General features: G+C 44.2%; 4 protein-coding genes across 7 annotated transcripts; 1 reads left to right on the top strand and 3 right to left on the bottom strand.

Annotated features, from left to right (window-relative positions):
- Positions 1–9,363: 9,363 nt before the first annotated feature.
- Positions 9,364–13,202, bottom strand: PTPMT1 (protein tyrosine phosphatase mitochondrial 1). The gene is made up of 4 exons (XM_072114385.1): positions 12,973–13,202; positions 10,528–10,608; positions 10,238–10,429; positions 9,364–9,685 (listed from the first exon to the last, which is right to left on the bottom strand). Exons 1-4 carry the CDS (start codon positions 13,123–13,125, stop codon positions 9,542–9,544), a joined length of 570 nt encoding a protein of 189 aa, XP_071970486.1. The 5' UTR covers positions 13,126–13,202; the 3' UTR covers positions 9,364–9,541.
- Positions 13,203–21,658: 8,456 nt separating this feature from the next.
- On the bottom strand, positions 21,659–33,324 carry KBTBD4 (kelch repeat and BTB domain containing 4). Of its 4 annotated transcripts, XM_072118675.1 has the most exons (7): positions 33,099–33,205; positions 31,043–31,675; positions 29,998–30,104; positions 27,476–27,628; positions 27,303–27,389; positions 26,835–27,202; positions 24,331–24,749 (listed from the first exon to the last, which is right to left on the bottom strand). In XM_072118675.1, exons 2-7 carry the CDS (start codon positions 31,644–31,646, stop codon positions 24,551–24,553), a joined length of 1,518 nt encoding a protein of 505 aa, XP_071974776.1. In that variant the 5' UTR covers positions 31,647–31,675; positions 33,099–33,205; the 3' UTR covers positions 24,331–24,550. The 4 variants fall into 4 exon arrangements, with proteins under 4 accessions (XP_071974774.1, XP_071974773.1, XP_071974776.1 ...); XM_072118676.1 differs by lacking the exon at positions 27,476–27,628 and having other exon boundaries at positions 24,332–24,749; XM_072118673.1 differs by lacking the exons at positions 24,331–24,749; positions 26,835–27,202; positions 27,303–27,389; positions 27,476–27,628 and adding an exon at positions 21,659–22,855 and having other exon boundaries at positions 33,185–33,324.
- Positions 33,170–43,896, top strand: NDUFS3 (NADH:ubiquinone oxidoreductase core subunit S3). The gene is made up of 7 exons (XM_072118677.1): positions 33,170–33,326; positions 36,153–36,212; positions 37,950–38,047; positions 39,921–40,070; positions 40,622–40,747; positions 42,358–42,477; positions 43,662–43,896. The coding sequence occupies exons 1-7, from the start codon at positions 33,281–33,283 to the stop codon at positions 43,824–43,826; spliced, it is 765 nt and encodes a 254-aa protein (XP_071974778.1). The 5' UTR covers positions 33,170–33,280; the 3' UTR covers positions 43,827–43,896.
- A 1,644-nt stretch (positions 43,897–45,540) lies between these two features.
- On the bottom strand, positions 45,541–62,362 carry C1QTNF4 (C1q and TNF related 4). Its single transcript, XM_072118671.1, has 2 exons — positions 62,215–62,362; positions 45,541–47,522 (listed from the first exon to the last, which is right to left on the bottom strand). The coding sequence occupies exon 2, from the start codon at positions 47,515–47,517 to the stop codon at positions 46,420–46,422; it is 1,098 nt and encodes a 365-aa protein (XP_071974772.1). The 5' UTR covers positions 47,518–47,522; positions 62,215–62,362; the 3' UTR covers positions 45,541–46,419.
- Positions 62,363–71,653: the final 9,291 nt, after the last annotated feature.

Below are 71,653 nucleotides of genomic sequence, written 5' to 3'. Positions count from 1 at the left end.
TTTACCATATAAAGAAAAATATCTTGCCATATTCACATATTGACTATATTCTGACTCCTGGAGTGGTGTACAATCTATATAAAAACAGAGAAGCAATGCCTTTTATGACCAAATCATCAGAAGAAGAAACAAGAAGGCAGTACTATCTGTGCTTCCATGGCTTACCATATAAAGACAGGAAGACAGTACTTTCTATGAAGAGATCATCAAGAAGAAACAAGGAGACAGTTCTATCTGTGCCTCCATGGTTTACAATATAAAGACAGGAAGACAGTACTTTAAATGAAGAGATCATCAAGAAGAAACAATGAGGTAGTACTATCTGTGTTTCAATGGTTTACCATATAAAGATAGGAAGGCAGTAAACTATATGAAGAGATCATCAAGAAGAAGCAAAGAGGCAGTAGTATCTGTGCCTCAAAGCTTTACCATATAAGGACATATATATTGCCATATTCACACTGCACCATTTTTAGAAGGTACAAACAAATCTATTACATCTGGATATAAGATAATTTTTGCAAGACTGCAGGACTGGTGAAAAATCTATATAAATACAGGAAAGCAATGCTTTCTAAGAAGAGATCATCAAACAGAAGAAGGAAGGGGGCAGAACTGTCTACATCTCCAAGGTTTACCATATAAAGACAGGAAGACAGTACTTTCTATGAAGATATCATCAGGAAGAAACAAGGAGGCAGTACTATCTGTGCTTCTATGGTTTACCATATAAAGACAGGTAGACAGTACTTTCTACAAAGAGATCATCAAGAAGAAACATAGAGACAGTACTATCTGTGCTTCCATGGTTTACCATATAAAGATAGTAGGGCAGTACTTTCAATGAAGAGATCATCAAGAAAAAACAAGGAGGCAGTACTATCTGTGCCTAAACGTTTTACCATATATGGACAGGTAGGCAGTACTTTCAAATTGCCCCATTTTATGAGCAGGTACAAACTGATGTTAATATAAGATCTGTGGCTCCAGTGTCTATCCTATAAATACAGGAATGCAGTACTTTTTATGGAGAGAAAATCAAATAGAAGATGCAAGGAAGCAGTAGAATCTGTGCGTCCAAGGTTTACCATATAAAGACAGCAAGGCAGTACTTTCTATGAAGAGATAGGCAGTACTATCTGTGCCTGTAAAGTTTCCCATTTGAAGACAGAAAGGCAGAGCTTTTGATTAAGAATTAGCAAGTAGAGAAAGCATGGAGGCAGTACAATATGTGCTTACATTATTTACAGGGAAGCAGCACTATCTGTGTTTCCTTCATCTGCTTTAAAGAGAAACAGATGAGCAGTAGTTTCATTTACATGCAGAGACGAGGTGAATGTACTATCTGTGCCCACATTATTATCCACGTATCAACACTTTAGGATTATAGGTTGGGCTTGATGGGCCTACATCCACATTCAACATAATTTACTATCATATTAAGAGTTACACAAGATAAAAACAGGGAGGCAGTACTATCTGTGACCTTATTATTTGTATTGTGAAATGGACAGGTTGTATATTTTGTGTCTATCACATCGTAGACAGGAAGGTAGACCATGAATATATGCAAGGAGTCAAATGGTCAACGCAATCTGTACCTCTGTCTTTTACATATACTGACAGGTGGGTGGTGCTGTCTAAACATCTTATTCAGAGTTCAGTTCCTGTCAGTATAATACCTTTCCCATTGGCTGCTGCATCTCCTCTTCCTTACCAGGGCTCTACTGCTCACAACCACCCACATTCCTTACCATTCTTTTACCATTATGCTAATTCATTTCAGGGGCTACTGGGGGCGTGGCGTAGCCTCTGTGAGCTGCAAAGGCAAGGGCTACTTCACGCCCTCTAAAGCCTCTGGAGATCCAGCTACCCGGTCATCAGTTTGACTTCATGTGTGTCTTTATGTGCGCCGGAGAAGCGCATGAAATTAAAATGCCAAGCAGTTTGGCGGATCTCCAGGGGCTTTAGGGGGCGTGAAGTAGTCTTCGTCTTCATAGTAGCTCACAGAGGCTACTTCACGCCTCCATTAGCCCCTGAAATGAATTTGCATAATGGTTAAATAAATATTTACTTCGTGAAGGCAATATAAAAGATTTATATAAAAAACGGTTTGGGGATAGTGCGGGGAGGGGAAAATCTACCTCAGGAATTACTTCAGAAAGTAGATTTAAAGGGTTTGTCCAGGAAGTCACATTGATGGCCTATCTGCAGGAAGTGAATGGGAAGCATCGCTGCAGTTACTGTTTTTATCCACTACGCAGAGTACTGGGCCTTGTGTTTGTGTCAGGCCGAACAGTTTATTGATGGGGGTATTGTGTATAGGCCTCTACCCAGTCAGATATTGATGGCCTATCTACAGGAAGTGAATGGGAAGCATCGCTGCAGTTACCGTTTTTATCCACTACACAGAGTCCTGGGCCTTGTGTTTGTGTCAGGCCGAACAGTTTATTGATGTGGGTATTGTGTATAGGCCTCTACCCAGTCAGATATTAATGGCCTATCTACAGGAAGTGAATGGGAAGCATCGCTGCAGTTACCGTTTCTATCCACTACGCAGAGTCCTAGGCCTCGTGTTTTTGTCAGGCCTTGGGTATTGTGTATAGGCCTCTACCCAGTCAGATATTAATGGCCTATCTACAGGAAACGAATGGGAAGCATCGCTGCAGTTACCGTTTCTATCCACTACACAGAGTCATGGGCCTTGTGTTTGTGTCAGGCCGTGGGTATTGTGAATAGGCCTCTCCCCAGACAGATATTGAGGGCCCATTTTGTACTGTGTCCCTACCACAACTGTCACCAGAGACCATCAGGTTTTGCCCGCTATGAGCTAGAGAGAGACCACCATTCAAGGACCGCCACCATTTTGTCACTGTGGGCCTCACCTTCGTCAGGCAGGTTGCGGCCTGTTTTACCTCAAGTGTACTACAATATAATATATAAACTCAAAACTCGCTTCAGCATTGGTGTTTGTATTAAAGTAGACACGTCAGGAGAGGCGACAAGTCCTCCTCGTCTGAGCGACAGGAATTCAGACTATGGCAGACGCTGGCATTTGCAGCGATGGCGCAGCGAATGCTAAGAGGACTATCGATCGACGTTCCCTGCTGTTTGATTGGGCTTTTTATTTCTGAACGCTGCAATTTATCAGAAGAGCGAGGGTAACGATTATCGGGGGGAGCGGCCCTCATACATGATCACAGGCACGTCTCTGTACTGCAGGCGTGCAGACTCATCACTACATGCTACATCGTAAAGTACAGATAAGGGCATATAGATAAGTAAAATGTACAGCAGATAAGGTATCATTATTAGATGGTCACCTAGCAAAACACTTGGCTAATCAGTAGGGGTGCTGGGTGTCACATGTCAACTATTAATGACTTATGCTATAGGCAATTAATAGTATAGGATCAGAAAAAAACCTTAAAGGGAGTCTACCATAAACATGTTGTAGAGCAGTGATTTTCAACCTTTTTTGAGCCGCGGCACACTTTTTATACTTAGAAAACAGTCATAAAAGGCCTCCCTTTACTAATAAAAAACCCCTAGCGGCCTCCCTTTACTAATAAAAACCTCTAGCGGCCTCCCTTTACTAATAAAAACCTCTAGCGGCCTCCCTTTACTAATTAAAAGACCCGAGCGGCCTCCCTTTACTAATTAAAAGACCCTAGCGGCCTCCCTTTACTAATTAAGAGCCCCTAGCGGCCTCCCTTTACTAATTAAGAGCCCCTAGCAGCCTCCCTTTACTAATTAAGAGCCCCTAGCGGCCTCCCTTTACTAATTAAGAGCCCCTAGCGACCTCCCTTTACTAATAAAAAGTCCCTAGCTGCCTCACTTTACTAATAAAATGCCCCTAGCGGCCTCCCTTTACTAATAAAAAGTCCCTAGCGACCTCCCTTTACTAATAAAAAGTCCCTAGCTGCCTTACTTTACTAATAAAAAGGCCCTAGCTGCCTCCCTTTACTAATAAAAAGGCCCTAGCTGCCTCCCTTTACTAGTAAAATGCCCCTAGCGGCCTCCCTTTACTAATAAAATGCCCCTAGCGGCCTCCCTTTACTAATAAAAAGGCCCTAGCGGCCTCTACTAGTAAAATGCCCCTAGCGGCCTCCCTTTACTAATAAAAAGCCCCTAGCGGCCTCCCTTTACTAATAAAAAGGCCCTAGCGGCCTCCCTTTACTAATAAAAAGGCCCTAGCGGCCTCCCTTTACTAGTAAAATGCCCCTAGCGGCCTCCCTTTACTAATAAAAAGCCCCTAGCAGCCTCCCTTTACTAATAAAAAGGCCCTAGCGGCCTCCCTTTACTAATAAAAAGGCCCTAGCGGCCTCCCTTTACTAATAAAAAGGCCCTAGCGGCCTCCCTTTACTAATAAAAAGGCCCTAGCTGCCTCCCTTTACTAATAAAAACCTCTAGCGACCTCCCTTTACTAATTAAAAGACCCTAGCGGCCTCCCTTTACTAATTAAGAGCCCCTAGAGATCTCCGTTTACAAATTAAGAGCCCGTAGCGGCCTCTCTTTACTAGTTAAAAGGCCCTAGAGCCCCCCCTTTACTAATTAAAAGGCCCTAGAGCCCCCCTTTACTAATTAAAAGGCCCTAGAGGCCCCCCCTTACTAATTAAAAGGCCCCAGAGGCCTCCCTTTTCTAATTAAAAGGCCCTAAAGGCCTCCCTTAACAAATAAAAAGCCCCAGCCTCCCTTTACTAATAAAAAGCCCCAGCCTACCTTTACTAATAAAAAAAAAAAGACCCTAGCTGCCTTCCCTATACAAATAATAACCCTATATACTTACCCTTGATGTCTTCTTCCGCGTACCTTCACTCCTAATGGCGATCCGCCCACCTTCTGTAGCTCCTGCACCGCGCGCCTCTGGTCACGTGACTTACGCGACCTGACGTCAGGTCGCGTCAGTCACGTGACATGGGCCGCGCGGTGCAGGAGCTACAGAAGGTGGGCGGATCGCCGACGCGGGGCTTGGAGGTAAGTATGGGCACAGAAATACGGGGCAGCTCTACACAGGGGCAGCTCTACACAGGGGCAGCGTAGTTCGGGGAACTTTCCCCGCGGCACACTCAACCTTGTGTCGCGGCACACAGGTTGAAAATCACTGTTGTAGAGGAATGAACTATGATTTTAATATCCCTGTCTATATGCTGTTTCTGAGAAATTCCCATATTAATACGTATGCTAATGAGGCAGTTGGCGCACCACAGCGAGTCCTCAGCACCCAAAGCACTGCTATTCCTACCTCAACCCCTTCTTTCTCTGCCAGATAGGTAGATTTGTCTTGTGAGAAGCATGGGGCGACACAGGGAGAAGAGGGAAGTGATTTAGGTGGGAATAGCAGTGCTCTGAGTGACAAGGACACGTTTGAGTGCACCGACTGCCTCATTAGTATACAGATTAAAATGGGAATATCTTGGAAATGCTATAATTGACAGATATAATAAAGGTATGCTTGTTAATCACAGTGCATAATTCTCTATAACATGCTGCCAGCGGATTACAATCCCTTTAACCCCTCGCCACCTTTTTTCCATTTTAGTATTTTGCTCCCATTCTTTAAAAATCCATAATTTTTTAATTTTTCTGTGTACAGAGCTTCATCAAGGCTTGTTTTCTACGTACCAAATTCTACTTCCTATCGTCAGTATTTAATATCCCTTGCAATACACTGGGAATCTTGAAAAAAAATTCCAAGTGCGATTGACTTGAATACACATTTGCGCCATATTCTTGTAGGCTTTTACTGTGCGCTCCAAATGAAGAATCATCTTTATTATTACCATTTTGGAACTGTATGACCTTTTGATCAAACTTTATTACATTTTTCTGTGTTGGGAAATTGCGAAACAGTGGCGACTCTAAGATGCTATTTTCCATTACAGGATTCCCGGCCTTAATTATTTTGATAGATTGTGACCTGGGACACAGCGATACCTGACATATTTATGTAAAATTTATTGTTTAATTTTTATTTCAGTTCTAGTGAAAGGGGAGTGATTTTTGTACGCCCCCTAGGGAACCTAAACCCTAGGGGGTCTGATTGATCATACAATATACTGCAATACAACTACCTTTGGGGTTAAAGTAGCAATTCCCTCATATATCGATGTCTACTGGTTTTTATTACTAGACAAAAACAAGTTAGAGGACTGAGATTTCCAGTAGATTTGTTGTTGTCTTTGTGCTAGACACAGATTGCTAAATTACAGTATGCATGCTATTAACGGGCATCTTCCAGAAATCAGAATCAGCCTAACAGTGTATTATGAGGACATGCTTGACGCACTGTTTAGTTGTGAATATAAAATGATGCAACTCCACTGAAATGTAATAAAAGCAATGGCACTGGTCCGATCACCGCCAGAAGGCATAAAGTAGATGTTACTCTATGGTGGAGAAATAGTCTTAATCTGACATCTGGTGGTCATGACTGGTACTGCATTGCTTTCAGCATAAGTAGGACTTGCATCAGCAAGGATTTTTAGATGTATTTTTAGATTTTTATATGGGTTTTGTTTGTTAAAAATATTTTGCTGTGACCTTCTGTAAGGCACCATTCTGTTTTCCATCAATAAAATAAAATAAAATAAAATTTTGTTGAAACTAAAAAAAAATATTTTAAACAAAAAAATATTTTTTTTCAAAAGCAAAATTTAATTGTAGGCAGATTTGATGTCCAAACCAGGAGTGGAGAGAAAAAAGAGGAGGAAGAGAATCTCCCAAATTATATGTTCTCACCCACCATTATGATCCAAACCTGCTTTTGACCTCAAAAACTAAAAAAACTGAACATGTGAACATGATAGTAAACACATCATCACAGTAATATACATTATACCTTAAGTACAGCAGCTTCTCTGTGCCTTGTTACTGCTAATTCTCCTGTAGTGAGCAGTGAAACGATGACATCGCCATCCACCTCAGGCAGATAAGGATAGTCCCAGGCTGCAATGATTAACTGTAAGGTGTCTGCAATGAAGCTTTATTATTAATTCTTGTTCCCTTAGCAACCCAACATTTTTAGCATATTTTAGTCACACATCTCAAAAAAAATTAATTTGTTTAAATATACCTAATCCCACTTTGTTAGAAATATTCTCACAGAGACACAATTCTTAATTATATTGAGGATAGCAAAATAGCATGTTCACTAATTCACTGTTATAACCAAAATACAGCATTTCACAGATATACAGGCAGTCCCCGGGTTACGTACAAGATAGGGTCCGGAGGTTTGTACTTAAGTTGAATTTGTATGTAAGTCGAAACTGTATATTTTATAATTGTAGATTCAGACAAAAAAAAAATTTGCCCCAGTGACAATTGGAGTTTAAACATTTTTTGCTGTAATGGGACCAAGGATTATCAATAAAGCTTCATTACAGACACCTTACAGCTGATTATTGCAGTCTGGGACAATAGTAAAGCATTCAGAAAGCTTCACCAGAGGTCAGAGGGGTCTGTCTGTAACTATGGGTTGTCTGTAAGTCGGGTGTCCTTAAGTAGGGGACCGCCTGTAATTTCATCAGTCCTGGTGTTTACATTTTGGTTGTCCCTGGATACGACCATAAACTCCTGACTATGGTCGGGCAGATGCCTCCCATGAATAGCTTCTCTTCTGTACTGCAGGGTGAGGGTCAAGAAGGAGAGAGCACTACAGACACAGGCTCTTCCTGTCCAGCAGCAGCTCTACAGACAAGATAAGCTCTGGATCCAAGAGGAAGGGGGGGGGCACATTACTGCTGACTGTGTGCTTTATTGATTAGGTGAGGTAGCAGAGCTAATGTGTCATTTTGTTTTATATCCATCTCGTGGATCTCATCATCTCTGATCTGCCTCATTTCTCTCTATGTGTTAGATACCAGTACAATCTTCAGAAGCCAAATAAAAGTGTAGATAAACCTGTACCCTGATAATTAAGCACATTGTCAGCACATAGCATCTCATAGCAGAGGGATCCTGAAGTGTCTGCTCAGCTAGTGCCCCCCACACTTCTGAATCTTACACTGATCATCACTGGGTGGTAGAAGCTAAAACAGCAATAAAACTAAAATTGTAAAGTAAAGGGTTAAAAATGATCTTTATTGTATAAACATCACTAGGGGATTAAAATTTGAGAACTTTCTTTCACAGGCATTTAACCCCTTAACGGCCTGGCCCTTTTTTGTTTTTGCATTTTCACTTTTCACTCCCCACCATCAAAAATCCATAACTTTTTTACATTTCCATGTACAGAGCTCAGTGGGGCTTGTTTTCTGCGTAACAAATTGCACTTCATAGTGATGGTATTGAATATTCCATGCCGTGTACTGGGAAGCGGGAAAAACAATCCAAATGCAGCGAAATTGGTAAAAAAAATGCATTTGCGCCGTTTTCTTGTGGGCTTGGATTTTATGGCTTTCACTGTGCGCCCCAAATGACACGTCTACTTTATTCTCTGGGTCGGTGCAATCGCAGGGATAACAAATGTATATAGGTTTTATAATGTTTTTTTTTTTTTAGAATGTCATCTTCTGGCACTAATAACTTTTTCCTACTTCTGTGTACGGAACTGTGGATGGTGTCATTTTTTGCTATTTTTGATTATGTTTTCAGTGCTTCTACTTTTAGGACCGTTCGACCTTTTGATCACTTTTTATTGAATTTTTTTATATTTTTCAAAATGACAAAAAAAATGCCATTTTCAAATTCGGGAGCTATTTTCCGTTACGGAGTTAAATGCAGTGAAAAAAAAGTTATTATATTTTAATAGATTGGGTATTTTTAGAGGCGCGATACCTAATGTGTATTTTTAATATAATTTTTTTTAAACTTTGTATAATTTTTACTATTTTTCAGACCCCCTTAGGGTACTTTAACCCTAGGTTGTCTGATTGATCTTCCATTTTCCTCCACATTCATTACAATGTGCGATTTGCACATTGTAATGAATAGGTTAAATCCTTCTTTGGAAGACCTGAGGCTATCATGGCAACCATTCGTCGCCCCCAATTACATCATGGGGGGTGACAATCTTCACCAAAATGGTGGCGCTCACGTGCCGCCATCTTTTTGAAGCCACCGGCAGCGATGGACGTGTTAACACCCGCGATCGGTACTAACAGCGATCGCGGGTGTTACTCGTAAGTGTTTGCTGCAATATGCAGCAAAGACTTACCGGCTATGGAGAGGGCTCAGCCCGTGAGCCCTCTCCAAGCACCCGCAGCCGACGCGTGCCGTACTATTACGGTGCATGTCGGAAGGAGGTGCAGAACAAATCTTAAAATACGATTTTGTACATAACCCGGGGACTGTCTGTATAGATATCAGTAATTATATATAATAAACACAACAAAAAAGTAATGGCCAAAGACACATAAATGCAAAACCCAGAATCAGTTTTATTCTCTAATCAGGAGAGAACTGAACACCCGGATGTAGACACGGCGCCATTTATCCAGCAGGTGGAGATGGAGCCGCAGCTCAACACCTGGAGGTCTGTAGGGGTCATCCTCCTAGATGTGAGGGGAACAGATGTGGGATCATAGGCAACTTTATTTCACCCTCCATTCCCGGGAGATTCTGAATGAGTCAATGAGAGGTAGAACTTCTCCAGCATTTGCCGCTGTCTGCTGTGGATCAGGATGTGTGGACGGATATCTGCTATGAAATTAGTGGCGGCTTCAGGTTTCCACTTGTGTCTCTAAAAAACAGGGTAACAAAATGTGTTAGTATGTTACCATTTTTTCTAGAATGCGTTGGAAATAGCATAATCCTTGTATTCGGAGAATATGAATAAGGGCGGCACGGTGGCTGAGTGGGTAGCACTTCTGCCTTGCAGCACTGGGGTCCTGGGTTCGAATCCCATCCAGGTCAACATCTGCAAAGAGTTTGTATGTTCTCTCCGTGTTTGCGTGGGTTTCCTCTGGGTCCTCCGGTTTCCTCCCACACTCCAAAACATACTGTTAGGTTGTTTAGATTGTGAGCCCCATGGGGACAGGGACCAATTTGTCATGCATTGTGCATCGCTGCGTAATCTGTGTGCGCTATATAAATAAAGAATTATTATTATTTATTATTATTAATATGGTGAGGCCGTTGCTAAGATTTAGGTGTAATTATTGATATGTGACTTGATTACAGCACTCAATGTCAGGCTGCTGCAGGTAAAGCGAATGAGATTTATCTTTATCTTTTACAAGGAAGGGTCTTGTATATTCTGGGTTTCTATGATGTGACAATAAGGATATCTTACCTCTATTAAATAGGCGGCCACCATGGTAGCGCTACGGGATCGTCCGGCCTTACAGTGGATGTACACGCTGTGGCCCATTTCTCTATGCTTGTGAACGAAGGCTACACCCTCCTGTAAGTGCTCAAGGGTCGGGACCCCGGTGAAGTCAACGGTGCTGAGTCTCAGCTGCTCCACACCCAAAGACTTCCACTCCTAGAGGGAGAATAGAAGGGATATCATATAAATACCAAGGGTCTAGCAGGGTTGTCCTACTCCCTACTCCATCCGGTCATTATAGACTGTGGTCCTACCTGAGAGGAGTGGCAGAGGAGTCTGGTCTCATATTCTTCATTCATAGTGATGACTCCATGGACGTTCTCTTCTTTAATCAACTACAAGAGACATCGTCATTAGCGCGGCTACACATCATCATTTCAATACATAAAGGAACAAGCCAGGAACTGGAACGTGACAAGTGAAAACCAGTCTCATTGATATGTTTGAGTCTTGCAGAGAATTGTTTACCACCAAAATATCATCATATGGATGAATGGAACTGATTTTGACTAGGTGGGGGACACCAGTAACCTAGTATAATGGCACAGCTGTGATGGGTGAGGCACTCATGGGAGAGGGACACACCAGTGGATAAGAAATGTGTATATGGGGGGTAGATAGGACATTAGGGCAGGAAACCTGTGACTGAGGCACCTATGGGCAATGCTTGTGATTAAAGGACGGATACAATAGTGAATGTGGTGCCTATAGGGGTAAGAATCTTGCACTGAGGGACCTATAAGAGAAAGACACTTGCAACTGAGACAATTTTAGATATAAGACGCGTCACTGTGACACTTATGGGGTTGGGACACCTGTGGCTCAGGCACCTATGGGGGTAGGTCACATGTAGCTCAGGCAGCTATAGAGGTAAGATACCTGTGACACATGCCCTTTTAGGGGTAAGATACCTGTGACTCAGGCACTTATAGGGGTAAGATACCTGTGACTCAGGCACTAATAGGGGTAAGACACCTGTTAATAATAAGGCATTTATGGGGACAGAACTCCTGTGGCTCAGGCACTTATAGAGGTAGGACACCTGGGGTACAGGCATTTATGGGGCTGGGAAATCTGGTACAAAAGTCCTTATGACGCACTTATAGGGGGAAGACTGAGGCACTTATGGAGGCAGAGCATCTGTGGCTCAGGCACTTGTAGCTTTATGAAACCTGTGGCTCAGGCACTTATGGGGGCAGGACAGCTGTAACTCAGGCACTTTTGGGGGTAGTATGCCTGGGGCTCAGGCACATATGGGGCCAAGACACCTGGTACTGAGGCCCTTTTGACAGAGAACACATATAGGTTTAGGACACCTGTGGCTCAGGCACATATAGCCCAAGCACATATAGATGTAGGGCACCTGTAGTTTAGGCACTTATAGGGGCAGGACACCTCTGACTGAAGCACTTATAGGGGAAGGGCATCTGTGGCTCAGGCACTTATAGGGGCAGGACACCTGTGACTTAGGCACTTATAGGGGCAGGACACCTGTGACTTAGGCACTTATAGGGGCAGGACACCTATGGCTCAGGCACTTATAGGGGCAGGACACCTGTGGCTCAGGCACTTATAGGGGCAGGGCACCTGTGGCTCAGGCACTTATAGGGGCAGGGCACCTGTGGCTCAGGCACTTATAGGGGCAGGACACCTGTAGCTCAGGCACTTATATGGGCAGGACACCTGTGATTCAGGCACACATAGGGGCAGGACACCTGTGGCTCAGGCACTTATAGGGGCAGGACACCTGTAGCTCAGGCACTTATATGGGCAGGACACCTGTGATTCAGGCACACATAGGGGCAGGACACCTGTGGCTCAGGCACTTATAGGGGCAGGACACCTGTGGCTCAGGCACTTATAGGGGCAGGGCACCTCTGGCTCAGGCACTTATATGGGCAGGACACCTGTGGCTCAGACACTTATAGGGGCAGGACACCTATGGCTCAGGCACTTATAGGGGCAGGACACCTATGGCTCAGGCACTTATAGGGGCAGGACACCTGTGATTCAGGCACATATAGGGGCAGGACACCTGTGGCTCAGGCACTTATAGGGGCAGGACACCTGTGGCTCAGGCACTTATATGGGCAGGACACCTGTAACTCAGGCACATATAGGGGCAGGACACCTGTGGCTCAGACACTTATAGGGGCAGGACACCTGTGGCTCAGACACTTATAGGGGCAGGACACCTGTGGCTCAGACACTCATAGGGGCAGGACACCTGTAGCTCAGGCACTTCTAGGGGCAGGACACCTGTAGCTCAGGCACATATAGGGGCAGGACACCTGTGGCTCAGGCACTTCTAGGGGCAGGACACCTGTAGCTCAGGCACTTCTAGGGGCAGGACACCTGTAGCTCAGGCACTTCTAGGGGCAGGACACCTGTAGCTCAGGCACTTCTAGGGGCAGGACACCTGTAGCTCAGGCACTTCTAGGGGCAGGACACCTGTAGCTCAGGCACTTATAGGTGCAGGACACCTGTGGTTCAGGGTTTTATGGCGGCAGGACACCTGTAGCTCTGGCACTTATAGAGGAAATACTAAGGCTTGGGTTGTCATATACTTCACTGTATACATGGCCCCTGTAGTGTGCTGCCAGCCTCAGCCCCTGCAGTAGAATATCAGATACTGTATATAACACGAGTACATGTACTGCTACTTTGATGCATGCAATTCAATGCGCATGCGCATTTACCCGGTCACTCATTCCTCGGAAGGGCAAGGCGCCAAGGATGACCGTCTCATCAATCCTGTCATACCACTTCCGGCTGGATATTTTCTCCATGATAACATTATATAGTAAGGTCGGATAAAATAAAACGCGGGTCGCGGCCGACTGTAAGGACATGATTCTGGCAAAGCGCGTTATCCGCTACCAGCGAGAACTGCAGCCGCCATGTTTGTCCCTGGCACTTCCGCCTCAATGCGGAACTTACGCGAGGGAATAAGAGGAAGTGATGTCCCGCCATGTTGTGTGAGGGCAGAGTGTAAAGTCGGCCATGTTTGATTGGGGAATCTTCTGCTCTACAGTAATAGTGTACACAAAATGTCTGATCTGGAGGTCTGAATTATTATTATTTTCTGGTCTGGAGATCTGTATGACTTATGTCTGGTCTGGGGCCTGTGTTACTATCCACTACTGATGGAAGTATCAGTACCAATCACAACTACTAGTGCTCCATTTGGAGGAGTCAATGTAGTAGAAGAGTAAGTCAAAGTCATATACATTGATAACAATGTAAGCATTACCAATAACATTTAGCTCCTCCCATTATCGGGTGTGGTGACCCTAGTGTCGCCGACATTACCTTTATTAAAGGTCTTGTCCTATCTTATGTATTTAATACATATCCACCTGATAGGTGCATATCTGACCCCTGTAACCCACTGCTACCAATACAGTTACAGTGGTCCTAACAGTACCCAGTATAGTAACAGAACATCCACAGTAACCAATATAGTCACAGTGCCCCCACAGTAGCCAATATAGACATACAGACGGTCCCCTACTTAAGAACACCCGACTTACAGACAACCCATAGTTACAGACAGACCCCTGTGACCTCTGGTGAAGCTTTCTGAATGCTTTACTATAGTCCCAGATTGCAATAATCAGCTGTAAAGTGTCTATTATGAAGCTTTATTGAAAATCCTTGGTCCCATTACAGCAAAAAATGTTTGAAGTCCAATTGTCACTGGGGCCAAAAATTTTTTGGTCTGGATCTACAATTATAAAATATACCGTTTCGACTTACATACAAATTCAACTTAAGAACAAACTTCCGGACCCCATCTTGTACGTAACCCGGGGACTGCCTGTAGTTTCCTTAACAGTAGCAAATATAGTCAAAGTGCCCCCACAGTAGCCAGTAAAGTAACAGTACATCCACAGTAGCCAATATAGTCATAGAGCCCTCACAGTAGCCAATATAGTAAGAGTACATCCACAGTACCCAATATAGTAAGAGAACATCCACAGTAACCAATATAGTTACACTGCCCCCACAGTAGCCAACATAGTAATAGTATATCCACAGTAGCAAATATAGTCATAGTGCCCTTAACAGTAGCAAATATAGTCAAAGTGCCCCCACAGTAGCCAGTAAAGTAAGAGTACATCCACAGTAACCAATATAGTTACACTGCCCCCACAGTAGCCAACATAGTAATAGTATATCCACAGTAGCAAATATAGTCATAGTGCCCTTAACAGTAGCAAATATAGTCAAAGTGCCCCCACAGTAACCAATATAGTCATAGTGCCCTTAACAGTAGCAAATATAGTCAAAGTGCCCCCACAGTAGCCAGTAAAGTAAGAGTACATCCACAGTAGCCAATAGTCATAGTGCCCTCACAGTAGCCAATATAGTAAGAGTACATCCACAGTACCCAATATAGTAAGAGAACATCCACAGTAACCAATATAGTTACAGTGCCCCCACAGTAGCCAATATAGTAAGAGTATATCCACAGTAGCAAATATAGTCATAGTGCCCTTAACAGTAGCAAATATAGTAACCAATATAGTTACAGTGCCCCCACAGTAGCCAATATAGTAAGAGTACATCCACAGTAGCCAATAGTCATAGTGCCCTCACAGTAGCCAATATAGTAAGAGTACATCCACAGTACCCAATATAGTAAGAGAACATCCACAGTAACCAATATAGTTACAGTGCACCCACAGTAGCCAATATAGTAAGAGTATATCCACAGTAGCAAATATAGTCATAGTGCCCTTAACAGTAGCAAATATAGTAACCAATATAGTTACAGTGCCCCCACAGTAGCCAATATAGTAAGAGTATATCCACAGTAGCAAATATAGTCATAGTGCCCTTAACAGTAGCAAATATAGTTTCAGTTCCCTCACAGTAGCCAATATAGTAAGAGTACATCCACAGTAGCCAATAAAGTCATAGTGCCCTTAACAGTAGCAAATATAGTCGCAGTGCACCCAGTGTTATCTCCTTCATCCTATATGTCCTCTGTATAATCTCCTCCTTTGTGTCATTTCTCTTCTCCATTCTGTTCTGTCTAATATATTTTCTTATTTTGTCATAGTTTCCAGTTAATGGCAAGTATTGACAAGACGTTTCATTGATGTTAGTAACAACGACAGGACACAAGTGCTGGGGGTGCATGTCGTAGCAGCTGAATGTCCTGCAGCAGATGGTGACATATTTTATCATCACTATTCCCTCCTGCTTCAGCAGGGGGCATGGATATAGGGGGCACAGGAGTCACATGGGTACCGAAGGGGGGGTCACATAATAAAATCCTTGTATTGTACCTAGCACATAGTGAATAGGGGTCCTAGAGCCTAAAGCAGTTCATTTATAAGACCCCAGTATTATAAACAGCATATTATAGGTGGGGCCCCTGTTTATATTAACCTCAATAGTAAGGCTACATTCACACGAACGTATGGGGGACGTATATACGGCCGATATACGTCCCCCATACACTTCTATGGGCGCACGGCACCCTACGGGAGCGGTACGGTGCCGCACACGTGCGGCACCGTACCGTTCCGTACCCGGGAAAAAGATAGGACCTGTCCTATCTTTTCCCGTAATACGGCGCCATAGGTTGCTATGGAGAGGGGCGGGGGTGAGCTGCGCTCACCTCCTCCTCCTCTCCCCGTACACTGCCGTTGCCCGCTACGGTACAGTACGGGCGGGCAACGGCAGTGTGAATATAGCCTAAGTCTGTATGCAGTGAGCGCCCCTTGGGGCAACAAAACAGTGTTGTTTTATGACAAATTGTCTAAAACAAAAGGTGTTTCTATTAGACAGAATTCCCCCAATTTTTCCACATCTGTGTGAGATGGCCCAACCCACCCACTCAACCCTGGTCTTGTTGTGTAAACTTATCAGGTTTATCCTCGTTGTTCAAAACTCTCATTTAACCCCTTAAAGGGGTTGTCCACTTTTAGCAAATAATTGATATTGTTTGTTTAAGAAAAAAGTTATACATCTTGCCATCATACTTTCAATTCCTCACGGTTTTCTAGATCTCTGCTTGCTGTCCAGCTAAAGGAAAGCTTATAGTTTACTCCAGTGGATAAAAAGTGTAAGCAGCGTTACACTGTTAGCATTATAGGAAACCTCTGATAATGCTAACACTGCTGCGCTGTACAGTACAAACGCCGGACCGCTTGTATTCATGAGGGGGCGGTCCGAGGCGCTGCCTCTTCCCCGGACCGCCCCGCTCACTCTATAGGGCAGCGGTGACTGCCGCACGTCATGCGACAGTCACTGCCCCTAAACACACCCCCTCATTAATACGCTGGACCGCTCTCAAAGCGGTCCAGCGTTTGTACTGTACAGTGCAGCAGTGTTAGTTAGCATTATAGGAAACCTCCGATAGCGTTAACAGTGTAACACTGCGGCGTTTGTTTAAGCACTAGGAGCTGCTTAATTTAGTAAGAAGCTGCTAGTGCAATTTTTCAGGGTGACAGGTCCTCTTTAAGGATGGATAAAAAGGACTCATGGGGGCAGATTTATCAAGCAGTCTGAAAGTCAGAATATTTCTAGTTGCCCATGGCAACCAATCACAGCTCCCCTTTAAAATATTCATGAGCACTGGTGAAATGAAAGCTGAGCTGTGATTGGTTGCCATGGGCAACTGGAAATATTCTGACTTTCAGACTGCTTGATAAATCTGCCCCATGGGCTGAGCTTTCTTCATACGTGGTGTGAGGAACACAAGCGTTAACATTTGCGTTTTGTAAACGCAAGTGTTAACAGCTGTTGAATTGGGCAAATCTCTCTTCAGCTGTGTTAAACGCAACGTGTGACCGCACCCTCAAAGCTTACTCCAGTGGAGAGAAATCTGTCCATGGTCATGTGGTGAATGAGGGTGATGGCACACGTGGCGTTTTTGGTCCATTTGTTAAGCAATCCGTCAAAAAAAGCATGCATTTTTTGAAAACGCATTCCGTTTTGGACAGGTTTGACCAATTATCTTACTTGAAACTGGTGAAAAACACATGCGGTTTTTGACGGACTGCTTAAAAACCCGGCCAAAAACGCATCCAAAACACCACTTGTGCCATCACCCTAAGCAGATGCCCAAGCCGTTAGTATCACACAACTCCTATTACTCTCTGTGATAATAACATAACACATTCTGGAAACGTAAAGGAAAGCCCCTGGTTTAGAAATGCTGTCCATAAAATGGCCGAAGATGAAGGGTCATGTGATCTCTATCTTTCCATGAACAATCACCCTGCATGTGTGTGTGTGTATTAGGTAATTTACCAATATACATCTAGTAATAGTTCTGCCCCTCTTTATTGATATGTAAAGTGAAGCCTCCTGTCATTTACCTCATCAGCCAGAGATTCCTGTTCACAAAATGTCCGCCGATGAAAGGTAATGTGATCTCTAACTGGCGATTGCTCATGGACACATCTGTGGCCATTTTCTGGACAGGAATGTCTGGCTGATGAGGTAAAAGACAGGAGGCTTCACTTTCCATATCAAGAAAGCGGATCAGAACTTTTACTAGATGTATATTGGTAAATTACCAATATCCTGCCCCCTCTCCCCACTTAAACACACATTACAAAACACATGAGGTAAGGTGACCAACCCCTTTAAGTTTGTATTCATGAATACTATCATAATGTCCTGGAAGGTTACACACATTACAAAAAACATGAGGTAAAATCATCTGAAAATAGTGTCTTAATCACTAACAAACCCCCCAAAAATGAATGAAAACCTATTTAGGGAATAATTTTTAGCCCATACTAGATGCAATACAATGATGTTGTACTGAAGGTGTCTTTGGCCTTTCAATGGAGCAATCCCTGTGATAGCATCATCCAAAGCAGAAGAATAACAGACACAAAACCACTTTAACACCTTTTTAGTCAAAATTCTTCCCGTGAGGTTTTATTTGTCAGATCTGAACGATAAATCAACTACACAGAGACTGTAATCTGCTCCGACATGAAGCCTTTATAATCCTTTTATTAGAAAATTGAATGCATAGTTGTGATTCTGTCATGACCATTTATTTCGGTGCTCTGTATCCGGTGGCTTTAAGGGGGCAAATGCCTTTAAAGGGGTTCTCCCACAACTAAAGTTAGACCATATCCACGGTATAGGGCCTAACTTGCTGATCAGTGGGGGTCTCAGTGCTGAGACCGTCACAGATCGCGAAAACGAGGGGTCTGATGGGGTCCCACGTACCTACGTCAGACCCCTTGGAGCTGACGGAATTTGCCGAGCTCCGCGCTCACAGATCTCCGGCGGCTCCATAGGCCGGCGGCACACGTGGCGTTTTGAACCCGTTTTTGGGCCGTTTTTAAGCAGCCCATTAAAAAACGCATGCAGTTTTTGAAAACGCATCCGTTTTTGACAGTTTTTTCCAATTATCTTAATGAAGATAATTGGAAAACGGTCAAAAAAATGGACGGGTGGTCAAAAAAAGCATGCATTTTTTAACAGACTGCTTAAAAACGTACCAAAAATGGGTTCAAAACGCCACATGTGCCACCATTCTTAGAGAGTAATGGAGCAGAGCGGTCAATCACAGCCGTCTGCTCCATTAGGCTGACGGAGCAACAAGGGGTCCGACAGGCCCCTCGTTCTCGTGATCTGTGAGGGTCTCAGCACTGTCTCCCGTGCATAGGGCCTAACTTTAGTTTGTGGGAAAACACCTTTAGGGAGGACCTTCACCAAACCTTTGCTGTCTTTTAATAGATGTTACTCTCTGCTGGTTCAGGCATAATTGGAATTTTCTTCTTACTCCCCACCATTCTTTAGAAATTCATGTAAATAGTTTTTCCGTTTTCCTGTCAAATGGGTCGATCCGGGCCGCATAACCCATCCATCTCATTAGCGTAGTTTCAGTGCCAAATATGCTAATGTATCTCTCTACTGCAAGATGGGTGAATCTAGGGTGGTGTCCACTACCTGGCCCCGCCCATTTGACAGTAGCTATCTGAAGACGACAAAATGGTTTACTCTGGAACACTGCGGGCTAAACAGAAAATTCCAACAACTGCGGAATCAGTGGAGCGGCACTTAATAATAGGAGATGGGGAAAGGTCTACTTTAACAAAAAAAAATAAAAAATTATAATATATGCACAAAATAATCTAACAATACTCATCACATAGAGTAGATACATATCAGTAAGCAAAAAAAAAGAATTGATGGATTTCATTAATTAATTAAAAAAACTAAAATTCCCCATCAGATGTTGGCAGTGGTAAACACCAAATTTGTCATAAGTTACCGGTATCTATACAGAAAACTTCCTGTGGGGTTCTGCACATAAAACCAGCCCTAAAATACACATAGAACTAGTAACAAAATCCTCACAGACTGACATGACCACAATCTGCCCCCACCTACCCCAAGCCTGAATTTGCAGTATCATATGTCCCAAATTTGAGGGGTCAGAATAGTTTCAATTCATTGGCCATGCATGATAGCTGGCAGCACATTGTGACTGATAACAAAAAACATTACTTACCTGTTAGCTCCACCACTGTTCCAGCACCACAGCTCTGGTTCCCCCCTTTGTTTACTTATCAATGACGCAGGGGTGAGCCTACACTATCTGCTGAGGCAAACTAAACCCTAATCCCAATCCAATACTAATATAACAAGTTATTTTTGTTAGTATATGACTTCTTCATGTAGTGTCTCATGCCCATGCTGACATCAGGTGCAAAGAGAGACTATTTTTAATTGTTGGACCCCTGATGCTGCCCCTATCCTTCCTTCAGTTGGTGCGGCCTGAGGCAAAAGGCTCAACTCGCCTCATAGTTGGTGCAACGATCACTATTTATCCATGTAACCATTCTGTGGGCTTGAGTCAAAAGACAAACTGCAGAAGCCATCGACTTAGATCAATACAGCTAAGTACCATGGGGGACCCAGAGCAGAGGTGCTGGAACATAGGATTTTACGGGTAATTAATGGCTCTTTTGTTATAATCTATCATTCTCTATTGGACCAATTTTGTTTTTCATAACTATTTTTGCACATAATGGTCATAGCTCATCTCATATAGAAGGTCAAGCTCGGACCTCAACTACAAGTGCATCTTCATACTAACCATGAAATATCTACCTGAGTGTACTTATCTTTACATCACTAAAAGCAATGAGCTTGTTGACTTTTGCCTTCCTAGAAGCAAGAAATGGGATGGGGCAAGAACCTTCTGTGCAGATGGAAATGCCTACACTAACCAGTACTAGAAAGGGGGCGCTGTTTTGGTTTCATTACTATGTTTACCCTACCTAAAGGTCAAAAGACTCATGACAAGATGATAGGAGTTGTCATAGTGCCATTCCCATGCAATGGACCCAAGCACGCGAGGACCACTAATATATATAGGTGGCACACCCACAATACACCCCACCACTAGCAAATATAAGACATGTCCAAACCAAATCCCTTTAAGAAGAGGTTATCTCACCAGAAACACTGATGAGGTATCATTGGTGAGGAGGTCTAACCTCTATGAATGGCCACCAATTTCTAGAAAGGAGTTGCTGCTCCCCGATAGGACAGATCAGTCAGTGTCTGAGTATGCAGCCCAAACCTAAAAATATGACAAGTGTCCAAGCTGAGGGGACCATTTTAAAGGAAATCTACCATCAAAATACACCATTATGTACTAGGGACACTTGCTCATAGATCCAGGCACCATGACTGTGGTACAACTTACATAATTATGTTAATGAGTCAGAAAGGCTCTGGTGGGGGTTACCAGAGCCCCTCTGTGTTGTAGATTAAAAAAAGCTGTTACACTATGCAGACACACTCCCCCTCCCACTACGTGAGATTACATCAGGCAGAGGGAGGGGGAAAGTGCTGCAGGAGCAGGGGGAAAGGGAGACAGGGCAAGCCTGCGATTATCGTTAGCATAATTTTAAAAGTTGATTTTGGAAGGCAGGAGGCCATGGATAACAAAATATAAGAAGATTACCACAGTCACGGTGCCTGGATTTATGAGTAATGTCCCTGGTTTATCATGATGGATTTTGATGGTAAATTACTTCTAAGGTGACTTATGGTATACGAAAAGGGTGCAAGTCAGTTCATCTGTTTCGGTAAAATGGCTGCTGCTTAAGTAAGGAATAGTTGGGTTTTTTTTCGTGAGCTGAAATGGGAAGATGAGGAACTTCTGTTTTAGGAATATATTTTGGGTTATGATTAATGGGGTTTGGGTGTCAAGTGCCTCTTCATCCACGGTTGGCCTTGGTTAGTAATCCTCGTGGACTCGTGTAGACCTATGGAGACAGTCCATACACAACTAACCACTGCCAATCCGAGAAGAACCAAGCAGAACGGTCCCGACTAGTGCTACTGCCCCTTCGTATAAGATATTGGTGAGGGCCAACAAACCACCACTGACCAAAACTTTATTTCTATCTTCATCAATGTTTTATGGGTGTCGTAGTCACCACAATCCAAGGTCTACTAAGCCATGGAGATTCTGTAGGACAGATACACAATCTAGATAGGACTTGTCCATCCCGCGTTCCTGGTCTTCCATCTCAAAACAAAACCAACTAAGCGTAGATGTAGCACGACAACGTGATAGAGGACACTTGGCTGGTTCAATGTTCTTCGCCACATCAAGTTGGTGGTGGTCCATGAGCTTATCTTCCTGTACTTGCAGCTTCAGAGCCCAAGGTTTAAAAGGATTGCCGAAGCCAAAGAAAGTACAAGTCTACCTTCCCATTATGCCAATAAAAACTGCAGATTGGTAAGCAAAAACCGAATCCCGCTGGTCACCGTCACCACGGAGGTGGCTGGATTTAACTTGAAGGTATTGGCGTCCCCCTTCTTGTAATGGTCCCGGAACACGTAGATGCAGCCATTGCAACTGGCGATTTTCCACAGAGACGGTCGTGAGCTCCAAACTTCGGGAAGGCAAAGGCGGGTGAAGCTGTCCAGGAGCGGGTTATAACAAACCAGCGAGTCCCCCTCGGCTACGATGAAGACCAGGTCCTTGTGGACGGCCGCGTGCATTCGCCCGGCAAACGGCAGCAGGTAGGGCTTGACGTGGCACTTCTCAGTGTTGGTGTCGAAACATTGTATAAGTCGAGAGGGTTTGGTGAAGAAATCCAGGTCGTTCTCCTCCCCTCCCATCAGGTAGATCAGTCCATTGAGGTTAACCCCCGCCGCCCCGGAGATAGAGACCTCCAGTTGACTGGTTTCTGTCCAGACATTGTCCTGTACTCGATAGTAGATGACCACGTTTGAGAGAGAGTCTTGTAAAGTCTTACCACCCAGGGAATAGATGGCATCCTTGCCGGGCACGGACACTAGAGTATGCTGCAGGCGGTCTCGAGGGAGCGGCGCACATCGCTCCCAGTCCATGGTCTCCATGTTACATTTCCACATCCGACGGGGTATGGACCCTCCCACCACGTAGAGGTCGGCACCGTGCTTGCACGCGGCAGTGATCTGGTGGCACAAGCTGTTCTGCCCGCTTACGCTAATAGAGTCATCTTGTGCACAGTGTAGAGAGACAGCGATGGAGTGTGTGCGCGATTCCTCCTTCCCGATCAGATAAATGTGAACGTTCTCCCCGATTTCCTAAAAAATAATATAAAAGGCTTAAAATAAGACGAATGATAATTAAAATGCTAATCACAATATAACGGTGGAGGATTTCTTAAAGGACATCTACCACCAGGATGAAAGACTGTATGCAAATGAGCCTGAGGGGCTCCAGGCTCCATTAACACCTATTGAGCGTAGAGCCCCTCATTTACATACAGAACTTCATTTTGGTGATAGACGCCCTTAAAGGATTAACTTACTGTAAACAAGTGTTGAAAAAAAGCTTTACTACCCCAAGTGTTTGAGTTTTCTATTCAAGTCGGCTCTGGTACATCACTCACCCCTCCCTCAGGGATGAGAAAGACATTGGCTGTATGGGACTACCTGAAGAGAATTTATTAAGGAAGGGGTGAAAGAGGGTGTTGAGAGAAACGTTGCCTGTATGTGACTGGCTGAAGAGAAATCCGTTCCCTCATTCCCTTTTCCTCAGGAATTCCCTTCATTGAGTCACACACAGCCAAGATCCGTCTCTAAACCCCCTCATTCACCTCTTCCTCAGAAATTCTCTTCAGCGAGTCACACAGCCAGCTAATTCCTGAGGGGGGGGGGGGTTTGAGCTGGAGGCGCAGCTGAGCGGGAAGGACATGAATATGCCGGACTCTGCTTAAAAGGAAAGACTATGATCGGACTCACATGGGAACACTTGCATTGATGACGAGTCAAATTTATAAAACGACTGTTGAACTTTTCAGGCATGGTAAGGAACAATATAGGGATAGTTGTACTGCTGTATAATATTGTTTAATGTTTAGTTTGTGCAGGTTAGTTTAACTGACAAGTTCCCTTTAAGCAGTGAATGGAAGGAACAATATATGAATAGTTGTACTGCTGTATAATATTATTTCATATTTTGTTAGTGCGGGTTAGTTTAAGTAACAGGTTCCTTTTAAGTTGTGAATTGCTCGCCTGTAGAGAAGTAGAGATCAATAGTTCAGTGCTAAAATCACATACAGTGATGCAGTCCTCAAATACCAACCTCAGAGAATCAGTGACCTCAAAAGGGGGTACTCCCAGCTCATGATTGCTTCACGTGAAGGGTCTGCCTCTAGACAGCCCATTCTCTCAGTACTGCATTGTCCTTCGAGGCCATCATAAAGCAGGCAAATTAATATTTAGAACTTTTCGCCACGGTTTTATTAGTAGGTGGAGTTTTCTAGAGGCTCAAAAGTTTGGGTGGTCAAAGTCAACATCATAATAATCCATGGATGACATCCTGAAGACGCAATGGGCTGTGGACCAAGTCCAACGCCGACTTCCTGGGTTAGGCAAACTCCTAACTCCGACCCCCTTACCAGTAAGATGGTGACATCAAGCCGCGCTTTTCAGTGGACGCAAACCTCGTAGATACGAAAATCTATAGTAACATGTTATTAATGAGCACAAATAGGCGATTTTTAAAAAATATTTTTTCTTTATTGCAAAAACATGAACTCATCTGTCACCAGGGACAGTGGATACGCAGTTTTTAGACATGAAATGTACTTTGGTCCCGTCGGTGTCATATACTGCAAAAAGTTTTGAACATTTTTTATAAAAAAAAATAAAACATATTTACTTATTTAACAAAAGTAACTTTATAAAAACTTTTTTTTTTCTAAATATAAAAACTATACAACAGTCGTACTATAACTAAACCCGACATCAGCCTAGGTTAACCCTTCATATAACTTAGAAGTTTCGATGTATGGGTAGTTCCCCGGATGCGTAATCGCGGTAATACTTGAACCCAGTATACTGTCCGCTGGGGTCTGGGTAGGTCTGCCTTATTTTACGGACTACACATGCCGGTACCGATATTCCACGTCCCTTTCCAAGAAATCCGTGAATGATGTTGGTAAATTTGCGGTATCCTGCCACTCGCAGATACCTGATGGATAAAGAGAAATTTATTCTGTGTTTTTGTTTCAATAGGAGGAAGAGCTTAAAGGTTTTTTCTTACAAAGCAAGGTTGGATACGGCCTAACTTACTGATCGGTGGTGGTCTCAGTGATGGGACTCCCACAGATCACTAGAACGGGAGTCTGATGTAGGCCCATTGCACCACCAGGGTGGCTGGAGTAGTTGGTCGCTCATGGCCAGGCTACACCATTCATCTCTATGGAATTAATGGAGATTGCTGGGTACGGCGCTCGGGAATCCCCATACAGATGAACATGGCAGCCCGGCCATGTGCGACCAGCTGCTTCGGCCACCCTGGTGGTTCGATGGGGGTACATCAGACTCCCGTTTTAGTGATCTGTGAGGGTGCCATCGCTGAGACCACCACCGATCAGCAAGTTACACACCATCCTTTGCATAGAGCCTAACCTGCTTTGTGGAACAACCACTTTAACCTCCAAAATGCAAATGTGCGCTGGAAACGGCAACAAAATCTCGACATTCTGCAGATAGGACACATCTCATACATTATGATACTACTGTATTACACCATGGAAGATCTGCACATTCGGCCCATCAAGCTGATGCCTTTTTTTCATTTTTTGCAATTCCATTTTTTTTCTTCCCCTTTTAAAAAAAACTTTTATTTTTCCATGTGCAGAACTTTAGGAGGGCTTGTTTTCTATTTTACAAATTGTACTTCCTAGCGAAGGTATTTCATTTTTCCATCGCGTGTACTGGGAAGCGGGAAATCTTCCAAAAAATTCCAAAAGCAGTGAAGTTGACGCTTTTGCCCATTTTTGTGGGATCCGTTTTTTATGGCTTTTACTGTGCGCTCCAAATGGCACCTTCCCTTTATTCTTTGGGTCGCTGCAATTACTGGGTTACAAATTTATATACGTTTTTTTTTTTTTTTTTTTAAATTACAAAAAAGTGGGAGTTTCCAACAATTGGGCGCTATTTTCCATTACAGGGCTCACTACTGGGAATAACCCTTCATATATTATATATTATATACGTAGAGGACTTTTGGGACGTGGCAATACCCAACATGTTTAGGATTTCTGTTGTTTATTTTTATATCAATTATAGTGAAATAGTTTTACTATTTTTTAGATCCTCTAGGGTACTTTAACCCTTGGGGGTCTGATCAATCATACCATATATTGCCATAATGCACTATATGGTGGTATACAGCTTTTTTTTGCACAAAGAAGACAATGGAGGGAGTCTCACACAGACTCATGGCGACAAATCAATTCTCCCTGAGGACAGCATGGGGAGCAACAATCCCAGCCAAGATGGCAGCACCCATGCGCCGCTAGCTGTTAGATACAGCTGGCAGCAGGTAAAGGGCTAACACCGCCAGGACTGATCACGGGTGTTAATGCTGCAATAGGCAGCAAACACCCAGTCTGTATTTAATACCAGCCCCAATTTAATACTATGGTAGCATTGGAAATTGCCAAGCAGTGCACTCAGGTATCACCGACACTCACATTGTTTGGCAAAATCTGATGCTCCCACGCTAGTCAATGGAGCAGCAGTAAGAAGGCTGGACCTCATTTTCTTTCAATCATTTTTATGATTGGTGGAGGTCAATTCTCAGCCACAGATCAGACAGCCACAAAGCAATCAAACTTGGTATAACCCCTTTGAGTATGCAAGGTGATATTTAAAAAGTTTATCCATCAATGTCAGATTGGTGGTGATCACACTTAAGGCCAACGAACAGCTTAGTAAATGGACTTAAGCCTTAAGCTGTTGTACATGTGCTTCTGCACAGTGTAACGGCCAGTAAAGCTACAGCAAGGAGGAGCTCTGGTAACGCCCGCCCAGAGCCCTTTGGACTCATTAGCATAATTTTAAAATTCAATTTTAGAAGGAAGGAGGCAATGGATGACCAATTAAAGAAGATTAACACAGTCACTGTGCCTGGATCTGTGAGTAAGTGTCCCTGGTTTTGCATGGTGGATTTTGTTGGTAGATTTCCTTTAAGGATTATAGTTGTGCAGCACTTTCTTTCCATTTTTTGCAATAAGGAAAGACAAGTAAACGAAACAATACTACTTACCTATGCTGACTGCGCTCAAATTCCCTTGAGGACAGAGCAGTTGCAAACTGGAGCAGCTGTATGAGAAACTCTCTCGACAAGACAAGTCTCGAGAAGTCCTCGTGTTGGGTCACACACGGACCGTTCTCCATGACTCTCCGTATTGCTGGGATTTCTTGGCAGCAGATACTTTCCTCTACGCTGGACATTATGGTGCAGCATCCACATCGGCACCAGTTTGTGCTCTGCAGCCGTCCTTCAGGATCCGGCGTTGGTCGTGGCCGTTCCTCGTTTGGTCCCCATTGGGGGTCATTTTGGAAGCAAAACTGACCGGCAGGGTATTCAGCTTCTGCTTTTTCCTGGAGTCTCCGTAGAAGATCTTGAAATTCCTGACAAAGAAATACATTAAGAAAATTTAAATTTAATTAATTTCTTTTAATAAGAGCAGTATAAGTTTTTTTTTTTTAAAGAAAAAAAGTGTCCGCTCACCGGGTCATTACGGTCTCGCTCATCCCTAGCAGCTGCAGCCGCATCGGCCGCTGCAGCCGTCTCTTCATCTTCCTCGGAAGTTTCTTCCTTTTATACGAGAGAAAAAAAGTGTTGTTTGGAAGAAGGAAAAAAAAAACAAAAAAAAAACCCCACAAACAACACAAAAAAACTACTTCAGGACTTTCTCTGTAATCAGAGTCAAAATCCTCATATTCTACTTCATATTCCTCATATTCGATTTCACACTCATCATCATCATCTTCTTCTTCCTCCTCCTCCTCCTCCACGTTATCACTTTCTTTTTTCTCTTCCACTTCTTCAATAGACTAGTGAAACAAAAAAATATATATAAAAAAAGTTTCCTAGTCAAAAAAAGTCAGAAACCCCCGTCGTTGAGATAAAAACAAAAACATACCACTGCGGTGGACGGTGACTCTGTATGAATGTTAGACGAAGAAAGAGACGTACCGAGAGGAACAGTAACAGGATATAGAAGAATTTTTTAAACTTTGTAGGTAAATTTTTAATAAAAAGTCCATATTCGAAAATGTTTTAAGACTAAAATGAGTCACGGACTGAAAAAGATCTCCGAAGGAGTCGTGTAGTATCGAGTGGCAGATTCTGGAAGTCCTGCAAGTTGGTGAAGTGTCATAGATGGAGCCACCTCTACCCCAGGTAAGCGACTTGCACACATCCGGCCATCAATGTGAATGATACATCAAACCTCATCTTCGTTTTTTCGACACTCTATGGTCCAGTTCTGATGCTCCTGTGCTACGTGTAGGCGCCGTCCATGGTGGACAGGAGTCAGATTGGGCGCTCTTCTACTAGCCAGTCCATTGTCCACTACCCTTGAAGCCATCTGTGTCCATCATAACCTCCAGTACCACATTCCGTGGAATCAGACCAGAACGGTTCACGTCCATCGAGGAGTCTTGGGTGCCCACGATGAGATTAGGGATTCACATCTTCTTCCTTAGACTTCTTTTTGGATTGGGAACAACAAACAATCTGATCTGCGAGGGTTGGAGCATTGGGACCACTAGGAGTGTGTGTCCTGCTGCTCCATTCAATACCATGGGGAGCGAAGAAATTGCAGAGCACAGCGCCCCCATGAACAAGAGTCCTGGAGGTACCCTGGGCCGTGGATTCAGAGTACTGGAGTCAGCGACCATTATACAAACGATATTGTCAGACTGCTCAGCAGCCATAACAGTAACCAGTTCCCTAGGTGCACAACAACCACAATACAGCAATAAATACCACCCCAGAAATGATAAATCCCACAGTACAGCAATAATTAACACTCCAGAAACCAAATTTTGCATTCAGAGCAAAAAAACAGCATAAAACAACTAATAATAAAGCCCGGCCCAGAGCAGACAAATAAATCCTCTTCTTCCCTGGCTCTTCTCCTCCCTGCTCTACACTGCAGCTTCTTCTCTCCTCCAGGTGCTGCTCTGCATCCCGCGCTGGTTGTATCTACCGGCATCAGGACCCAGAGTACAGCTGTGTCAGGAGACCCAGGAGCAGGTCAGTCCTGAGGCCGCTCTGCTCTGGGTACTGATGCTGTAGCATTCATCCAACATCAGAGGTCAGGGAACAGAGTAGAGGACCCGGGAGCAGTGAGGATTTCTCAGCCGCACTCACCGCTACCCGGCCTCCAGCACCAACGATCTACTATCAATTATGGAAGTGCTCATTGGGCTGTGACTGCCAGAAGGGTGCGGCCGCAACGAAAGTCTTGACACTTCGCATGTGGCCCCTCATTGTGGGTTGTGCACCCGTCTTCTAGGCTTTTGAGCTAAAAGTGGCTGCACTTTATGTACATGCTCAGTAGTGAAGCTCCGCTGCTACAAATGAGAGGAATAAAACACTGGAATGAAGTGCCCGCGATGATCTCAGCATTGCTACAGGGACCAGGAAAACAGGGTCGGTGACCATTTTAGCGGAGTTGGAAGTTTGGCTTACCGACACCACAGCCCTGGAGGGATCCGAGCGCTGTGCTGGCCATTTTTCAATGCTCCCACAGTATTGAATGGAGCGAAGAGGCATACTTGACCTACTGATCCACCAGTCAGCGAGATTGGGACCCTTGTTTTCATGATTAGTGGGGTCAGCAGCAGTCGATTCTTCACCAATCAGAATGTTGTAGCAAGAATTATTGTTATCCCCTATTTACCACAACCCCTGTAATGACCCACCCTCAGGGATGATGAGCTTGGAGGGCTCGGACCCCTCACCAGCTTATTTTTGCAGAGGGCACAGATAAAGCCGTGTACACTGTGAGGTTCCCAGCCTGCAGTACTACATCTAAGCCTCCACATACAGGCAGTCCCCGGGTTACATACAAGATAGGTTCAACTTGTTCTTAAGTTGAATTTGTATGTTAGTCGAAACTATTTTATAATTGTAGATCCAGACAAAAATTTTTTTGCCCCAGTGACAATTGGAGTTTTTTTTTACGCAGCGATGGAAAAATAAACTTTCATTCTTTTGGTTTTATTGTAGAGTTTTAGTGAATCCTCTTACATCCCATTCAAATCCCAACAAATCACATTATGCTCCCAATCATCAGCACTAGGCAAAGAGACAGACAGCCTCCTACCAGGCGTCTTCAGATTTTCCAAAATCTCCTCCGCCGAACAGGAGGCAATGACACACGGCTGCCAACCTTCCTGTCGGAAATACCCACCTTCAGGCTAGACAGCAGCATCTCCGAAAACCCCTCCCGCTCCTCCTTGTTGAAATGGATCCATTTCTTAATAGCGACTGTTGGATTCTGTGAGCAGGGAACGCCATCTGGCAGGAAGAACAACAACGTTAGCACGAAACGCTAGAAAAGATGTGATCACTTCTCAGAAGTAGGAGTCGACTATGTACAAGCAGCAACTAGCATATGGCCACCATAGAAGTGCATTGCACACGGGTACATTAAAGGAAATCTACCACTAGGATGAAGGATTGTAAAACCAGGACACTGACCTACTGGTGTGTCCCCCTCTGTCAGGATCCGCTCTTCTTTTAGCTTCTTCTGCCCTTGTTTGTACAGAAAAAGGCTTTAAAAGTTATGCAAATAAGCCTGAGGGGCTACAGGCTCCATAGCTGTTAATTAAACCCAGAGCCCCGTAGGCTAATTTGCATAATTTTTAAAGCTTTTAAAGGAGGGGGCACACACCAGTATGTAAGCGTGCTTGGTTTACAATCCTTCATAATGGTGGTAGATGTCCATTAAGGTGACAGACATGCTCTATAGTTTTCCATCCGAACAGCGCGGCTTTATAGGTCTCTTTGAAGAGAGGAAGGTCAAGGAGAAGAAAATATTCTCCTGTTATATATTTTGAGGTTAAAAGGGAAGCATCACTTCATACACCACTATCTTCAGTTGTTTAGTACACAGCAACATGCTGCGGGTGGTAGATCAAAGATAAGAATCTCATTTTTGGTTTATGTTTCTGTGATCTACAGATCCGAACTTACCCCAATATACTGATACAATGATGGAACAGCAGTGCACAGGCCTGACCTGCCCCTCCATTCATATGAAGCACACAGGACCCCTTTTCTCATGATCACCATACAAATACAATAACCAAAATACCCTCTTTATTTATTTGTGTCCATGTAATGATTCAAAACTGTAACCCCTACTATGCCACAGGCTGTCTGGGCACCTTGGGAGTAGTATTTCTGCAATACCTAAAAAGAGTCAGAGATCCAGGACACTTCTTCTAACTCACCTGCTATGATATCTGTCAGAAGCCGAAGTGGGAGGTTCATGAACTCCTCTGTGTCACACAGCTGTGACAGGTGAGTTTTGGCGCAGTGTTTCGCCGCAGTATAAAGGGAGTTGTCACTGTGCTGGTCCGCCAACCACATAATCTGCAGACAGTTCTTCACCTGCACTGTTCTCACCAGGAAGCGGGAGCACTCTTCAAACAAAGCGATCAGCTGGTACATGTCCGCCACCTCGTAGGTCTCCTGTAGCTCCTCCAGTCGCAGCTTCACTGTGCCATGATAGATGTAGTCCACCAGTAACTGGAAGACGTTGGCGCTGACATCCTGCAGCTGGATTACCCGGTTATGACTCTCCTTTAGATTTGAGGCAAACATGGAACGAAAGAAGCAACTCTGGGCAGAGAGGACCAGTCGGTGTAACTGGAACTCCTTACCCTCCACCTGGATGGTGACGTCGGCAAACAGCTGCTCCTCCATGCACAGCTTCATGATGCTCTGAGCCACGCGGCTGCTGTGTGAGCGGTCAGTGAAGGTGTACGTCACAAAGTAGTTCTCCTCCGTGGTGCTGGCCAGGTTCTGAGATGCAGACTCTTCCTTAGGGTCCATGGTGTATGATGTGCCTGAGATTCACGTGTCTAGAGGATAAAGTACAAATCACGGGTAAAAAGGACTTGGAATCCTGAAAATTGTTTAAAGGAAATCTACCATTTTAAATTGGTCATTCTGACCTAAACATACTGTTACACAGCGCTAGGTAAGCCGATGCTGGAGGTGGTCGTGATATGGCATGGAAATCCGCAGTTTCTATCAAAAATCGATTTATCATTAGGCATATGACCCCATTTGGTGCTCCTGGGCCCCTGACGCAGGGCACTTGGCGCTCGGGCACATTCATATCAATGCATGCGCCTTGCATGCTTAAATCTCCTTGCTCCCGAGATCTGGGAGCTCTCGGGAGCATTGGCACATGCGCACTGTATCTTCATTATGTGTGGCCATGCGAAATGGAGATACAGTGCACATGTGCCAGTGCTTCCGAGAGCTCGGTGACGTCACCAGCTCTCGGGATCGAGCAAGGGAGGGTAGGGGGGTGAAGTTTTAAGCACGCAAGGCGCGTGCATTGTTATGATCGGGACCAAGCACCCTGCGTCAAAAGCCCAGGAGGGCCGAATGGGGTCATAAATCAATTTTTGATCATAACTGCGGATTTCCTTGCCATATCACGACCACCTCCAGCATCGGCTTACCTAGCGCTGTGTAACTGTTTAGGTCAGAATTACCAATTTAAAAATGGTAGATTTCCTTTAACCGCTCAACAGTTCACTGGCCTCAGAGGTTATGTGTAACGTGAAAGGTATGTGAGGCCAGAGAGGGGCTTGACAAATACTTAAAGGAGGGGGTTATCAAGTTTAATATCTGATAAGTTGACAACCAAGACCCCCCCCAACATTTAGCATAACGGGGAACCATAACTAGCACTGTGTCAGTGGGACTTCCAGGTTTTGAAAGTCTCAAAGGGGTCAAGAGCCCAGAACACAGCTCCAACTTATATGGGACTTCCAAATTGTCCACTGACAAGGACTGGGTCGGGTAATCACCCGGTTTACGTTTCGTGAAGGGTTTCGGCTGTGAGATCCCTAGTGATTATACATTTATCTCCTTTCCTTTGGATCCAGAGTTTTCAGTAGTTTTTCCTTGTACAAACACCATTTTTTAGTGAGTAACAGCATAAAATCTGAATCTTGTTCCATGTAAATCCCTTCTCCTCCATGACACATGTGCCCTGGGCTACTGGCAGTGCAACATTTAAGAAGCCATTAGGCCACTACTATGGTACATTCAGTGTCGGTGAGTGAGGTCATTTGCAGCCTGATGACGTCATATGTCGTATAATGCCACCACAGGTTACAGGGTATGACGTCAGCACCCAGCTTGGGGTGTGATGCCCAGGATTACAGTTAGTGGTGACCTCCCTCACAGCCTGGCACTATATAGGAAGAGTGTATGGGGCTCATAGTAAGGGATTGCATGGACCCCTCCCCAGCAGCCATCATTTACCGACTCCGTTGCGGTCCGCTCCTCCTCTTGCCCTCTCTTCCCGGAACTTTCTTTTTAATCCGGAACTATGTGCCGCAGTCACTTACCGGAAGTTATCCGGAGCGTTTTAGCGGCCGGACCTGTCAGCTTTTAGCGACTTCCGCCCTGTCCCGCTTGCCCTTGTCTGTCCGTTCGGGGGAATAATGTTGGCCGGAGTGCGGGCAGCGCAGAGGGGGCTACTCCGGGGAGGTGAGGGGAGACACGGTTATATCGTATGATAGAGTATAGGCCATAGGTGGTACTACAAGGTCCAGCAGAATAGTGAGTGCAGCTCTGGAGTATAATACAGGATGTAACTCAGGATCAGTACAGGATAAGTAATGTCATGTATGTACACAGTGACTGCACCAGCAGCAGAATAGTGAGTGCAGCTCTGGAGTATAATACAGGATGTAACTCAGGATCAGTACAGGATAAGTAATGTCATGTATGTACACAGTGACTGCACCAGCAGCAGAATAGTGAGTGCAGCTCTGGAGTATAATACAGGATGTAACTCAGGATCAGTACAGGATAAGTAATGTCATGTATGTACACAGTGACTGCACCAGCAGCAGAATAGTGAGTGCAGCTCTGGGGTATAATACAGGATGTAACTCAGGATCAGTACAGGATAAGTAATGTCATGTATGTACACAGTGACCACACCAGCAGCAGAATAGTGAGTGCAGCTCTGGGGTATAATACAGGATGTAACTCATGATCAGTACAGGATAAGTAATGTCATGTATGTACACAGTGACTGCACCAGCAGCAGAATAGTGAGTGCAGCTCTGGGGTATAATACAGGATGTAACTCAGGATCAGTACAGGATAAGTAATGTCATGTATGTACACAGTGACTGCACTAGCAGCAGAATAGTGAGGGCAGCTTTGGGTATAATACAGGATGTAACTCAGGATCAGTACAGGATAAGTAATGTCATGTATGTACACAGTGACTGCACCAGCAGCAGAATAGTGAGTGCAGCTCTGGGGTATAATACAGGATGTAACTCAGGATCAGTACAGGATAAGTAATGTCATGTATGTACACAGTGACTGCACCAGCAGCAGAATAGTGAGTGCAGCTCTGGAGTATAATACAGGATGTAACTCAGGATCAGTACAGGATAAGTAATGTCATGTATGTACACAGTGACTGCACCAGCAGCAGATAGTGAGTGCAGCTCTGGAGTATAATACGGGATGTAACTCCGGCTCAGTACAGGATAAGTAATGTCATGTATGTACACAGTGACTGCACTGGCAGCAGAATAGTGAGTGCAGCTCTGGAATATAATACAGGGTGTAACTCAGGATCAGTACAGGATAAGTAATGTCATGTATGTACACAGTGACTGCACCAGCAGCAGAATAGTGAGTGCAGCTCTGGAGTATAATACGGGATGTAACTCAGGATCAGTACAGGATAAGTAATGTCATGTATGTACACAGTGACTGCACCAGCAGCAGAATAGTGAGTGCAGCTTTGGGTATAATACAGGATGTAACTCAGGATCAGTACAGGATAAGTAATGTCATGTATGTACACAGTGATTGCACCAGCAGCAGAATAGTGAGTGCAGTTCTGGAGTATAATACGGGATGTAACTCAGGATCAGTACAGGATAAGTAATGTCATGTATGTACACAGTGACTGCACCAGCAGCAGAATAGTGAGTGCAGCTCTGGAGTATAATACTGGATGTAACTCAGGATCAGTACAGGATAAGTAATGTCATGTATGTACACAGTGACTGCACCAGCAGCAGAATAGTGAGTGCAGCTTTGGGTATAATACAGGATGTAACTCAGGATCAGTACAGGATAAGTAATGTCATGTATGTACACAGTGACTGCACTAGCAGCAGAATAGTGAGTGCAGTTCTGGTGTATAATACAGGATGTAACTCAGGATCAGTACAGGATAAGTAATGTCATGTATGTACACAGTGACTGCACCAGCAGCAGAATAGTGAGTACAGCTCTGGGGTATAATACAGGATGTAACTCAGGATCAGTACAGGATAAGTAATGCCATGTATGTACACAGTGACTGCACCAGCAGCAGAATAGTGAGTGCAGCTCTGGAGTATAATACAGGATGTAACTCAGGATCAGTACAGGATAAGTAATGTCATGTATGTACACAGTGACTGCACCAGCAGCAGAATAGTGAGTGCAGCTCTGGAGTATAATACGGGATGTAACTCAGGATCAGTACAGGATAAGTAATGTCATGTATGTACACAGTGACTGCACCAGCAGCAGAATAGTGAGTGCAGCTTTGGGTATAATACAGGATGTAACTCAGGATCAGTACAGGATAAGTAATGTCATGTATGTACACAGTGATTGCACCAGCAGCAGAATAGTGAGTGCAGTTCTGGAGTATAATACGGGATGTAACTCAGGATCAGTACAGGATAAGTAATGTCATGTATGTACACAGTGACTGCACCAGCAGCAGAATAGTGAGTGCAGCTCTGGAGTATAATACTGGATGTAACTCAGGATCAGTACAGGATAAGTAATGTCATGTATGTACACAGTGACTGCACCAGCAGCAGAATAGTGAGTGCAGCTTTGGGTATAATACAGGATGTAACTCAGGATCAGTACAGGATAAGTAATGTCATGTATGTACACAGTGACTGCACCAGCAGCAGAATAGTGAGTACAGCTCTGGGGTATAATACAGGATGTAACTCAGGATCAGTACAGGATAAGTAATGTCATGTATGTACACAGTGACTGAACCAGCTGCAGAATAGTGAGTGCAGCTCTGGAGTATAATACAGGATGTAACAGTGGGGGTGGCAGATGAGGCATGGATATGATATTCAGGATAAGTAATCAATAGTTTAGTTTTGGGAAACCCATAAAAGTACAGTAAGTGTTTTCGTTGGTTGGGAGTCCACTTTGGCTCTGCAGCTGTTACACTGTTGATACGGGTTTCACTTGTGTTGAATATAGGACTAGTATCCTGTGAAGCTCTTCTATATTTTGACTTCTTCTCTCTTTGTCTTGTAGTCTCCTCTCTCCGTTTGCTGCCACAAGTGAGATGTGAGGGCTCCACCGCAGAGACGAGGCGTAAGTTGGTTTTTCTAATCAATCTGTTGAGCAACTGGTAAAAATTCAATTTGTTGCACTTTGAAAGGTATTTTTGCAAACCTAAAAAAGACCAAACTCTGCATAAATGAATAAAACACAAGTGTCTGCAAGAAAGTTACATCAGAGGAAAGTTTTTCCTTCTTCACTTACTTGGCTCCTCTCATCCTCGTTCCCTTCCTGATAAAATTAGTTTTATAACCATATTTCTTTCAAATTCCGATCTTACTCTCTGACCTGTCGGATCACATACAAGTCTATGGAGAGGGGGGGGGGGATGGGTCACAGCAGCTGGGTTTACTCTAGTTGTTCTAGAGCTGGAGGGCAACCACACACAGTCTGCAGAGAGGAAGATGGAGACTATGAGCCATGAAATGGTCAGAAATAGTGATACTCTTCATGTAGCACTTCTGCATTGCAGCGCTGGGGTCCTGGGTTCAAGTCACACCCAGGGTCAACATCTGCAAAGAGTTTGTATGGTCTCTCCATGTTTGTGTGGGCTTCCTCCGGGTCCTCCGGTTTTCCCCCACACTCCAAAACATACTGGTAGGTTGATTAGATTGTGAACCCCATTGGGGACAGGGACTGATTTGGCAAACTCTGTGCAGCGCTGCGTAATCTGTGTGCGCTATATAAATAATTATTATTATGTACACACACTAGGCTGCGGATATATGGAATGTTTGTTGGAAGGATGGATTTACTTTAATTAATTCAATGAACATTCACCTTCAAATATGGTGCCACCTGTGGACTAGGTTTACAGCTACTAATGGGGGAAGGAGACAGACTAGGAACAAATTTGGATATAAATCTACAGCTATCGTAAGAAGGGAAATGCTTAGGGACCATATTGGAAGCCTGCAATACAGAAAGAGGTTTATTAGGGACCTTTCGGAGATCTAATGCAACAGCTGTTAGTGGGTTAAAAAGGCCAACTAGCGACCTTACCGGGATCTACAGCTGCTAACGAGGTAAAGAGTCCAACTAGGGACCTCACTGGGACCTAAATCTACAGCTTCCAGTGGGGGAAGGAGGCTGACTAAGGACCTTCATGGGATCTAAATCTACAGCTTCCAGTGGAGGAAGGAGGCTGACTAAGGACCTTCATGGGATCTAAATCTACAGCTTCCAGTGGAGGAAGGAGGCTGACTAGGGATCTTAATGAAATCTACATCTGCCAGTGGGCTAAGGAGCCTGATTAGGGACCTTACTGAGATCTACAGCTGCCAGTGGGCTAAGGACCTTACTGAGATCTGACTAGGAACCTTATTGGAATCTAAGTCTATGGCTACAAGCAGGGTAAGGAGGCTGACTAGGGACCTTACTGGGATCTACAGCTGCAAGTGGTGTAAGGAGGTTGACAAGGGACATTGCTAGGATCTGAAATCTACAGCTGCCAGCAGGATAAAGCGGCTGACTAGAAATCTTTCTGCCATCTAAATCAGTAAGCTCTTATAGGTCACTAGCAATGTATAGGGTCTATATAGCCATGTCTCTGGTTTCTGCAGGGTTTCCCTTATATCCATCCTACTAATAGGTGACACTATAGGCCAACCCTTACTGTACAGACCATTGGTGTGCAAAGTATAGTCAAAATTCTTCAGGATGTCTGTCTAGTCTCAGCAGGAGCCCTTTCCCATTGCAGTAGCCCAATATAATGTGTGTCCCTGGTCTCCTTATATTTAACTTGCTTTCCCTTTCTATTTTGCGTTGCAGCGACGGTGCGTCCTGTGGATACGGTTGTGAATAATCAGCTGAGTGCATTCGGCGAGTATGTGGCGGAAATCCTTCCCAAGTATGTGCAGCAGGTTCAGGTGAGTCATGTCACACCTTACAGGAATATTCACAGATTCGGCAGATATCAGACATCACGGACAACCCCTCCTGAAGCGCTGATATATATTCCTGGCATCAGAAATCCAGAAATGGTTTTCTCGTGTCCAATGACCTTTTACAGCAAGGCAGAGGGATGAGCCTTTAAGACTGGGCATCGCTCATCCAGAGCAGCTCTTCTCTCTGGCTCATAGAGAGGAGTCCTGATCCAGGGCAGAGGTACATGAGACAATCCCTTCAAGGGATATTCACAGTGGGTGGGTCTGCTGCAGGATTTGTGACACAGATGAACAGAATGGAAAATAAAAATTTTGAGTATTTGAATTTGAGTTATCGGAAGGGGATCCTACTCTCAACCTGCTGCACAAGGGCAGTGAACTCACTAGAAAAGGAACAGGTTAGCCATAATTTGGTACCGAGACTCGCATAATTCTAATTATCTCTGATGCTAAGAATCATCCACCCCCATGGGACTGATTTATATTATAGCATGGTATTCCTATGGGGAGACTGGGACTCGAGGCAGCATAGACTACAGGTCCCAGAGCAGAGGATCCCAGAGGATGTATGGTCTGTATTTCAAGGACTGTATACGTCTATCTAAATGTAGCATAATAATAATTCCTTTATTTATATAGCGCACACAGATTATGCAGCGCTGCACAGAGCTTTGGCAAATGGGACTCACAAACTAATAAGCCTACCAGTATGTTTTGGAGTGTGGGAGGACCCGGAGGAAAGCGACGCAAACACAGAGAGAACATACAAACTCTTTGCAGATGTTGACTCTGGGACTTGAACCTAGGTCCCCAGCGCTGCAAGGCTGTAATGCTAACCACTGAGCTGCTGTGCATATGCCTATGTGAAAGGAGTTGTACCATCCCTTCTCCAGAATGCTGGGGGTTCTGTATTTGTGATGTCCCAGAAGTTTTAAAGTTGGTACAACCCCTATAATGAGAATCTTCTGCATGCGCCTGCCTCTTTCCACCACTAGAGGGCCTCACATCACTGCCTCCACGGAGCAGGGATCTCCTAATATTCTTATTTTAGTACTTGGGATTCCCTAATTGGCCCACCGCATTAGCCTTGTATTGAAGCAACTAAGTATGTGGGAGTCAAGATTCTGGCTCCACAACTTCCCTAATTTAAATTCAACCTTGACCAAAGTAGTCACTGACTCCACAGTGCTGTATTTCTGGTCACTACTTCCGAGTGCCTTATTCCTCTCATCTGTAGCCACTGGGACAGAATCTTTACTTCCCACGCTTGAGTCTCACACCACTTGAGAAAGGAGTCTTTGCTACTCCAAAACGCGTTGTGATCCGAGATAATCAATAAATGTTTTCCTTAAAATGATGTATTGTTTCTGAACCTGTGTGTGCGCCGCAACAGACAATTCCTGATCTACATATGTAGCAGAGGGGCTTCAGTATTGAGCAAGTACAAGTGCAGCTACATTCTTCTCAAATAAGCCTAGATTAGGGGTAACCAACCCCTTGCGACAGGCCACATGCTGCACGGTTGTATGCGTCGGACACAGGGGCCACAGGAGTGGTAAGTACTTGTCAGCTGTACTATACTGCTCCCAAATCTTCTCCTGCTCCTGGCACAGATGCTAAACTGTGAAAGAGGATCCCTAGTGACCTGATCAGTGGTTGTCCCAGGATAAAGACCCTCACTAATCATCATGTTTAAAAGAGCTAACATTTTATCTTGGACAAACCATTTGGCTTATCACATTCTACTAATCTGCTATTGGTTAGACTTGAGATCGCACCATGATCACTTTTTTTTTATGTGAATTTTGTTTGAATTGTTTCATACCAATAAATAAAGTATTGACTCTTTTCTTAGGTCACTTGCTATGGAGAATTGGAGATCATGATCCATCCTGATGGAGTCATCCCAGTCCTGACCTTTCTCCGAGATCACACGAACGCTCAGTTTAAATCGCTGGCTGACCTGACCGCCGTGGACATCCCTACAAGGCAGAACCGCTTTGAGGTAATCTTAGAGACTTCAAGGGGTTGTCCACTTTCAGCAAATAATTATGGTTTGTGTAAGGATAAGTTATACAATTTTCCATTATACTTTCTGTATCAATTTCTCATGGTTTTCAAGATCTCTGCTTGCTGTCCTGCTATAGAAAGCTTACTTTGTTTACTTCCAGTGGACAGAAATCTGACCATGGTCACACAGGTGCACGGCTCGTTAGTATCAAAGAGAGTAATCAGAGCTGTGTGATATAACGAGCCGTGCACCTGTGTGACCATGGAAGTAAACCTAGAAGCTTGCTACAGAATGACAGCAACCGGAGATCTTGAAAACAGTGAGAAATTGATACAGAAAGTATATTGGAAAATTGTATAACTAATTATTTGCTGAAAGTGGAGAAGAAACCCTTTAAGTCAATGGAGAAGGACAATTGTGAGCTATACCAGTGATAGATGATGCTATCTACAAGTGTCCTGGTGTCCATGTGATTTCTAGGACTCTACATACATCAGCTCAGTATTTTAGTATTCGGTTTCCTCATCTTCTGTTCTCTCTTCTAGATTGTCTACAATTTGCTGTCCTTGCAATATAACACCCGAATCCGTGTGAAGACCTACGCTGATGAACTCACTCCTATAGAATCCATTGTCTCTGTCCATAAAGGCGCAAATTGGTACGAGAGAGAGGTGAGTCTTGTGTATCGGAAATCCAAACAATCGTCTAACAAAATCGTCCTTCATCTGTCTTCTGTGTATGAGCTCCCGTAGATCCTTGGCAGCAACCCCACCACCCTATTATGTTTGAATCCTCCCTGTTTGTTATAGGGGATGGGACCCCCACCGATCATGAGAACAAGGGTCTCATTCTCACTGCTGAACTCGCTGCTTTTATACCTCCTGCACTCCCTTTGTATTAAATGGAGCTGGAGGACGCATGCACCACCTGTAGCTGTACACCTTTCCCCCGATACTGTGATTGATGGCGGTCCCAGTAGTCAGATTTTTCCCCATCTAATTGTTATCCCCTACGTCCTGTGGATGGGGAATAACAATAAAACTTGGCTTCTTTATTCCGATTTACAAGTCAAACATCCACAAGAAATACAAAAGATCAAAGCGTATGGACGGCTCACTTTAGTCATGATCCTCTGGACTCGTGATTCCATGGATCCTGACTAAGACGCGGCCGTTGATACGCGTTGATCTTTTGTATTCCTTGCTTGACTTGTAAATCGGAATAAAGAAACCCATATTAAGGAATCTTTGGAAGTCTCTCTCGAATGCTGAGTACTTCCCATGTTTCCTGTTTTATGTCGGATTTCAACTCGGGCCCCATTAAGGACACTGGATACCAAGACGAGGTCTGTGGGTGAGCTGGCTAATCGCCGTTAAGTGTGTTTTGTTCCTGGAATGAACAATAAAACTTGGTACAACCCCTTTCGAGTAGATGTGACTCGGAAAGGCCTACGTGCCTACCCTGGTGATCTGTTCCTGCACCACAGCCCCTTAGTCTGGAACACGGACATCGTGTACAGCCAGATGGAGAACAGAAGGGGTGAGCACTCCTCACCCCTCCCCTGTTCAGTGGGAGCTCTGCAGATGGGCCATACATACGGCAAAAAATAGCGCACACTCTATCTTATTTCCGGTGACAAACGTGTTTGTGCTCGCCGTACCGTACCGCGCACAATACACTTCTATGTCCGCCTTATACTTGGTGCCGTTCATACGCCTAGTATACACCCGCCACATACGGTTGTGTGAAAGGGGCCTCTTGCTTCCGCTCCTGGCTTGGACGTACTACCCACTATATGTTGTTGTTCGTGCACATGTGACCACAGTGATAGTCACAAGCAGAGGGAATCGGAGCTGTGCCATGGGAACACAGCGCCAAGTATAGAGAAGTATGACTCTACTTTTATGTTACACCTCCCCTCACCACTAGCAAGTTTTTCTATTTGCCCAGGAAACCCCTTTAAGAAATCTACCCCTTTGCTTTCCCCCTGATATGAAAAAGGTCTATACGTGGTGTAATGCCCATCCAATTGAACCCGCATTGATCCAGGTAACGGGGAGGCCTGGTGCTTGGTGATAGGTCTTTGCATTCCTATCTAATGTGGGGAGAAGACTCCCTTCAAGTATTTTTGGTTCCATCTAATAATCTGCTAATCTTTTACATTGCAGACCCCAGGGGGTCTTGTTGAAAAGAAATCCAAGCTAAAACCAGCTATAATAACCAGATGACTCGGCAAAATTCTATTGTTTTATAATTCTAATTCCTCTGTGTCGCTTTTTAGGTTTGGGACATGTACGGCGTCTTTTTTGCCAATCATCCCGATCTGAGAAGAATCCTTACAGATTACGGTTTTGAGGGGCACCCATTCCGTAAGGACTTCCCTCTGTCTGGATACGTGGAGGTAAGTCACATGACCTGGGAGATACTTATACTGGGGATACATTATGCCTTTATTTATCAAGTTCCATATATACAATTATAAGTATCTAAAGATACATTTGTGTTTTTTTGTCCCCCACAAGGGGGCACTGTTGTTGTGTTTTTGATAGTTCATGTTGTCTTATTCCTTTAATTGTCATATAGGAGGGTGGTAATTCAGCAGCGACATTCCCGTGGTCAAAATGAACAGGCTACGTTTGTGCTGTTGAAATAATTGATTCTTTATAGCAATGTAACCTAGGTTTAAAAAGGCTGTCTGGAAGTTGGAAAACATGGCTGCTTTCTTTCAAAGACAGTGCCCCTCCTGGCCACAGGTAGTGCCTGGTATTGCAGTCATCTCTATACAGCTGATCTGCAATACCGGCACCAACCATGCTAAAGTGTGGCGCTGTTTGAAGAAAGCAGTCATGTTTTCAGCATTAATGGAAGACTCCAGGCAAAGCTGATACTATGGGGGTCATTTACTAAGGGCCAGAATCGCGGTTTTCCGTTGCGTTGCCCGAATATTTCCGATTTGCGCCGATTTTCCCTGAATTGCCCCGGGATTTTGATGCACACGATCGGATTGTGGCACATCGGCGCCGGCAAATCGGGGGGCGTGGCCGTAAGAAAACACGACAGCGTCGGAAGAACCACCGTATTTAAAAAAAAAAGGGTCGCTTGACATGCACTTACCTGCACCCAGCGTAGGACGGTGAACTTCTGTGAACTCCAACGGAATTCAGCGCAGCAGCGACACCTAGTGGACATCGGGCGCACTACCATAGTGAATCGCCGGAAGACCCGAATCCTGGACGGAGAACCCCGCCGCTGGATCGCGACTGGACCGGGTAAGTAAATCTGTCCCAATGAATTATATCTTGTGCAGGGTCTGAGGAGCAGAACTCTAGGTTTTAGCAAGGTTCTAGGAATACAGTGACAATGAGTCCTGCTCCTCACTTCCGGCCTGCACCATGTATTATTCAATGCACCACATCAGTCCATAGTTTTCGTCTAATGTTGCAGAAGGCTCCATTGAAGTGAGTAGGGTCTGCTGTAATACCTCTCTTGACCTGTGTGCAGATGTGGCGCTGTTTTTGGAAGAAAGCAGTCATAATGTGTAATTCGAAAACAACCCGTTAAAGTCGTATATTGTGTCTTGCGCAGGTCCGTTATGATGATGAGGTGAAACGCGTGGTGGCAGAGCCGGTGCAGTTGTCCCAGGAGTTCCGTAAATTTGACCTGAGCAGCCCATGGGAGGCCTTCCCCGCTCACCGGGAGGCGCCAGAGAGCCCAAAGCTGGAGGCAGGAGAGACAAAGGAAACTAAATAAAAGCTGCACTTACCTGTGGATCCTATAACATCTATTTATGTACATAGAATAAACCTCTGACGTCTGAGAATGTGACTATTGGTGGTAATATGTGGCTTGTCAGATGATGTGGTCAGTATTAAAGCTGTAATATCCGTAGTGATCTATGGGGCTGCGAGTTGAAGTCAGGACGAGATTTGCATCTCAATTGGGTTACAGGCTGTAAGTACCGCATTTCACTGACAATAAGCCTCAGTCACAAAGGGCTATAGCATCTGAACTGTGGCACTTATAAACACAGTTCTGGTGTTATTTTAAAGACTAGACTTCCCTTCAAAGGAAATCTACCATCAAAATCCATCATGATGATCAGACCCAGACACCGTGACTGTGGTAATCTTCTTATCCATGTTCTATTTTCCTCTAAAATCGACGTTTAACATTATTCAATGAATCTGGAGGGCTCCTGGGGGTGTTATCAGAGCCCTTCAGTGTAACAGCCTGTGAATTTGAAGTACTGTCTCTCTTCTGCTCCCCTAGCAATTCCCCCACCCTCTGCCCAGTGTAATCTCACTGCAGCAGAGGAAGTTTCGGCACACAGTGGAAGGGTGGTGGGTGGAGTGCTCCTACACAGTGTAACAGCGTGTGAATCTGCAGCAGGAAGGGGCCCTGGTAACGCCCCCAGATCCCTTTTAGCTCATTGGCATAATTTTAAAAGTTGATTTTTGAATAACTGAGGCCATGGATAACAAAGGTAATGAAAATGTAAGAAAAATGTAAGTCACGGTGCTGGATTTAGGAGTTGATGGTTGATTTCTGTTAATATAACGCAAGGAATAAGTGTGCCACAAAACCGGAGATATGCACTGTTAAAATTACAGACAGGAAAGCAATTTTCATATATTGCTCCCACTCCTGACTAACTTTTACTGTAGACATCTGGGAACTCAATAAATGCACCTCTTTAAGATTACACCAGAACTGTGAAGTCTGTCCGCTGAAGGCATTGAGGGAAGAGGGAGCTGACGGATGCAATGTGCTGCATTTGCATCTGTCAGCTCCCTCTTCCATGCAGCGTCCTCCTCCCCAGTGCCTTCAGCCGACAGGCTTCACAGTTCTGGTGTAATCTTAAAGAGGTGAATTTCCATTCTCCAAGTTCCCAGATGTCTACTGTAAAAGTTAGCTAAGAGGGGCTCATGTAAGGAAATATATGATGCAGCCAGGTCCCGCTCCTCCCTGTACTTGCACCCGTAATAAAGATACCGATTGCACAGCAATGGTGAGTGCCGCTCATCCTTTCTTCTTTGAACAATTCAGGGTTTGGATAGTTATTTTCCAGAAGATGATGATAAATTTGAAATAATGTTGCTGCAATGCTGCACATAACCTATGGATGAGGGTGGCGCTGTTTCTGAAGCAGCTGTGCTCTACTTACCTCGCGCCTTTCCGTTACGCATTGAGGAGAATAGAAGAGACGACTAAATCTGGGTCATTAGTTTCTCCCAGCAAACCCTCCGTTATCCCGGCACCTGCACAACATGTGTGAATTGGTGTCAGTGACTCAGGATCTGCCACACTATCTGCTGGCTGAGGATTAGATACAAGCGCTCATTAGTGGGTTTAATTAGCTGCCGGCTTCAGTAGCGATTCCTCCCGGAGGACGCATCTCCGTCACGTCAGCGCGGTTTTGCATAAACATACATCGCTAATGACATATTAGATCCGCAAACACACGGGAAATAGAAAAATGAGTTTATTCCCCATTACATAACATGGACAGGGGTTCTGCCCCCTACAGGGTATCTTACACCCGCCGTGTGTTAGGAGGACCCTTATAGTACAAGACGAGGATGGATGTCGGGGAGGGTCACCACTCCACTCATGCAGTACACGGGTGTAGCACATGCTCACAGGACAAGTGCAAGGACCATCTCATGGAGATATCGACTAACGTCTAACCACAGGACACATTTATGAGATGTTTTAGGGGCAACTGCACTTAAAGGGGGCTTCCAGTAACGTCAAGTTATCTACAGGACAGTTAATGGAATATCCCATTCATTGTTACATAGGGTGAATCAATAGAAGGGGGTGTCCCCACTGCTACCTATGGCCTGACCATGAGTTAGGTCATTAGTAGGTTATCGGTGGACCTTCACTATGGTCAGAACCGAACGGAACTACGGTTCTTCTGGTTCTGAAGAACCGTAGTTCCGTTTGTATTGTATCAGTTTTATGGAAGATGGACAGTCGATATATACTACAGGTGAGCTGTAGGACACAGGTCTTCGATATCTAATTGGTTGGGGTAGAACTGGATTGGAGCAAAAAGCAGCTAAGGGTCTGCCTGGTTGTATTGTAAACCCAAGTGAGGGATCTATTGCAGGTGATTCTCTAGGTAACATATTTTGTGCTTTAGTAGGTGCTACCTTTGACACAATGACCAATGCTACAAACACAAATATGAGTGTAATGTGAGTGACGATAACATGAGGATGTGCTTTTAGTCTCTGTGACACCCTGTGTGCCTAGACAACCTCTTTACCACCCATTCCATTCAACTTTGTATACTTCTTATAGTCTGGCGCAGTTACCGTACCCATTACGGTACCCTTCAAAAATTAGTCAGGATTTCTGGTTTGGGGTTTGTTGCTATGTGATCCTTGGAAGGTATCTCGGGATAGACCAGGAACCCAGTGAAAGTAATGTATTTGCCATGATTACTATAGGCCCCGTAACCTTCATGTCCATGACTATAGAGCCAAACTGTTTCTCCAGGTCGTAGTGACAGCATCAAACTTTGGCTCTGCATTTCCCGTTTTTTGGAGTGACTGTCATCATAAATCATTGCTTGGACTTCGTCCTGGTTCTTCATCAACTTGACGGACATGGTTTTATAAGGCATTTTCCCTATGGTAAAAGAGAAATAATAGGCCCCGGCCACACGGCAGTGAAATTCTCCAGATGACAAATTGAAGTCTTTGCCAATGTTGACAAACTCAGTATCAAAAGTGATTGCTTGGTGTTGGATCTTCTTGTCTTCCGACCCAACAAGACTCTCAGTTCGGGCAACTGAGAAAGCCGACCTGGGGTCTTTGTTGATTGGTTGGCTGTCACTGGATGTATACTTTATGTAGACTTCATTCTGGTCTGAGGAACCTTCTGTAATGGAGTTTGGGGAGTTTTGTAGTTTTTCAGAATCACTTCCACTCTGGAAATAGTAGGATGTATCGGGATAGATCAAATAACCATTAAAAGTTGTGTAAGGTCCTACATTGCTATACAGAGCATATTTGGGGTCCCCATGAAGCCGAAGCCAAACTGTATCTCCATATTCAAGCTGTAACATCGCGCTCTGACTGGCGACTTTTCTCTCCTTGTGGTGGTGCTCATCGTAGACGATGACCTGAACCTCGTTCTTGTTCTTCATCAACATGACTGAAAGGTTCTTCTTAGGGAACTTCCCAACGGTGAAGGAAAAGTAATAAGCTCCAGGAATACGACATCTGAAAATACCTCCTTTAGGATCAAAATCCCCTCCGATATTTACATAGACTTTGTCAAAAGTGATGACCATTTCCGACCCCCCTTCCATACTGGTCGTACGAGCCACGGAAAAGGCAGAGCGATGATCTGTACCGAGAGCCATCGGAGAAGAGAGAAGGAGATGAGACAATATTCCAAGAAGGGCGGGGATGTTTGAAGGAAACATGGTGGCTGAAGGGAAACAAAAGATAGTAAATTATTTTACAAGACCAAGAAGGGTGAAGAAATTCCATCTCATTGTATAAGACATCAATTTGAGACAATTTTATAGATATAGGGGCACATTTACTTACCCGTCCCGTTGCGTCCACTGATCCGGAATGTCCGACGAGGATTCGGAGTTGCCACCATTCACTAAGATCGTGCGGCCAATTTCCTGCATGTGTCGCTTTCCCCGCTCAGGTCCGCCTTCTTCCCGGTGCATGTGATTGCTGATCTTGCGACACAATTTAGAAAGTTAAATTCCGCAGTTTGTCCAAATCAGTCGGGTTGTCCGACGGCCACGCCCCCCGATTTGTGTTGCATAAAAGCTGGCGCCGATGCGCCAAAATCCGATCGCGTGCGCCAAAAATCCGGGGCAATTCAGGGCAAATCGGAAATATTTGGGAAACCCGATGGATATGCGTCCGACAGACCCTTAGTAAATGTGCCCCATAGACTCTTCTAGAAGCAGTGTTGGTAGAATGCTTATGGGCTGTGGTCTATGGGCCCACCACTTTATGGTCTTTTATGGTCTCTTTACTTTTGGGCTACTTTTAAGAGGGTGATATTTTTATGTATGTCCCACATTAGGACTCCCTATTAGGGAGTCCTTTAAGTTACCCACTATTGTATTTTTGAGTCCCACCTAATTTTGTGGCAGGTAAGGGGCAACCCTATTTGTGTAACTAAAAGGGGTTTTCCACTAGCAGATATCAGGGCTAGAAGTCCCTATCTTTATAATCTCTTTAGGGCATTATCAAACTTGGTGGGTGTTCTTGCATTATCAAACTTGGTGGGTGTTTTTTTGGATAACCATAGGCCCCCTAGCAGACTTGGGCCCTGGGCAGCCGCCGAAACCACCCCTATTATTATCCACTATCCCTGTACATGAAAAATAAGACACTTCTTAGTATAACGGATGTAATATCTTTACACATATCCACAATTTGATCAAAAGTTACCACAGGCTTAAGCACAATCTCTGTAAAATCTCATTAAATTGCCATATGGATGTAAATATCCCTGGACTATGGACTATCTCTGCTCCAGATTTCTTCCCTTCCCATCTCATTCTTCCGTGTGGAGACTAGGAGTATTTGAAGTCCTCTGATCAAAGCCTTGGCTTCCCGTGTGAGTTGCCGGCAGACATTTGAGTGAGTCTAAGGGGGGTGTTACTGTACAAAGTCTCCAAGGAAACGAGAAGACTGGAGGGGTCTCTGTGTTACGGCTCCAGGAGAGGAGCCAGGAAAATATGTTCAGGATTGTGAGGAGAACAAACTGGGCAGTCATCACTAGGCCCGGATCCTCTTACAGGTCCTTTCTCCTGACATTCAAGTAGAATATGGTCTCTGTGTCTCTCAGGCTCATCGAGGGATTAGTTTATGTGTCTGAATGATGTCCTACTCGGTGCCGAGTTACCACATGGCAGTGACTTACAGACACTGAGCGTTCATTAGATGAGAAGTATGGAAACAAATAGGACATAATTCCCTGGATTGTAAGACGTGAAGGTAAACAAAATCAGAGCAAGAAGATAGTAGGCCTCGAAGTCTCTACCAGGGCCCAACCTTGGATATTAGGTTTCCCACATGAAATAACATAATGTACTTGCCCTATGTCTGGTTTTTTTTAAAACCTGTGCAAGATTTTACGTAACACTACGCCGGGGCAAACGCACCAGCACCAGCAGATGATAAAATTTCCCCTATGTCTCCATTTACATGGAGGACCCAAGATCTGAACACAGGAGGTCTCAGTGGTTGGACATCCAGGGATCATAACTTGTAACTAGTCTTGGACTAACCGACCCGAGGATTCTCCATGTGGCCCAGACAGTAACCAGGGAAGAACATCCCAGAATGGAGGTAACTAGTGTCTATTTCCTCGGATTTACTGGAAGATTAACTCCCAGAATAATCTGGTGGGACCAAGAACCTCTAGTCTGACGCAGCTATAAACTACTGATGAGCAGACCCATCAGAATTCGGATCAGACGGGTTAGTAGACCTGGATCAAGTCCGAACCACATGATCGGGTGCTTGCGAACCACCACATTCGGTGCTTGCAGGACCACAGGTGTTAACCCTTTAAATGGGTCCGCTCACCAACCAATAAAACTCACAGCCAAAGCTGTCCGTAGCTGTAATTGATGGTGACACATGGATGCCGCCATTTTGGCAGAGATTTTGTCGCTCCATTTCCTCAGGAAAATGGCACGGTGCATGTACATGCCAGCACCGATGGCGGGTGTTTACAGTGGGGGGGATGTACTGAACATGGACGTTTGGCTAAAGTCTAGGTTCATGTTCTGTGGACCTGAACCTACAATGTTCGGTACCAAATATTGCTGTTTGGGTCCACTCATCACTAGTAGTAACCTATCCGATGGATACAAGATATAGGTTATATGAAGAAAATCCCTTAAAGGGATCATCTATAAACTACTGGTTCAAGAAGCAATGCCCACACCCCAGCTTTGGACTCCCACTTTTATGCAGTTTTGCACAAGCATCGCCCACTTTACAGTATATTGATGACCAATACAATGGAATAAGAGATGAGCTGCAGTAACACAACTCGGCCACTAGACAGAGAACAGCGCTGCTTTTTACAGCTCTGCTCCATTGCTTTATTCCAGCAGTAGCCATGGGGGTAACTGTTCACTGACCCGACATTGATGACCTATCACTAATATAATCTCAGTATGAATGTATTTCATTACTGGCAGAAGAAGAAGCTGAGACTTGTAGTCACCATTTCTTATAATCTCTAGTTCCCACCTGGAGATGTTAAGCTCTTTCTAGTGTATAAAATCAGCAGGTCATGCATGAATCCTGTATCCACATCACAAGGTCCACACAGCAGGATACCTCCTCCCCCCGGCTGGGACCTTGAGACATTGTGATTAATTGCAACAGTGTGAACACATCTCAACATTTTATTTGGCTGCGCCAACATCTCTGCTGTCCTACATGCACTAATGAAGAAATAGTGTATGGCTGTGAGAGGGGAAGTCAGACACCTGGTGGGTCATATCTTATGGTGGCAGCGAACAGCCATGAATTAGAATCAGTCTAGAACATTCTGCTACAGAACTAATAATAATCTGCTAGCAGTGATGACGCCACAGTCCTACAACCTGGCACTAATAAGACAATAAGGGTTCACTTTAATTTAAGAAGCGGATGTTACCTGATAATAGAAGGAGCGGCTGTCACCTGATAATAGATGGAGCGGCTGTCACCTAATAATAAATGGAGTGGCTGTCACCTAATAATAGAAGGAATAACTGTCAACTGATAATAGGAGGAGCGGCTGTCACCTGATAATAGAAGGAACGGCTGTCACCTGATAATAGAAGGAGCGGCTGTCATATGATAATAGGAGGAACGGCTGTCACCTGATAATAGAAGGAGCGGCTGTCATATGATAATAGGAGGAGCGGGTGTCACCTGATAATAGAAGGAATAACTGTCACCTGATAATAGAAGAAGCAGCTGTCACCTGATAATAGATGGAGCGGCTGTCACCTAATAATAAATGGAGTGGCTGTCACCTAATAATAGAAGGAATAACTGTCAACTGATAATAGGAGGAGAGGCTGTCACCTGATAATAGAAGGAACGGCTGTCACCTGATAATAGAAGGAGCGGGTGTCACCTGATAATAGGAGGAGCGGCTGTCACCTGATAATAGGAGGAGCGGCTGTCACTTGATAATAGGAGGAGCGGCTGTCACCTGATAATAGAAGGAATAACTGTCAACTGATAATAGGAGGAGAGGCTGTCACCTGATAATAGAAGGAACGGCTGTCACCTGATAATAGAAGGAGCGGGTGTCACCTGATAATAGGAGGAGCGGCTGTCACCTCATAATAGGAGGAGCGGCTGTCACCTGATAATAGGAGGAGCGGCTGTCACCTGATAATAGGAGGAGCGGGTGTCACCTGATAATAGGAGGAGCGGCTGTCACTTGATAATAGGAGGAGCAGCTGTCAGCTGATAATAGAAGTAACGTCTGTCACCTGATAATAGAAGGAGCAGCTGTCACCTGATAAAAGAAGTAGCGTCTGTCATATGATAATAGGAGGAGCGGCTGTCATATGATAATAGGAGGAACGGCTGTCACCTGATAATAGAAGGAGCGGCTGTCATATGATAATAGGAGGAGCGGGTGTCACCTGATAATAGAAGGAATAACTGTCACCTGATAATAGAAGAAGCAGCTGTCACCTGATAATAGATGGAGCGGCTGTCACCTAATAAAAAATGGAGTGGCTGTCACCTAACAATAGAAGGAATAACTGTCAACTGATAATAGGAGGAGCGGCTGTCACCTGATAATAGAAGGAACGGCTGTCACCTGATAATATAAGGAGCGGGTGTCACCTGATAATAGGAGGAGCGGCTGTCACCTGATAATAGGAGGAGCGGCTGTCACTTGATAATAGGAGGAGCGGCTGTCACCTGATAATAGAAGGAATAACTGTCACCTCATAATAGGAGGAGCGGCTGTCACCTCATAATAGGAGGAGCGGCTGTCACCTGATAATAGGAGGAGCGGGTGTCACCTGATAATAGGAGGAGCGGCTGTCACTTGATAATAGGAGGAGCAGCTGTCACCTGATAATAGAAGTAGCGTCTGTCACCTGATAATAGAAGGAGCGGCTGTCATATGATAATAGGAGGAACGGCTGTCACCTGATAATAGAAGGAGCGGCTGTCATATGATAATAGGAGGAGCGGGTGTCACCTGATAATAGAAGGAATAACTGTCACCTGATAATAGAAGAAGCAGCTGTCACCTGATAATAGCAGGAGCGGGTGTCACCTGATAATAGGAGGAGCGGCTGTCACCTGATAATAGGAGGAGCGGCTGTCACCTGATAATAGAAGGAGCGGCTGTCACCTGATAATAGGAGGAGCGTCTGTCACCTGATAATAGAAGGAGCGGCTGTCACCTGATAATAGGAGGAGCGGCTGTCACCTGATAATAGAAGGAGCGGGTGTCACCGGATAATAGAAGGAGCAGCTGTCACCTGATAATAGGAGGAGCGGCTGTCACCTGATAATAGAAGAGCGGCTGTCATATGATAATAGGAGGAGTGGCTGTCACCTGATATTAGAAGGAGCAGCTGTCACCTGATAATAGGAGGAGCGGCTGTCACCTTATAATAGAAGGAGCAGATGTCACCTGATAATAGGAGGAGCAGCTGTCACTTGATAATAGGAGGAGCGCCTGTCATATGATAATAGGAGGAGCGGCTGAACACCTGATAATACAAGGAGTGGCTGTCACCTGATAATACAAGGAGTGGCTGTCACCTGATAATAGAAAGAGCAGCTGTCACTTGATAATAGAAGGAGCGGCTGTCATATGATAATAGAAGGAGCAGCTGTCACCTGATAATAGAAAGAGCAGCTGTCACCTGATAATACAAGAAGTGTTTGTCACCTGATAATAGAAGGAGCGGCTGTCACCTGATAATACAAGGAGCGGCTGTCACCTGATAATAGAAGGAGCATCTGTCACCTAATAATAGAAGTAGCGGCTGTCACCTGATAATAGAAGGAGCGGCTGTCACCTGATAATAGAAGGAGCAGCTGTCACCTGATAATAGAAAGAGCAGCTGTCACCTGATAATACAAGAAGTGTTTATCACCTGATAATAGAAGGAGCGGCTGTCACCTGATAATACAAGGAGCGGCTGTCACCTGATAATAGAAGGAGCATCTGTCACCTAATAATAGAAGTAGCGGCTGTCACCTGATAATAGAAGGAGCGGCTGTCACCTGATAATAGAAGGAGCGGCTGTCACCTGAAAATAGAAGTAGCGGCTGTCAGCTGATAATAGAAGGAGCGGATGTCACCTGATAATAAAAGGAGCGGCTGTCACCTGATAATAGAAGGAGCGGCTGTCATATGATAATAGGAGGAGAGGCTGTCACCTGATAATAAAAGGAGCGGCTGTCAGCTGATAATTGAAGGAGTGGCTGTCACCTGATAGTAGAAGGAGCGGCTGTCATATGATAATAGGAGGAGAGGCTGTCACCTTATAATAGAAGGAGCGGCTGTCACCTGATAATAGAAGGAGTGGCTGTCACCTGATAATAGAAGGAGCGGCTGTCATATGATAATAGGAGGAGAAGCTGTTACCTGATAATAGAAGGAGTGTCTGTCACCTGATAATAGGAGGAGCGGCTGTCACCTGATAATAGAAGGAGCGGCTGTCATATGATAATAGGAGGAGAGGCTGTCACCTGATAATAAAAGGAGCGGCTGTCAGCTGATAATTGAAGGAGTGGCTGTCACCTGATAGTAGAAGGAGCGGCTGTCATATGATAATAGGAGGAGAGGCTGTCACCTGATAATAGAAGGAGCGGCTGTCACCTGATAATAGAAGGAGTGGCTGTCACCTGATAATAGAAGGAGCGGCTGTCATATGATAATAGGAGGAGAAGCTGTTACCTGATAATAGAAGGAGTGTCTGTCACCTGATAATAGGAGGAGCGTCTGTCACCTGATAATAGAAGGAGCGGCTGTCATATGATAATAGGAGGAACGGCTGTCACCTGATAATAGAAGGAATAACTGTCACCTGATAATAGAAGAAGCAGCTGTAATATGATAATAGAAGGAGTGGCTGTCACCTGATAATAGAAGGATCGGCTGTCACCTGATAATAGAAGGAGCGGCTGTCACCTGATAATAGGAGGAGCGTCTGTCACCTGATAATAGAAGGAACGGCTGTCACCTGATAATAGGAGGAGCGTCTGTCACCTGATAATAGGAGGAGCGTCTGTCACCTGATAATAGAAGGAACGGCTATCACCTGATAATAGGAGAAGCGGCTGTCATCTGATAATAGAAGGAGCGGATGTCACCGGATAATAGAAGGAATAACTGTCACCTGATAATAGGAGGAGCGGCTGTCACCTGATAATAGAAGGAGCGGCTGTCACCTGATAATAGAAGTAGCGTCTGTCACCTGATAATAGAAGGAGCGGCTGTTATATGATAATAGGAGGAACGGCTGTCACCTGATAATAGAAGGAGCGGCTGTCATATGATAATAGGAGGAGCGGGTGTCACCTGATAATAGAAGGAATAACTGTCACCTGATAATAGAAGGAACGGCTGTCACCTGATAATAGAAGGAGCGGGTGTCACCTGATAATAGAAGGAGTGGCTGTCACCTGATAATAGAAGGAGCGGGTGTCACCTGATAATAGGAGGAGCGGCTGTCACCTGATAATAGAAGGAGCGGGTGTCACCTGATAATAGGAGGAGCGGCTGTCACCTGATAATAGGAGGAGCGGCTGTCACCTGATAATAGAAGGAGCGGCTGTCACCTGATAATAGAAGGAGCATCTGTCACCTAATAATAGAAGTAGCGGCTGTCACCTGATAATAGAAGGAGCGGCTGTCACCTGATAATAGAAGGAGCGGCTGTCACCTGAAAATAGAAGTAGCGGCTGTCAGCTGATAATAGAAGGAGCGGATGTCACCTGATAATAGGAGGAGCGGCTGTCAGCTGATAATAGAAGGAGCGGCTGTCATATGATAATAGGAGGAGAGGCTGTCACCTGATAATAAAAGGAGCGGCTGTCAGCTGATAATTGAAGGAGTGGCTGTCACCTGATAGTAGAAGGAGCGGCTGTCAGCTGATAATTGAAGGAGTGGCTGTCATATGATAATAGGAGGAGAAGCTGTTACCTGATAATAGAAGGAGTGTCTGTCACCTGATAATAGGAGGAGCGGCTGTCACCTGATAATAGAAGGAGCGGCTGTCATATGATAATAGGAGGAGAGGCTGTCACCTGATAATAAAAGGAGCAGCTGTCAGCTGATAATTGAAGGAGTGGCTGTCACCTGATAGTAGAAGGAGCGGCTGTCATATGATAATAGGAGGAGTGGCTGTCACCTGATAATAGAAGGAGCGGCTGTCACCTGATAATAGAAGGAGTGGCTGTCACCTGATAATAGAAGGAGCGGCTGTCATATGATAATAGGAGGAGAAGCTGTTACCTGATAATAGAAGGAGTGTCTGTCACCTGATAATAGGAGGAGCGTCTGTCACCTGATAATAGAAGGAGCGGCTGTCATATGATAATAGGAGGAACGGCTGTCACCTGATAATAGAAGGAATAACTGTCACCTGATAATAGAAGAAGCAGCTGTCATATGATAATAGAAGGAGTGGCTGTCACCTGATAATAGAAGGATCGTCTGTCACCTGATAATAGAAGGAGCGGCTGTCACCTGATAATAGAAGGAGTGGCTGTCACCTGATAATAGGAGGAGCGGCTGTCACCTGATAATAGGAGGAGCGGCTGTCACCTGATAATAGGAGGAGCGTCTGTCACCTGATAATAGAAGGAACGGCTATCACCTGATAATAGGAGAAGCGGCTGTCATCTGATAATAGAAGGAGCGGATGTCACCGGATAATAGAAGGAATAACTGTCACCTGATAATAGGAGGAGCGGCTGTCACCTGATACTAGAAGGAGCGGCTGTCACCTGATAATAGAAGTAGCGTCTGTCACCTGATAATAGGAGGAGCGGCTGTTATATGATAATAGGAGGAACGGCTGTCACCTGATAATAGAAGGAGCGGCTGTCATATGATAATAGGAGGAGCGGGTGTCACCTGATAATAGAAGGAATAACTGTCACCTGATAATAGAAGGAACGGCTGTCACCTGATAATAGAAGGAGCGGGTGTCACCTGATAATAGAAGGAGTGGCTGTCACCTGATAATAGAAGGAGCGGGTGTCACCTGATAATAGGAGGAGCGGCTGTCACCTGATAATAGGAGGAGCGGCTGTCACCTGATAATAGAAGGAGCGGCTGTCACCTGATAATAGAAGGAGCATCTGTCACCTAATAATAGAAGTAGCGGCTGTCACCTGATAATAGAAGGAGCGGCTGTCACCTGATAATAGAAGGAGCGGCTGTCACCTGAAAATAGAAGTAGCGGCTGTCAGCTGATAATAGATGGAGCGGATGTCACCTGATAATAGGAGGAGCGGCTGTCAACTGATAATAGAAGGAGCGGCTGTCACCTGATAGTAGAAGGAGCGGCTGTCAGCTGATAATTGAAGGAGTGGCTGTCACCTGATAGTAGAAGGAGCGGCTGTCACCTGATAATAGGAGGAGCGGCTGTCACCTGATAATAGAAGGAGCGGCTGTCACCTGATAATAGAAGTAGCGTCTGTCACCTGATAATAGAAGGAGCGGCTGTCATATGATAATAGGAGGAGCGGGTGTCACCTGATAATAGAAGGAATAACTGTCACCTGATAATAGAAGAAGCAGCTGTCACCTGATAATAGAAGGAGTGGCTGTCACCTGATAATAGAAGGAGCGGGTGTCACCTGATAATAGGAGGAGCGGCTGTCACCTGATAATAGGAGGAGCGGCTGTCACCTGATAATAGAAGGAGCGGGTGTCACCTGATAATAGGAGGAGCGTCTGTCACCTGATAATAGAAGGAGCGGGTGTCACCTGATAATAGGAGGAGCGTCTGTCACCTGATAATAGAAGGAGCGGGTGTCACCGGATAATAGAAGGAGCGGCTGTCACCTGATAATAGAAGTAGTGGCTGTCAGCTGATAATAGAAGGAGCGGCTGTCACCTGATAATAGAAGAAACGGTTGTCACCCGATAATAGAAGGAGCCGTTGGCACCGGATAATAGAAGGAGCGGCTGTCACCTGATAATAGAAGGAGTGGCTGTCACCTGATAATAGAAGGAGCGGCTGTCACCTTATAATAGAAGGAGCAGCTGTCATATGATAATAGGAGGAGCGGCTGAACACCTGATAATACAAGGAGTGGCTGTCACCTGATAATACAAGGAGTGGCTGTCACCTGATAATAGAAAGAGCAGCTGTCACTTGATAATAGAAGGAGCGGCTGTCATATGATAATAGAAGGAGCAGCTGTCACCTGATAATAGAAAGAGCAGCTGTCACCTGATAATACAAGAAGTGTTTGTCACCTGACAATAGAAGGAGTGGCTGTCACCTGATAATACAAGGAGCGGCTGTCACCTGATAATAGAAGGAGCATCTGTCACCTAATAATAGAAGTAGCGGCTGTCACCTGATAATAGAAGGAGCGGCTGTCACCTGATAATAGAAGGAGCGGCTGTCACCTGATAATAGAAGTAGCGGCTGTCAGCTGATAATAGAAGGAGCGGATGTCACCTGATAATAGAAGGAGCGGCTGTCATATGATAATAGGAGGAGAGGCTGTCACCTGATAATAAAAGGAGCGGCTGTCAGCTGATAATTGAAGGAGTGGCTGTCACCTGATAGTAGAAGGAGCGGCTGTCATATGATAATAGGAGGAGAGGCTGTCACCTGATAATAGAAGGAGCGGCTGTCAGCTGATAATAGAAGGAGCGGCTGTCAGCTGATAATAGAAGGAGTGGCTGTCACCTGATAATAGAAGGAACGGCTGTCATATGATAATAGGAGGAGAGGCTGTTACCTGATAATAGAAGAAGTGGCTGTCACCTGATAATAGAAGGAGGGGCTGTCATATGATAATAGGAGGAGAGGCTGTCACCTGATAAAAGAAGGAGCGGCTGTCACCTGATAATACAAGGAGCGGCTGTCACCTGATAATAGAAGGAGCGTCTGTCACCTGATAATACAAGGAGCGGCTGTCACCTGATAATAGAAGGAGCATCTGTCACATGATAATAGAAGTAGCGGCTGTCAGTGGATAATAGAAGGAGCGGCTGTCAGCTGATAATAGAAGTAGTGGCTGTCAGCTGATAATAGAAGGAGCGGCTGTCACCTGATAATAGAAGAAACGGTTGTCACCTGATAATAGAAGGAGCCGTTGTCACCAGATAATAGAAGGAGCGGCTGTTACCTGATATTAGAAGGAGCCGTTGTCACCTGATAATAGAAGGAGCGGCTGTCACCTGATAATAGAAGGAGCGGCTGTCACCTGATAATACAAGGAGCGGCTGTCATCTGATAATAGAAGGAGCGGCTGTCACCTGATAATAGAAGGAGCGACTGTCACCTGATAATACAAGGAGCGGCTGTCATCTGATAATAGAAGTAGCGGCTGTCAGTTGATAATAGAAGGAGTTACTGTCACCTGATAATAGGAGGAGCATCTGTCACCTGATAATAAAAGTAGCGGCTGTCAGTTGATAATAGAAGGAGCGGCTGTCACCTGATAATAGAAGTAGTGGCTGTCAGCTGATAATAGAAGGAGCGGCTGTCACCTGATAATAGAAGAAACGGTTGTCACCCGATAATAGAAGGAGCCGTTGGCACCGGATAATAGAAGGAGCGGCTGCCACCTGATAATAGAAGGAGCGGCTGTCACCTGATATTAGAAGGAGCCGTTGTCACCGGATAATAGAAGGAGCGGCTGTCACCTGATAATAGAAGAAACGGTTGTCACCCGATAATAGAAGGAGCCGTTGGCACCGGATAATAGAAGGAGCGGCTGCCACCTGATAATAGAAGGAGCGGCTGTCACCTGATATTAGAAGGAGCCGTTGTCACCGGATAATAGAAGGAGCGGCTGTCACCTGAGAAGTATGTAATAGCTGCAGACAGGACAGAGAAGTGTCCGTGTGTAGCAGGATAGAAGAGAAGTGAGTGGGAGCTGCAGACAGGACAGAAAACTGTCCTGTGTAGCAGGATATAGGAGAAGTGTGTGGGAGCTGCATACAGGACAGAGAAGTGTCCCCTGTGTATCAGGATAGAGGAGAAGTGTGTGGGAGCTGCAGATAGGACAGAGAAGTGTCCCTGTGTAGCAGGATAGAGGAGAAGTGTGTGGGAGCTGCAGACAGGACAGAGAAGTGTCCCCTGTGTAGCAGGATAGAATAGAAGTGTGTGGGAGCTGCAGACAGGACAGAGAAGTGTCCCCATGTAGCAGGACAGAAGAGAAGTGTATGGGAGCTGCAGATAGGACAGAGAAGTGTCCCCATGTAGCAGGATGACCACACTGGTGGCAAAAGAAGATCAGCACTGGGGGATCCCCTCCAGGAGAAGCCACCGCTGAGGTGATCACTGGGTGCTGTGGGGGTCATTCTCATGCTGGGGTGTGAGAGAAGCAGAGAGGAGCTTGTAGGAGGATCACATGTAAGAGCCTGAATCTAACATTGCGCCCATATTGCACCTAAAGTAAAGTACAGTCACACAATCATCCTGAGACTCACAAGTGATTAATAAGGACCCCAAGTGCCACATTTATCTCCAGGTCAGAGACGTTTGTCAAGCACTTGAGTAATAAAGTCACCTACATTTTTTGATCTCACATTAATGTGCTGCCATTGTGTTTATGTGTATTTATCTCTCCATCATCTATTATCTATCTAATGTAAAAAGTTCAGCAGCAGCGGCATTATAATAACCAAGTCTTATCCTCCCTGTATATGCAGGGTTTTTTTATATTATCTATTTATCCCCTATCTATCTATCTATCTATCTATCTATCTATCTATCTATCTATCCATCCCATATCTATCTCATATATATCCATCTCATATCTATCTCATATATATCCATCTCATATCTATCTATCTATCTCATATATATCCATCTCATATCTATCTATCTATCTATCTCATATCTATCTATCTATCTATCTCATATCTATCTATCTATCTCCTATCTATCTATCTATCTATCTATCTCATATGTATCTATCTATCTCCTATCTATCTATCTATCTATCTATCTATCTATCTCATATGTATCTATCTATCTCCTATCTATCTATCTATCTATCTATCTATCTATCTATCTATCTCATATCTATCTATCTATCTATCTATCTCATATCTATCTCATATCTATCTATCTATCTATCTATCTATCTATCTATCTCATATCTATCTATCTATCTATATATCTATCTATCTATATATCTATCTATCTATCTCATATCTATCTATCTATCTATCTATCTATCTATCTATCTCATATCTATCTATCTATCTATCTCATATCTATCTATCTATCTCATATCTATCTATCTATCTATCTATCTCATATCTATCTATCTATCTATCTATCTATCTATCTCATATCTATCTATCTATCTATCTCATATCTATCTATCTATCTCATATCTATCTATCTATCTATCTATCTCATATCTATCTATCTATCTATCTATCTATCTCAAATCTATCTATCTATCTCATATTTATCTATCTCCTATCTGTCTATCTATCTCATATCTATCTATCTATCTATCTATCTATCTATCTATCTATCTATCTCATATCTATCTATCTCATAGCTATCTATCTATCTATCTCATATCTATCTATCTCCTATCTATCTATCTATCTATCTATCTCCTATCTATCTCATATGTATATATCTATCTCATATCTATCTATCTCCTATCTATCTATCTATCTATCTATCTATCTATCTATCTATCTATCTATCTCATATCTATCTATCTATCTATCTATCTATCTCCTATCTATCTCATATGTATATATCTATCTCATATGTATATATCTATCTCATATCTATCTATCTATCTATCTATCTCATATCTATCTCCTATCTATCTATCTATCTATATCATATCTATCTATCTATCTATCTATCTATCTATCTATCTGTCTATCTATCTATCTATCTATCTATCTATCTATCTATCTATCTATCTATCTCCTATCTATCTCATATCTATCTATCTATCTCATATATATCTATCTCTCTATCTATCTCATATCTATCCATCTATCACCTATCTATCTATCTATCTATCTATCTATCTCCTATCTATCTATCTATCTATCTATCCATCTATCTCATACCTATCTATCTCTCTATCTCTCTATCTATCTCATATCTATCCATCTATCTCCTATCTATCTATCTATCTATCTATCTATCTATCTATCTATCTCATATCTATCTATCTATCTATCTATCTATCTATCTCATATCTATCTATCTCTCTATCTATATATCTATCTCTTTCTTATCCATATCTATCCATCAGATCCATTACTGCGTTAGGTGTCTCCATAGTACATGCTGGTATGTGTGAACGCGGCTCTATTATAATGCAGTGTATAGTGTTGCCGGTGCCTGTGGACTTGTGCTACGTAACAGTCTCAGCTCTGCTACATCTATAGCTACGTATATAACAAATACCGTATACAGATATGATATAACGTCTATACTTTAATGAATAGTAATATTCTCTGTCCTGTCTATGCAGAACCACCTAAGACCCATTAACCCTTTACGCCACCATACACGTCACGGTGTCACACATAGGAATCCATTCTCAATGTAAAATTTATTCTGTAGGGAAAGTATGCGGGACCCCAGGGGGGAGCCTGGGGTGTAATGTCAGATGAGAGATGACATGCGGCGAGTGGGTGACAACCCGAATTAATGTATGTGAGGAGGAAGATGATGGGGAAGGGGGTGAGATGAGGTGCGAGCTCTGCAATAAACTGGAAACATATGTAGATATAGACATAGAGGGGATTCACTATGATGAGCCGGGGGTCTCCTCTTATTCAGGTGCTGCAGTATCCGGTGCTACAATTTACGCAGCATCTCCCTTCCCCCACCCATTACCTAATAATCCCCGCACCGACTGCACCCTTCTCCATCCCTGGTGCCCCCCCCCCTTGTACCTACCTGATCAGCTGCCGCCTGTCACCCGTCTCCTGCCTGGACCTCCACTTTGTGTCACACAGAAGGATTTGGCGCAGGGCTGAGGAGGAGGGGGGAGACGGGGGGAGAGGGGGCAGGGAAGGGGGATCCACATGTGCACAGCACAAAATCATGGACAGGTGATAACACATCCAGTCTCATCCAAATCTCTCCAGGATTCTAGTCCGGGCCATTGTCACTGGAAGAATTTGCAGGATTTTGATGAAAATTTTTTAAAAATTTATGTTTTTTTTTGTTTGGTTTTTTTAATGCGTAGAGACACAAGCGTCTACCAGGAGGACAATATATCATAAGGGACATCATTAGGAAGGGGGAGGGGGGAATCCTACAGCAGTTATTATTTAGGGGAATTAAAATTATTAATAAAATAATAATTATTCATAATTAAAATTATTATTAATTAAAAATATATATATATTAAAATATGTTATGTATTATTATTATTATGGTTCAACAAAAGGTTTTATTGAAGGTTACATAGTAATAAGACATTCTACAGGGCATTGTATATCCTGCAATGTTTATGTATATAGGCAGTCCCCGGGTTACGTACAAGATAGGGCCCGGAGGTTTGTACTTAAGTTGAATTTGTATGTAAGTCGAAACTGTATATTTTATAATTGAAGTTCTAGACATTTTTTTTTTTTTTGCCACAGTGACAATTGGAGTTTCAAAATTTTTTGCTGTAATGGGACCAAGGATTATCAATAAAACGTCATTACAGACACCTTACAGCTGATCATTGCAGCCTGGGGCTATAGTAACATCCAGGGACTTCACCAGAGGTCACAGGGGGCAGAGGGGTCCGTCTTTACCTAGGGGTCGTCTGTAAGTGAGGTGTCCTTAAGTGTACATGTATACAGGTGGCGTAATATTATGTACACTAACCGGCCACTTTATTAGGTACACCATGCTAGTAACGGGTTGGACCCCCTTTTGCCTTCAGAACTGCCTCAATTCTTTGTGGCATAGATACAACAAGGTGCTGGAAGCTCCTCAGAGATTTTGGTCCATATTGACATGATGGCATCACACAGTTGCCGCAGATTTGTCGGCTGCACATCCATGATGCGAATCTCCCGTTCCACCACATCCCAAAGATGCTCTATTGGATCTATTGGATCTAGTGACTGTGGAGGCCATTTGAGTCCAGTGACCTCATTGTCATGTTCAAGAAACCAGTCTGAGATGCTTCCAGCTTTATGACATGGCGCATTATCCTGCTGAAAGTAGCCATCAGATGTTACAGGGTACATTGTGCTCATAAAGGGATGGACATGGTCAGCAACAATACTCAGGTAGGCTGTGGCGTTGTACCAAGGGGCCCAAAGAGTGCCAAGAAAATATTCCCCACACCATGACACCACCACCACCAGCCTGAACCGCTGATACAAGGCAGGATGGATCCATGACACCACCACCACCAGCCTGAACCGCTGATACAAGGCAGGATGGATCCATGCTTTCATGTTGTTGACGCCAAATTCTGACCCTACCATCCGAATGTCGCAGCAGAAATCGAGACTCATCAGACCAGGCAACGTTTTTCCAATCTTCTACTGTCCAATTTCGATGAGCTTGTGCAAATTGTAGCCTCAGTTTCCTGTTCTTAACTGAAAGGAGTGGCACCCGGTGTGGTCTTCTGCTGCTGTAGCCCATCTGCCTCAAAGTTCGACGTACTGTGCGTTCAGAGATGCTCTTCTGCCTACCTTGGTTGTAACGGGTGGCGATTTGAGTCACTGTTGCCTTTCTATCAGCTCGAACCAGTCTGCCCATTCTCCTCTGACCTCTGGCATCAACAAGGCATTTCCGCCCACAGAACTGCCGCTCACTGGATGTTTTTTCTTTTTCGGACCATTCTTTGTAAACCCTAGAGATGGTTGTGCGTGAAAATCCCAGTAGATCAGCAGTTTCTGAAATACTCAGACTAGCCCTTCTGGCACCAACAACCATGCCACGTTCAAAGGCCACAAATCACCTTTCTTCCCCATACTGATGCTCGGTGTGAACTGCAGGAGATTGTCTTGACCATGTCTACATGCCTAAATGCACTGCCGCCATGTGATTGGCTGATTAGAAATTAAGTGTTAACAAGCAGTTGGACAGGTGCACCTAATAAAGTGGCCGGTGAGTGTATATTATTCTTACTATTATTATTAATTTTTTTATTGAATAAAAATTTTAAATAAATAAAGTGTTGTTTGGGGAAAAAAATAACAAGATGGCATTGAATAAAGTTTTTATCTTAACAATAATAGGACTCAATAGGAATCGTCGAATTTTGCACAAACTTATGCTATAAATCCACAGGATTTTGTGCAAATCGAATAGAAACGCGCCCGAGTCACCCTTCAAACATTTTTTTGTGGCTGCTTTAATGAGAATTCTTGCGCCATTTTGGTAAATAATTATGAAAGAAAAGTTTGTAGAAGTGCAATTGACAGGACAGAGACGAAGACAGAGAAACCGGAAAATTGCTGTGAGAAATGGAAACTATTACAAAACTGTGCAAAAACCAGTCAATTTTTCGTGCAATGAAAAAAAAAAAATTATGGCACATTGAGAAGATTCATCACGGCTTTTACACCCGAAAACAGGGGCATCAGGCGTGATTTAGTCGAAATTCGCAGCGCAGAGTCTGGAAGTGCAACTTCTTGCCCCTCTACGATGGTTGGGAGGGGAGGGGGTGTTGCTGTGGCATCAGTGGGCGCAGGCCTGTTCAGCCGCAGGTCAGACAAGGAGTAGAAGTGCCCCCCGGGGCTGCAATGCAATGAATCCCCACCAGAGTATCCTATTAGATTCGGAAAGTGCCAGGGGGTGGGGGCCCCATCACACATTGGGGCACTTAGTGTCAGCGTGTAATAAATGTGCCCCATAATGCATAAGCAGAACAACATAAAATACAGACAAAAATACAGTAAAGAAAAATAAATAAATATATAAGATGAGCAAAAATAAACCGGTACGAAACATGATCATAAAAAAACTTTAGCACAGACAATTTTCAAATAGGGAGCGGATGTGACCTGCAAAACATCCCCCCTGCCCCCCACCTTGCTCTAAAAGGTCACCAGATTTTACCCCTTAAACCACCAGCCCCTTCTGGTAGGGGGATAAAATGTCGTTTATCTAGAATTCTCTGTTTTATGTGAAATCTCACCCATTTACCTATAAGTTATGGGTCAATGATGAGAGAAGAGTCACTTTTAAAAGCTGAAGTCACTTTAGATATCCCTATCCTGGGTTCTATAACACCTATAAAACCATGCTGGTGTCATATTAAAGGATAAGTATCTTGGTTCTATGAGCTACAGAGACGGGGATATGGGCAAATAAAGACATAGTTGAAAATGTGAGCTGCAGATAAATAACCATAACCAATTCCTGCCTTATTCTGCAACTGCCTGTTTCTCTGGTTCCTCAGATAATAGAAACCATAAAGGGGTGACCTGAAAGATGAGATTCTTTTCTTTAATATGACGCCAGCAGTGTGTTTCTACGTTCTACACAACCAAAGATAGGAGCATCTGTAGTGACTCTAAACTTGACTCTTCTCAGCTTTTTTTCACGACGAGATTTTTTCTAACGAGTGAGATGTCACATAAAAGAGGGAATTCTAGAAAGGATATTTTAATGGGTTAAAATCTGCTGACAGGTTCCCCTTTAGCTTGATTCCACTGCCAACCAAACCAAAATCAAAATTTTCGTCTCTATAATCTTCTCGTCTTATCATGCCTGATGAAGTCCAATATGATCAAAACATTGGTCACTGGGTGAATGTAGTCAGCAAGTTTTGCCTACTCTGTTCAGTATCAAGGGGTCACCTGGGTCCTGGGGATGCCCTGAAAGAGGACACTGACGGCCATGGGAGAGGGTCAGGGGCGCACCTGCCATGAGACGAGTTGAGAATCTCGCCTCAGGCGGTGCGCCTCCTGCTGAACGAGGGGGCGGCACCGTGCTCCCGCTACCATTCTCCCGCCCTCGGACATAGCATCGAGATCCCGCCCCCCACCGGCCGGCTCCGTGCTCCCGATCTCCCACCCCCCTTCGAGCGCCCGCCCCCCACTCCCTGCATACCTCCGCTCCTGGGCCCAGCTTCCGCCCCCTTCACTCCTGCTAATTTTTTCAGAAATAATGTAATTTCTATTGGTGAACATTTAAGGGGTCACCAGGTCACTAGAACAAGATAACCAAAGTATCAGCATAAAGTGTTTATTTGGGGAAAAAAAAAATGTGATGATGATAATTAAGGGACAGCAATGACTGTAGCACAGAAAAAGATTATGGGGGAAATTTATCAGAAGTGTCTGAGGTGAAACTGTTCTAGTTGCCCATGGAAACCAATCAGAGCCCAGCTTTCATTTTATAAACAGCTGTGGGAAAATGAAAGCTGAACTCTGATTGGTTGCCATGGTCAACTAGACCAGTTCTAATCTCAGACACATCTGTTAAATCTCTCCCTCTTTAATTACATTTTCCGAAGGTTCCATCTGTAGGAAGTGCACAGGACCTCAGCACCGGCTACAGGACATCACTGGTCTCTCACACGGTTGGGCTGCGATTCTGCTCTACTCTTTTTCCAGCCTCTTCCACGGTTCTGTGACTGTTGTGGGTTTCTTGGCCAGGACTTTGTCACCAAGGATTTTCCAGAGGTTTTAGATCAGGATCAATGGTTTATGTTTCAAGGAACTGCTTTATCTGTTTTGCCGTTTGACAGGGTGGAATTGTCCTGCATGAAAACTGCTGACTGATTGAGTGATGAACGAAATGACGGAACCACCTGTTATTCATGAAGGTTCTGATACACACTTCCATTCACTCTGCCATGTAAAGCTGTATGAGAGGTCCAAAACATTCCCCAAACCATGACACTTGCTCCACCACCATACACTAACTTCTTTACACACTTTTTATTCAGTCTGTCCCCACTTTGTCAACTAACATAATGTTTCCCATCAGTTCCAAATACACTAAACTTGTTTTCATCACTACAATGACCTGCGGAGCACTTCACTGTCCACACAAAATGCTCCTCAGCAAAGGTAAGTCTAACCTTTTGATTCTTTCTACTAATGATAGGTTTGGTAACTGCAGAGGTTTGGTTTTGGTCGTCTTTCAGTCCAAGTACTCTTACATGTTGTGACACTGTATGACGAGACAGATCCTTAACCTGTTCAGTGCTGAGCTAGAGAGCAGTTGAAAGGATTACTCATGGAGATTCTCTCCATTATCCTGTCCTCTCTTAGGCCCCTTCCACACTAGCGTTTTTGAAGCGCGAGTTCTGCGCGTGCTTTTGACGCGCAGAACTTGCATTGCACTCTGTCCCATAGTTTCCAATGGGCCTTTCCTCATTTGCATTTTTTTTTCACGCGCATGCGTGCATTTGATTTGACGCGCGTCAAAATCGCAGCATGCTCTACTTTTGCGTTTCACACGCGTTTTTCCCGCCCCATTCAAGTCTATGGAGACGCATCAAAAACGCATTGCACTCGCAAGCATTGAAAGTGCAATGCGAGTGCAATGCGTTTTAAACGGATGGGTTGCTAGGTGACATGAATAAGAGTATTTCCCCTGCTCGAGATCGAGCATTTAATTAAAAAAACACAGTGAAGAACAGTGAAGAATAGAATAAAAACAGTGAACACAGGATCATTATAGTGAAAAACACAGTGAAGAACACAGTGAAGAATAGATTACAGATGTTCTTCACATCTGCTTACTTGTCGGGAGATAACATACGCACGGAACAGTGAAGAATAGATTGCAGATGTTTGCATACATCTGCTAACTTATCAGAAGACATTCTTTTTCAATTAAATAACACATTTTATTCCCGAACCATGGTCCCTTTGAAAAATGCTCGGGTCTCCCATTGACTTAAAAAACCTGCGTGAAAAACGCACCGAAAACGCAAACAACACGCGCGTGAAAAACGCAAAAACGCTAATGACTCCAAGGAAAAATGGAACAAAAACGCAGCCAAAAAACGTCAGTTTTTCACGCATTGCACCCTGATGTGAAATGCAACGCTAGTGTGGAAGGGGCCTTACATTTTTCTATCAAGGGTGACCAGCTTTCTTGGGGGGATTTGAATGAGTTTGTGATGTTTTAAAGATGGAATATTTTCTTCTCTTGTTATGGCTGATAGGGTCACCTCTTTACCTTCATCTGCCAGAGGGTCTCAGTCACTTTGAAACATTACAACATTTTTGCAAAGTCAGTGAAAAGTGGAAAAGTTTGGCCCCAGTTGCATTGGGTTTGTCAGATAATTAGTGAAATTAGCACCAGGTGCCAGATAACACCAGTAACTTGCAGGTATCTGAAAGGGTTCTCTAATTTTGATGTGTTTTTTTTTTTTTCATTTATTTCATTTACATTTTTATTCTGTGCTTTAGAATATATACAATTTATGAAAGAAGCTTAAAATATTGATATTTTACTCATGTTAGGATACATTCACATAGAACCATACAATGACCTTCACATTTAGGAAATTGTGCGTTCTCTAGTTCCGCTCTCCAGTGTAGATGTTTATATTGTCATCTCTGGGGCTTCGGATGACGTCTTGTTGGACCTTCTTACGACCCTCCGTTCCCTGGAGGCTCCGGCTACTTAAAGGCAAAGCCGGTGACCCGACAATTCACACAATAAGAGATAAACACAAGATGTTCGCTGGAGACGCTCCAAATCCCACAGCAAAGGGGGCGGACACGCCAAAAGACAATTCCACCCGCAGCATCACAACATCCAGATTCTGGAAATGGCTAGTAACCATGGCAACAGAACATCTCAATCCCATTAAAGCAGAAAAGACTTTTTTTTTTTTTTTTTGACAGGTACAAAGAGATAACGAAAAACAATACTTGAGGGAGAAAAGCCGCCCACCAGGGATGTGTTCAGAATAAATCGGGTAATAACTGGATGGATCTTCAGGATCCCGATCCCCCTCACAAATCTGTACAATCAAAAACCCCCTCAAGAATGACAAACTAGACCACCTAAATGTAGATGAGCCCAGATCTCCTAAATACATTGAGACTGAAAAACAGATTTCCTACTCGGTTACTACAGGATTTGATTGTAGTTATATTTTTCCTTTTCCTCCTCTCCCAGACCACCATGACAACTTCTGCAGATAATTTGCTGCACAGTTTGCTACAGGACAGTATATAGCACCTCTCTTCTGCAGTCATCCTGAGCCCCCTCACCCAGGTACAAATACAACCTTATCCTTAATACAAACCTCAGACACCTTGACCTATTACTCTCATCAGACCAAATTACCGTAAACATGGTGCGGTACTACATGGCGTCCGCTGCTTCTGTGGTGCTGGTGGGGACCCAGGGCCTGGAGCCATGGGGGCTATGCCTTCCAGTATAGGTATTGGGGGGCAACCAGACTTGGTCCCTGCCGGTGCGGTGCTGAAGCAGCGGTGAATGCCATGTGATGCTGCACTGAATAGCGTAGGGACCCACTAGGTCACCGTGAAGTGGTTAGTGGGTTTATACAATTTGATCAAAATGTAACTAAGAACCTGGAGTTCGTTATATAATGTAGCCTAGCGGCAGTAGATGATTGTGTGATGTGTGGATGAGAGGTCCAGTTCTTTTGTCTCCCCATGTTGTTACCGTAAACAAATACACCTCTAAAGACTCACAAACTGGACCTTCACACCCAGACCAGATCCCCTCGTACTCCAGCATTTTATTGTATTCATTTCCTATTCATTCTTGCACAGTCTAGGCCATGACAACTTCTCCAAACAATTGCATAATTTGAGACAATTTTTAGGCCCTTACTTCTGCAGTCATCCTCAGCCATCACAACCTCTGTACTCAGGAATAACCCGCCCCCTTCCCCCCAGCGGTACGCTGTATGTATTTTATACTACATGGCGGCACGCTGTATCTACTTTATACTACATGGCGGCTCTGGATGTGTCTGATATACTACATATATGGGTGGGGGTGGGGGTGGCGTCTCTCTATGGTTCGCCTCGGGCAGCACAAAGCCTTGGTTCACCCCGGCCTCCCCCCTAATACAGAAAAACTATTACACTCCTCAGACCAAACTGTCCTAAACACATAGACACCCCCTAAAGAATCACAAACTAGACCACCTAAATATGGAGAGCCAAGATCACCTAAATATATTGAGACCACAGAACAGATTCTCTACTCCATTACTGCAGCCTTTGATTGTAGTTATATTATTCCTTTTCATCTTCGGCCAGACCAGACCACCATGACAACTTCTCCGGACAATCACAGTTTGCTGCAGAAACAAGTTTAGGTCCTTCTCTCCGGCTGTCATCCTGAGCCCTCACATCTCTAACCCAGGTATTAATACAACCTGATCCGTAATACAGACCTGAGACTCCGTGACCCATTACTCAGACTAAACTACCGTAAACAAATACAGACACCCCCTACACACTCACAAACCTTCAGAAGAGACCCCCCCCTAATTATTTTCAGACCATAGACCAAATTTCATACTCTGTGACTCCTTCATTTGACTATATTCATTTCCTTTTTTGTACACCCAGGCCACCATGATAACTTCTCCAGATAATTGCATCATTTGGTGCAGACATTTTTTAGTGCAGTCATCCTCAGCCATCACTGCAACGTCTGACTCAGGGGCGGCACGGTGGCTCAGTGGGTAGCACTTCTGTCTTGCAGCGCTGGGGTCCTGAGTTCAAGTCACACCCAGGTCAATATCTGCAAAGAGTTTGTATCTTCTCTCCGTGTTTGTGTGGGTTTCCTCCGGGTCCTCTTTTTTCCTCCCACACTCCAAAACATACTGGTAGGTGGATTAGATTGTGAGCCCCATTGGGGACAGGGACTGATTTGGCAAACTCTGTGCAGCGCTGCGTAATCTGTGTGCGCTATATAAATAATTATTATAAATACAGCCCTCTTAACCCTTAAAAGACACCTGTCTGCTACCCTTCCAATTGCACCACACATCACTCCTGTGATTTGTTTTTGATCACTTTAAATTTTGCCTTTATTCATTCCTAGACAAACATGCAATAGAGATTTGATGAGTCCATATTTACTGCTCTCTTCTGACTTTAGGACCTTCATAGGTCATGTGCAGGTCCTCTAGATCGCAATGTGCCAAGCCGGTATTTTTGCATAGTTTCAGTCCCAGACCAAATGTAGTATAATTCCCTATTCTATATATCTATACAAGCCATGAAACCAAGAAAATTGTATCTGATGCAGCCTCTAACCTTGACTCTCTCCAGGCAAAAAATGACTCCCTCTGCAGCATCTAACCTTGACTCTCCAAAGGCAAAAAGTGACATTTTTTATAGGTAAAAAGGTTTATGGGGGAGATTTCACATAAAGGAGGAAATTCTAAAAAGGACATTTCATCCCCTACCTGAGGGAG

The sequence above is a fragment of the Engystomops pustulosus genome, chromosome 7, assembly GCF_040894005.1.
Source record: "Engystomops pustulosus chromosome 7, aEngPut4.maternal, whole genome shotgun sequence".
NCBI classification, from domain to species: Eukaryota; Metazoa; Chordata; class Amphibia; order Anura; family Leptodactylidae; genus Engystomops; species Engystomops pustulosus.
This window is presented reverse-complemented; position numbering and strand designations above follow the sequence as displayed.

Coding starts and splice junctions, on each gene's coding strand:
- PTPMT1 (XM_072114385.1), bottom strand. CDS start 13,125: ATGTCCTTACAGTCGGCCGCGACCCGCGTTTTATTTTATCCGACCTTA. Junction 10,609..12,972: donor TCCGAGGAATGAGTGACCGG/GTAAATGCGCAT, acceptor TGTCTCTTGTAG/TTGATTAAAGAAGAGAACGT. Junction 9,686..10,237: donor TGGCCGCCTATTTAATAGAG/GTAAGATATCCT, acceptor CCTGTTTTTTAG/AGACACAAGTGGAAACCTGA.
- KBTBD4 (XM_072118673.1), bottom strand. CDS start 31,646: ATGGACCCTAAGGAAGAGTCTGCATCTCAGAACCTGGCCAGCACCACG. Junction 30,105..31,042: donor TCTGACAGATATCATAGCAG/GTGAGTTAGAAG, acceptor TCTTCCTGCCAG/ATGGCGTTCCCTGCTCACAG. Junction 22,856..29,997: donor TGCTGCTGTCTAGCCTGAAG/GTGGGTATTTCC, acceptor ATTATTTTTTAG/GAAATCGGGGAGAACGTTCA.
- NDUFS3 (XM_072118677.1), top strand. CDS start 33,281: ATGTTGGCCGGAGTGCGGGCAGCGCAGAGGGGGCTACTCCGGGGAG. Junction 36,213..37,949: donor CTCCACCGCAGAGACGAGGC/GTAAGTTGGTTT, acceptor TTTGCGTTGCAG/CGACGGTGCGTCCTGTGGAT. Junction 40,071..40,621: donor CAAGGCAGAACCGCTTTGAG/GTAATCTTAGAG, acceptor TCTCTCTTCTAG/ATTGTCTACAATTTGCTGTC.
- C1QTNF4 (XM_072118671.1), bottom strand. CDS start 47,517: ATGTTTCCTTCAAACATCCCCGCCCTTCTTGGAATATTGTCTCATCTC.